Raw genomic sequence first — 72,089 nt, forward strand, 5'->3', positions numbered from 1 at the left:
TATTCGAACCAAAAAATGAGCAATCTTTCAACTAACTTCAAGGGCTCGCAATTAATTAAACGTTCTTTGACTAAAATTTGTGTGATTTTCCAGACATTTTAAGCCGGTACAGAAACTATAAAAGGTTTAACTAATGCCTAAAGGCTCAGAACCATTCCGTTTTCGAATCATTCTGGAACGGAAATTATAACATGATTTTGTTCAACTTTTTTTGAATTGTTGGGACATAAACGCAAAGCTAAATGATTTACCAGCCCTTACATAGCATCCCGAAAATAAGGGCAATGGGCCCGGGATTGAATTGTTAGTGCACGAGTCAAGTTCTTGCGTTTAGTTACGTTTTCCGGGAATCTGTAATAAAACGTCTTTAAAAAAACCGAGTAAAAATTTAAGTAGGGTTAAAATTTGAACTTTAAGGATATGAATGATAAACAAAAACAGTCAAAGTTTACACTGGTTTAGCACAAACTAGATAACGCTCTGAAAAATTACAAATCAGTATTGTCTGCGTAAACTGACATTATTTTTTGTACTCTTTCATTTAATACGGGTACTTTTTCTTTCTTTTTGTGAATTAATGGCCACTTGAGGCATCGAAAAAGTTAAGTTATTACATGGAGGCGTCTTTTTACAGGCTGGACACTTTTTTCCCATATATTTTGGTGAGCTACACTGAAATAGGATTGGATGCCGAAATGCCATTCTTCGACAGCATTTGTTGTTCTAGCAATCCCACTCAACGCCTAATCTCGCTGGTTCCAAAGGGAGAGTGGGAAAAATCTTCACGGTTTGGCAATATCAGATAGCTTAACATGAATTGAATATTGCTGAAAAATTATTTTGGGGATAAACATTTATGAGATCATCAACTCTCAGCATTTCAGAGTCACCGCACAAAATGATTCACTTGTGATCATTTGACCGTCATAACGAAATTTCCAAAAGCTTCAGGAATCTCGAAATTTCTCGCAACGGGGATGGGTGACATATTTAAAGACAATAAATTGTTTTACTATTAAATTTTAGGACAAAGACTTATTCAACTATCGACCATCTGCAATTTGAATTTCAAGAATTTTATAAAAAGCATAACTAAAAGATCCGGTAATTTCCTTCTTTCATTTATTGAATTTAGAATGTCAATTTTCAGATATTTAACAAACAGTCATACAAAGATGACATGCATCGTAAAAACAATTATACTTTTAAAAATAGACAGAATATTTATTCTGCCTCTTAAGCAAGGCTTTTATTCAAGCTGTGGTCAAAAAAGGATTTTGAAGACCAATGCCCTCACCCGAGATGCAAAATATTTAGCATTTTCACAATTACTGTTTCCGAATCTCAGTCACCGGAATCTCGGTGTCTCACGCCAGTGGTCCACTTCTCACTGTAAGGTCTTTGGCTATAGGCCACGAAAACATTCATGTGTATTAGTGATTGTAGTCAGAGATGCAATTCATTCCTGGAACAATTTTTCAGTCACTTGTTCTTTACTTAGGTTTCTGCTGCCCAAAACAGAGCCAGAAAATAGAAATGCGACCAAAATCCTGAAAAGAGGCTGCACTCTAAATACATTGCCCGAAGCTCTAGTCTCTTTAACTGGCTCAAAGTTACTGGCTCATCAGGATCAGTTAGATGCCTTAGTGAATAAGTGCATCAAAACAGATTTCGCGGACAAGGTTTCAATGACAACAAACCGGCCATAAAACAAGGCCCGTGAACACTCACTATTTGTCCTCTGTCAATCAAAACATTCAACTTCATTTCTCTCGAGGGGTTCGCACAACAACTTTAACCCAGCCTTTCAGAAAGTATATACACATAACAACAACATCGAACTTTTCGAAGAAAGGTTTCAAAGAAGTTACAAAATTAACTTGAGGTGTGGAACCATTTCAACATTGGGCCCGCTCTTCAGAGAGACTGAAGATGCTCTGTTGGCACAGAGCAAACATTGCGTAATAGTTGGCAACAAGATCAAACTTGATCAGCTGTCTACATGCCAACTGCAAATTAATGAAAACTGCTCTGTACACAAGTGCTAGGTAAATAAAACGACAAGACATTAATAAGACAAGACATTCAGACGACATGAGAGTTTAAAAAATTCGATTTGTTCGAATTTAAGCGAATTCTATTTCGCAGTAATTAAATAGGAGAATTTTTTTAGCGTCGTCTTAAAGTCACAAAAAATCTGTTGTCGTCTTTACAGCTGTCGTCTTATTTTCTGGACACCCCCCCCCCCCACCGCACACAGCCTGCTGGGTTTTCACAACAGCCCCCAAACGTTCGCTTTGCATAACTCTTCGTCCAACAAATTCCTTGTGGGAGCTGAGGCCTCAAACTTGGTTTAGACCAGTTTGCTCTGATTTTTGTGACCTCGAAGGGTATAGGTTCAAAATAGTGCAATATACTATGCCATTTTCCCAGATCTTAACCACCACCACAGCCTTTGGCCTGGCAACCGTCAAGATTAAATTCACGAGAGACTGAATCACCTGTTGTTATCATTGAAACAGCATATGAGCTGGAAAATACACACAAACAGGAAACTACATATACTTAAACCATAAGTTCAGATGATAAAACACTCCAGTTAAGTGACATAAAAAAAACAACCATTCAGTTAAATAGACTCGAAAGAAGAAAAAACTATATTGACTGAAATATCTTATTCTTCACTTTGTGTACAAAATATCAAAAACTATGGATTTAGAAAATAGGCATAAAAATATCACAATTAAGATATTTTCTAAACTACTGCACGCACTTACATTAGCATGTGAGAAATATATCTCCCAGAGATGTAGATTCTGCAATCAAAAGGAAAAGTTTCGACCGTACAATTTAAGGCAAACATAATTGCAAACAAATAAAATGATGAAACTTATTTTTGATAAACTAACATTTTTGATTGAATTACATTTTTAAAGGCAGTTTGGATCAAAGCTAGAAAGAACAGTTATCGCAATGAACACTACTGAACTTGTACATCAACTATAGATTCACACAAACAGAATGGTTAGAATCAGTAGCGGGTTTAGGGGGAGGGGCGGACGCTCCTTCATGTAATTCGACCCCCTGACAACCCAAATGGTCCTGCTTTTTTAAGACATACATTTAAGGCAGAACGATTCTAAGTTTTCTAAAATCGTCAAAATAGGGCTTTATAGTTATTGAGAGAGCTCTGAAAATCTATTTGGTCGCCCCCTCCTATATCCGCACCTGGTTGGATTTGTTCAACGGTATTTTTGAAATCGGAGAATTCGTACATGAAAAATTCGAACCAAAATGCGAAATTTAAAAACGCTCTGAAGAATTTAGTAAAATTCAGTTTATATCCAACAAAATATCATCATCGGCGATTTCACCCATGAGCTTGGATCAGTTCCACTTAAAAAATCGAGTCAATTTCAGATCGAGTCACTTGTTTCTATTATCTTTCACAAAGTTTTAGGTATGCCAGCGAAACTTCAAATTTCGAAAAATCACTTAAAATTTGAGTCTGCAGACAATTTTGCAACCAACATCTCTTTCACAATTTCTATTGAAGATAGTCGGAATCTTGCAAGATTTGCTCGGGTTGGTTTCGAAGTAGAATACTGTTCTCTACTTCTGTGTGACGGAGGATATCTTCAAATGTGTCTAAAATCAATAACTATTTACAATAGATAAAACCTATGAGATGCATAGACATTTTTCTTCAATATTTGATTTTAATTTTCATGAGATTAAGTTTTGTTGTTTCTGTTCACTGATATTTTTTGCTTTGACCATGTAACGCAGTAGTTGGAAAAAACTTCAGGAGTATTTTTAAGAGCTCCTCAAGGAAGGGGGTCAGGTGTGGGGGGGGGGGGGTATCATGTAAGAACCCAATTTGTGTCGCAATTCGTATCAAAATAGATTCAAACAACTGTCACGACGAGAATATCTGGTCTGAAACTTTGGCTGTTCGGGAAAGGGTCAAATTTAGCGAAGGATCTTCATTAACAATTAAGTATTTACAAGAGGAACTATTTGTTTCCTTATTTTTATGACAAACTACTTTAAAAGCAATTTATATTCTGCTACCAAAAAAAAGACTATGATATCGATGTCGTAATTTTTGATGCAACTAAATCAATTATTCGAGCAATTGCTCCAACTTTCCGAGAAAAAGACGAACTATTTATGCTAGGATAGATTTTGTTGTCTTTTAAATAAACAATACTTGACCGAGTTTTTCATAGTCTAAAAATATTGATACACAGGTGAAACAAAGCTTCGCACCATTTGCGATAAAAAAAACGAATGAATATTACTATTAAAAAAATCCGAAATCTTGGAAGTGCACTTTCACAAATTTTACAAACAAAGGCGAAGCGAAGGTTCGCTTTAAGTGCAATACAACAAAGACATAGCATGACAAACTAACCGATAGAAATCGAGATAGAAGTCGCAGAAATAAACTCAAATCGGGCAAAAAAAAAATTTATCCCAAGGGTAATGATACAAAAAGATCAAACTTAGAATACAATTCATATGGATTTGTTTTCGTGAAGTTATATAATTTAGCAATTTCTTTGACCAATTTGGGATGAATTGCGAGCATTAAATTGCGTTCTTATATCGCGTCAAAAGCAAAAATTAATCATAATTGATTTGAGGTTCGCCAATTGACACGAAAATTATGAGAAGAGATGTAAAATATAGCACTTTCTTTGAAAATGGGAGGAGAATAAAAAATCAATATTTTTTCTGAAATTGTTCCAAAATTTCTCAGCAAAATCTATTCCAAACACCTTAAAAAGCAGCTGAATTACTCAGAGCTTCGCCCTAACACAAGCAGTCCTGCTGTAAATAATTATCTAGTTCGTAAAATAATATCAGCATTTCGAGTGAGGAGACACTTTTCATAAATTATTTTCAGACTTAAATTGCTTTAGCTTTTTTAAACTAAAAGCAGCACATAGGCAAATTGTTCTAGTTTCAGGTCCCCCTAACCGCATAAAAACCCACCCATTATAAGGCATTATTCCAGGTGCTTTTGGAATTTTACAGATTTGGTGGCTTGGGCCATGCGCATTTTTGCAAATCAACGAAATCCGCGGTTTACATGGTTAGGCAACAAATTGGACAACAAATAAAGTTACAGATTTAGTGAGTTTCGCGTTTGAATGAGTTTTCTCCGGGTATCAACAAAGATTTTCTGTAAGCAACACAAAGAATATAAGCGTCAAATCAAATTATTTTTTTTTTCATAATTAAAAAATTTCAAAACAACAAATCATCAATTTTGTCCATAAAAAAAGTATATACTTCGATCCAGAAGGAAACCAACTTTAGCAAATTGCATAAAAAACTTTTAGCTTAGATGATAACTTCAAAAACTCAAGCTTGTATTTTTTTGCGTCTACGCTGGTTAAGTTTAGAACACTCCCAAAGTTTTTTATATGAGCAGATTGCGGGCAGACGAAAAAAAAGACAAAAAAAATTAGCCAATTGTTAATTGGAAAAGAGTAATGAACGCAAAGAAAAACACAAAAAAACCGTCCTGTTTTTTGAAAACTTCAAATTCAAATGTTAAAGACAACGTAAAAACATATAGAGCTCTTAAATTTCACAAAAAAAAAATAGGATTGGTGCTTTTTTGATAAAAATAAACCAATTTGAGAAAACTTGATCAAAACTAAAAAATTTTATTTTGCTGGGAAATCTGATCATTAAGTTCCCTTTTCGAAAATAGAAGTCGATAACGTTTTTCGTGATTTTAACATTTTTGCGGTTCGGTAGAGGAATTTGCCTTTCTTTTTACAAAGGAAATGAAGTGAATTTGAAATCAAGAGACAAACAGCGAAGAATCAAAATTGAGCTCGAACAAACTTTAGGACTTTTTCCTGAAAAAAAAACGCAAAAAAAAACCACCACTGACTACGTTCTTTACTCTTAAAAATTACACAAAATAAAACACAGACGAAGCGGAGCCTGAGAAAAATTTCACAAGTTATCCACCAAAAAAATTCCGGAAAACTTGACGTTATAAACTTGATAAATTGCAATAAATCGCAAGATGACACAAGAGAAGCAATGAATTATTTGTAAATCTCACAAAATACTGAAACGAAACTTGCCATAAGAACTTGTCTACTTGTTCAGCACTTACCAAGCCATTTCATAGAAAAAACAAGAACTGTAAGAAGAACGATGTTAAAAGAGTTGCTTAATGGGAAAAAAATGATATTTCTTGCAAATGACAGCTTTAATAAATTAATTCTTCTCCTTTAAAAGAAGCCGACTAAAGTTAAAACAAACATATCAGAAGACGGTTTTTTAAATAGGCGAAGACTGGAAAAAACTACTAAACATCAAGAGTGCATAAGACAGAAGAAAATGAGCAGAAAATATAAAAACATACCAACTGGAAGTTAAGTGATAGATAATACACACCAGCCAACATCTACGCCATTTGAGTGAAAATAGCAAAACTTTAGTTCGTGTTACTTAATTGTTACATTAACTCCGGTGTAACAGGTCCGAATTTCGTCTGATTTATTGGCTACTGGTTTACACTTCGGTTGGCGTTTTTACCAAAGTATCTATAAGCTTTCATCTCACCTGATTCATGCCCTCTTGCATCTGGGTAAATAACAATTACTGACAGTACTTGCTGGTTGGAATTGTCATTGTCACTTGGTTGCGGCATTTGGCTTTGTATCAATGGTGGCTGCAGTTCCAGCGATTCGCGATTCGGCTGCTGGTTCTGGGCGTTGTTGGGTCGTCGGTTTCCAGTACAACAAAAGCATTGTCGAATCTTCTCCCAGTTTCGACGGTCGAGCCTGTTGGTCTGAACCAAGACAGCGACAATTTGCGAAGTGATCACAAACACAGCAGCTAGGACAATTAAAGTCAAAATAATAAATAAACTGTCATCGGCGTTTGCGGTCTTCGACGACTTTTTATCATGCAACTTAGCAGCAAACGTTTGGTCTGGCGCTTTTTGCATTTGACTCTTTAGCTCAACCAATTTGGGCATCTTGGCTGGTCTGTCTTGTTTTAAATTAGGACTCCTTTTCATTTGCAGATACTTGCATGTTTTATCATCATCTTTCAGTTTGGATTCTTTGGGTTCAAAGGTTACACTATCAGCACTCCCATTGGAAAGAATTTCCAGCGAAGAGCTCAATCCACCGCAAGTTAATCTACTGTGAGACAGAAGACGCACTTTCTTATGAAGATCCGCGTCTCCTAAGGGAAGGGCAATCCGCATCTTCGGCAGTCGTTCCCTGTCACTGTTTGCCACTTGAATTTTAGCCGCGAAGTAGTGGTCGACACTCTGTTGTAAGCTTGATGAGAAGTACCCGACACGAAATAGCACCTCGTTTGTGTGATGTAAGTTGCTTAGGTGACTTTCAAGGCTAAGGATGAGGTAGTTGGGAGGGTTTTGATCTGATGAGTGCATAGTAACGACGCTATTATAACTTGCGTCGATCTGCGGTTGACAGAGATCCCCACCATAATTCTCGTTGTTCAACTGATCGTAGAACAGTTCTGGAGTGCTTCCAATAACTGTAAAAACAGCTTATTTAACCCACTAAAATTTATTAAGTTGAGCGGATTCAAGGAAAAGAGGATTTAAGCAAATTTCCTAAGTTTCCTCGTTTCAAAAAGGTAGTTTAAATATTATGTAAATCATCACACCATTTTTTGTTTTCAACAAGGTCAAAAATATTTGAAAAGACAATCCAATTCGGGTTAAGCAGTTATTATAAAAATTACGAGTTGCTCAAGACTAATGAGTATGTATTTCATCGTAAATTAAGTACTGTTAAAGCCATACTTGAGTAAACAGAAGAGCTTGAAACCGGAAAGATCAGAAGAGGTGATTCAAGATCTATTCGATCTTTAAAAAAATTCCGACACAGGACAGAGTCAATCATACACGGTCAAAAGATAAATCAGTGTTTTAGCGTTAAAGGAAACTCTTGGAATTCTCAAAGTTATTTGACAAAAAATAAACAATATTTAGTCTGGAATGATTTTATAATGACAATGTCCAAGCTTTAATGTGCAAGTGTCGCATGTTTCTGTTTTAGGACTCCAGCTTTTTAAAAATCTACACCAATGACCTGTCTATGTTTGGAAAGAATTGCAGACTTACTTTGTTCGCTGAAGACATATCTGTATTTAGAAACACAAACGTTTCACTTTATTACATTCAGCAAAATCCTATATGAAACTTTCTGCCTGAGCTAAGACTGCAAACTATAAGTTTTGTTTTGAAAGTTTGATTAAAAAAAATAAATTCAAACTCTTATCTAATGTTTTCTTTTCGTGAGAAAAAAGGTTATTTTTTCTGTTTTGATTAATAAATAACCAAAACAACAAATTCACCAGAATTTTGCATAAAAATTGTCCAATTAAATCATAGCTGGCTTACCGTAGCAATGAATGCACTCATTCACATTCTTCTCGTCAATGTAGAGTGAGCACCTGTTCATGAAACTACTCTCGTCAACTTCGGACAGCACACCCACGGTCACATAACAGCATAATAAAGAGAGGAGAGAGGATAGATTCAAGATAGCATCGCGCGCCACCTTCATCATAGGTCGTCCATGATGGCCCATGTCAAACGTCACTCGCTTCAACAAAATTAGCGAGATGACGTACAACTACAGCAAACACCACGTGACTCGATCCACATAACACAACTGGAAGAAATTGCATGAAAACATTAAAAATTACTACAAAATTAGGATGATCAAATTAGGAGCAACAGGGTGGACAAACCCCTCATTAATACATTTTCGGACCCATGTGAGCAATCTTATCCTCAAGAGACCAACAAAACTAATCTCCCCCTAAAATTGAATGACAAACTCAAGCCGTACGGCCTGTATGTACTATGCTCCATTCTATTTCACTGAAAGACATACCTAGCTACAAGTGAGTCGACACTTCGCAGAAATGTTAAAAAGAGACAGTTCGCAGTAATTTTAAAAGGCGACAATTAGCACCAAGCGTCAATTCGTAGCAAGCGACAATCAGCAGTACGATTAATTGCTAATTGGAGGGATTACTAAACGATGCGAATTAATCAAGTTTTGCGGTGGTTGAGTGGGGATTGAAATCCAGAGAGCGATCAAAACCATCAACTTAGTACCAAATTTGAATTAAGTTAATAGCATCTAAAACACTTTTGTTTTAATTCATTCGTTTCAATATTATCTTGCAAATTATTACACTTACTGATACCAATATGGCTTTGATTTGAATTTTGTATAGCTTTGTGTAAAGCTTCTTTTGCCACCATCGCAGATAACATACTACGCATATCCAGGTTAAACTGATCATACCCAAAGGAACAACAATAGAACCCCTCAAACATGCTAATTTTTTAAACACCGGGGTACTTTTTTTGGGGGGGGGGGGGGGGGGTTCAAATTTTTTTGTTTGACCTAATAAAACGACAAATTTACACGGTTAAACGTGCTATCAAACAGAAACGAAAAACAACATTGGAGCCTCCCACGGTCAATGAACTGGAAAACGCTGGGGATAAAAGCCTCGAAACAGCTGTTAACTTGCCTACGTACATGTCACCTGCCAGAACTGTTCAACGGCAACGAGCAACTGATTCTGCAAAAAGAGGTGAAGAGCAAAAAATCCTGGCCTTCAGACACCTGAAAGAAATCAATCCAGGATTTGAGCCCTCACAGACTTTGGTGAATTTGAGAAGGCTTCAATAAACGCTTTTGCAGGTATTCAAGGAAGTAACTATAAATGGTTGCTTCTTTCAGTTTGCTCAGGTCAAGTGGCTCAAAATTCAGGAGATTGGATTAGCAACAATTTATCGAGAAGATAAAAAACACGCATGCTTCTAAATGGAATCGTTGCTTTGGAACCAATACCTGAGCTCGACTGGCATGGCTGCTTTATGCTGTTAAATTTCTGACAAAATTGACGATCCCCCTTACTAACTAGATTACGATTATTTTGAATCAACGATTATTTTGAGTCAGCGATTATTTTGAATCAACTTGGGTTGGAACTATCCTCCAAGGACGCAGAGGGGTTGGGCAATTCCCTATTTCACTCTGGAATCGGTTCAAAACCGCCAAAAATGGAAGACAGAAAAGCAACAATTCGGTCGAGGGATGGCATAGCGCCTTCCAGGTGGGGATGGGGTGCGCTCACTTCTGCCACTCACAAATTTATCCAATTTCTGAAGAAAAAAAAACGATGTCTGTCGGAGAACAAATTGGTGAGAATAACTGCCAAAGAAAATGCCACTAAGGTGGCAAAACACGAAAAAAGCCAAGCCAGATTAGTTGAACTCCTTAAACATTATAGCAACAATTAAATTCTGAAGCAACTTGATGGCTTCTCGTTCAATTTTGATTTTTAGTCTTTGTTCTTTAACCCTTTCATCTAAATTCTTTTTATCTGATCAAAGCTTTTACCGCTACTAATTACTACGAGTCTTCGCGTGCTGCGAATAGTCGCTTGTTACAAATGCTGCAAACGCTGCGCTAGCTAAACTTATGATAGTTGTATCCCTAACATTTTGAAGGGTCCCTGAAGACATTTTTCGTGCTCAAAATCAGCCAAAACAGGGCGAGCATTTATGTAATTGTGTTTTTGACATTTTCTTTTAAATTGCGGGACTCAACTTTAATTGCTTCATTAGATCTTTCCCAGATCCCCATATTTTTTCTGAAATTCTGTTCTGTTCAAAATGACTTTTGATGCTCTAAATCGCAATTTAACTAGTGGTGCAACATTCGCTCGAAAATAGCCTTCGAATATTTGTCAGCAACATTCGAACATTCGTCGAACCTAGACACATTCGATATTTCATTGGGTTTATCCGTATTCTCAAAAAAAATGAAAGCCAATCAAATTCATCCACAATAATTTCAGTTCAAGAGATGTAGAAATAATGAAATTAGGCCGTTTAGTGCATAAGACCCCGGGGTTCCTAACGTAAATAGTGCCTAAAAAAATGTTCAATTTCGTGCTTTGGCGATGTCAGTTTAAGTATCGAATTAGTTTGCGCGAATGGGGCATGATAATTAAGTTTGAGAAAAAGTTTTAAAAAGACCGACAGGGGCATTTAGTTATTTATTTGCCTAAAAGTGATGTAATTTGGGATTGGCACAATGACACCCCTCTCTCACAGTTGGTTTTTACCGGGACCCCTCTATCACACTTCTACCCATAAATCATTTATATAAAGGGAGGTCGAATGTTTTAAAGAGCCAACAGTTGTTATTCGAAATCAGCTGTTCAAATAATGTGTTCAGTTGGCGGTACATATTGATAATTCTGTACCATATTATAAAACGATATGCTGCAAAAAACAATTCTGACCCCGACGTGATTCGAACACGCAACCTTCTGATCTGGAGTCAGACGCGCTACCGTTGCGCCACGGAGTCCTTGCAAATAGCACAGCTCAAGTCTAAATGTACCAAAGAAGACACACCATCAACACAAACTAATCATGACAAAAAGCCATCAACACAACCAACCATGACATCAAAAGACCACTCAACCACAATCAAAGCATATCATAAGTTTACCAAAAATTGTGGGCCTTTTCTGATATACGGCCCAAAATGGCTCTTTTCCAGTTCCCCCCCTTTCAAAATACCGAGTTTTATGTTTGTTCTACGTGTTATTACGGCTAAATGCGTGATGTTACGCTGTAAAGTATGAAGAACAAATCTGTTCACAGTTGTCGATTTGTTCAGCACGCCAAATTTCATTGCATTATGACAACGTTAAATAAGCTTTTCAAAATTGAATTTGCAAGGTGGGGGGAAACTGGAAAAGAGCCCCCAAAATTGCCTAAGGCTCTTTTCCAGTTTCTCACCCCCCTCGAAAAATTACAAAATAAAACTGTTCAAAAATTGTTCACACGGCATTTACCATGTTATAAATGTTGGGAAAATTTGTTCACCTGTTCACGCTGACACGTTTTAATGCAGTTTACAAATATGAAAAGTAATTTTAAATAGACTTTCCTTTAATGAATTTCAGAAAAATCAAAGAGGCGGGGAAACTGGAAAAGAGCCGCTGTTAATAGTTGTTAATATATTATATATGTTGAAATATGCAGTCAGAATTTCAGCAAATTGATTTTCCGTGCTCTCCCAAAGCCTTAAAAAGACTCAGGTTCAAATAATGTATATTTTCAGACGTTCTCTCAAAGTCGAGAAAACTGTTATAAGATAATTGATTCATGTGTCTTTATGTTGGCATATTACTAAAATTTCGATCTTTTCTAAAAAATTTTTGGTTACTTAGGCTTATAAAATAACGTACTGCCAGGGGCGGATCTAGATTTTTTCGAGGGGGTGGGGCGGACTTTCAAAGAAAAATTTCGAAAATTTAGTCGACTTTTTTTTAGGTCGACTGAATTGTTTTTCCGAGCTCTTCAATGCACTACAAAATCCTTGTTTTGGCCAAAATTCCTGTGCCGCAGGCGAAATTTTGAAAAATACAGGCCAAAAAGAGGCGTTTTTAGGAACGTTTTTGGAAAATTTTACCAAAAAATTGTTTTTTTTTTCGGCGCGCGCTCCCCACTCAAAATTAGTATATATTGGCGCCTTTAGCAAACTTTTTAGGATTCGTCACCAAAAATGGATATCTCAAAATAATATTAAGGAGGGACCGCCCCTGAAATACTCAGAATTACTCTAGTGATTATAACAAGAGCGGATTTGGAGGGGGGCGGTCGGACACATCAGGGATTCGACCCCCTGCCGACCCAAAGGGTCCCCCTTGTACTATTTTGAAATATTCATTTTTGGTGACGGACCTTAAAAGAATTCTGAAGGCGCCTTTTGGGCGCCAATATATAGTACTTTTGAGGGGGGAGCGCGCGCCGAAAAAATGCAATTTTGGTCATGGTTTTTTTGCCTAAAAAGTTTGATTCTTTTCGGCGCGCGTTCCCCCTCAAAATGAGTTTATTTTGGCGCCAAAGGCGCCTTCAGAAAGTTTTTAGGGACCATCGCCAAACATGGATATATCAAAATAGTACAAAGAGGGGACCCTTTGGGGCGGCAAGGGGTAGGGGGTCGAATCCCTGACGGAGGGGTTGAACCCTGAGGGAGGGGTAGAGGGGGATGCGTCTGCCCCTCCCTAAATCCGCCCCTAGCCAGAAACTTTTCAGATTGGAAATTAAAGTAACTATATTGTTTATATCAAGAAATTTGCTCGTTTCAATTTATTTTACGATGTGTTGGGTTAACTTATTGATCAACAAAACTCAATTTAGCCTTTTTTGAAGTCTTCACCTTAAAATGGCGAGGGCGAGATAACACAGAAAAACGAAACAAAAAATTTGTTTGAATAAATACTGCGACATTTTTTTGAATGGCGAACTCATAATTATTCAAGGATTTGAGAGCTCTAGGTGTCTTATTCTCAATTGCCCAGGTTATTTTCAAGGGACCACTCCAACATAGTAGTTCCATTTCAACCAATCAGATGCGGGATTTACGATGTAATTTTAAAATAACAACAAGATCAGTTTAGGGCCGAGATTGTACGTTTGATCCGATATGACTAAGAAATGCCGGGGATCTACTAAACAATCTCCCCCTCTATGGTGCTTACTTAAGTATCTCCACCCCTTTAAATAAATGCAGTAAATTATCACTGAGCTTTCTATTGTGAATTCTAATTCTGATGCATTCTGATTGGTCGAAAAATCAACCATTCTGATCTAGTTAACAAGAAGATCCAATGCCGGTAGAAGTATGATAGTTGGGCTCTTTTCCACTTTCCCCACATTTCAATGTTTCAGCGTTTTTACAGCTGTCTTACGTGTTATTATGGCTGATGCGTGATTTTACGATTAAAGGTTTGAACAGCAAATGTTTTCACAAAAGTTACTTTGTTTACCAATTATCATACAATGTTTCATTACATAATAATGTAAAGTTAATTTATCAAAAAAAATCAAATGAATGCGGGGAAGTGGAAAAGAGCCGATAGTTGGAATACCTAGAATTGAGATGACAGTACAAGTATGATCAGACCATTTCACAGTTAACTTCCAATTACAGCTAGGCAATGAGTACCGAATCCAGGCTTCTATTTCCTGGGCTTCGTGGGACTAAGGTTTACTTCCAATTAAAGCTAGGCACTGAGTACCGCAACCAAGCTTCTATTTCCTGGGCTTCGTGAGACTAAAGTTTCTTAAACTTACATTCGAGTAATTTATTTAATTATCTTAGTTTTCCGATCAACTCTAGAAGAGAATTCATTGTGCTGGTATAAACTATTATTAGATGCCAGTGCTAGTTTTCCAAACAACTCTAGAGGCGAATTCAATGTGCTGGTATAAACTATTATTAGATGCCATTGCTACTGAATTTTGCAATTTTATTGGATGACCCTTTGAACAAGCTCGAAAATTCCTCAAACTCAAAATTCAATATTCTTGAAGCCACTTGGCCGATGTAATTTTGTCACAGCATAGTTCAACAAGCGACTTGAAAATTGGTTGATCTTTAGTTAGCTATGTGTTCGGTTATTTGTTTATTTTTCGGCGAATTGAGCTTCCGAATGAGCTTTTGTCTCGGCTATTTCACATGGCCAGAAATGGCCAGTTTCAATATCGGACCATTTCAATGTTAACTTCCAATTAAAGTTAGGCACTGAGTACCGAATCCAGGCTTCTATTTCCTGGGCTTCGTGGGACTAAGGTTTACTTCCAATTAAAGCTAGGCACTGAGTACCGCATCCAAGCTTCTATTTCCTGGGCTTCGTGGGACTAAAGTTTCAACTTACAATCGAGTAATTTATTTAATTATCTTAGTTTTCCAATCAACTCTAGAAAAGAATTCATTGTGCTGGTATAAATTATAAATAGATGCCATTGCTAGTTTTCCAATCAACTCTAGAGGAGAATTCATTGTGCTGGTATACATTATTATCAGATGCCATTGCTTCTGAAATTTGTAGTTTCATTGGAGGACCCATTGATCAAACTCGAAAACTCCTCAAACTCAAAATTCAATATTCTTGAAGCCAGTTGGCCGATGTAATTTTGTCACAGCATAGTTCAACCAGCGACTTGAATGTTGGTTGATCTTAAGTTAGCAATGTTTTCGGTTCTTTGTTTATTTTTCGGCGAAATGAGCTTCGGAATGAAATTTTGTCTCGGCTATTTCACATGGTCAGTCTCAATATCGGACCATTTCACAGTTAACTTCCAATTAAAGCTAGGCACTGAGTACCGCATCCAGGCTTCTATTTCCTGGGCTTCGTGGGACTAAAGTGTCTTCGACTTACATTCGAGTAATTTATTTAATTATCTTAGTTTTCCAATCAACTCTAGAGAATTTATTGTGCTGGTACAAACTATTATTAGATGCCATTGCTAGGTTTCCAATCAACTCTAGAGGCGAATTCATTGTGCTGGTATAAGCTATTATCAGATGCCATTGCTACTGAAATTTGTAATTTCATTGGAGGACCCTTTGAAAAAGCTCGAAAACTCCTTAAACTCAAAATTCAATATTCTTGAAACCACTTGGCGGGTGTAATTTTGTCACAGCATAAATCAACAAGCGACTTGAATCTTGGTTGATCTTTAGTTAGCAATGTTTTCGGTCCTTTGTTTATTTTTCGGCGAAATGAGCTTCGGAATGAGCTTTTGTCTCGGCTATTTCACATGGTCAGAAATGGTCAGTCTCAAAATCGGACCATTTCACAGTTAACTTCCAATTACAGCTAGGCACTGAGTACCGCAACCAAGCTTCTATTTCCTGGGCTTTGTGAGACTAAAGTTTCTTAAACTTACATTCGAGTAATTTATTTAATTATCTTAGTTTTCCGATCAACTCTAGAAGAGAATTTATTGTGCTGGTATAAACTATTATTAGATGCCATTGCTAGTTTTCCAATCAACTCTAGAGGCGAATTCATTGTGCTGGTATAAACTACTTTTAGATACCATTGCTACTGAATTTTGCAATTTTATTGGATGACCCTTTGAACAAGCTCGAAAATTCCTCAAACTCAAAATTCAATATTCTTGAAGCCACTTGGCCGATGTAATTTTGTCACAGCAAAATTCAACAAGCGACTTGAATGTTGGTTGATCTTTAGTTAGCAATGTTTTCGGTCCTTTGTTTATTTTTCGGCGAAATGAGCTTCGGAATGAGCTTTTGTCTCGGCTATTTCACATGGTCAGAAATGGTCAGTCTCAAAATCGGACCATTTCAATGTTAACTTCCAATTAAAGTTAGGCACTAAGTACCGAATCCAAGCTTCTATTTCCTGGGCTTCGTGGGACTAAGGTTTACTTCCAATTAAAGCTAGGCACTGAGTACCGCATCCAGGCTTCTATTTCCTGGACTTCGTGGGACTAAAGTTTCAACTTAAAATCGAGTAATTTATTTAATTATCTTAGTTTTCCAATCAACTCTAGAAAAGAATTCATTGAGCTGGTATAAATTATTATTAGATGCCATTGCTAGTTTTCCAATCAACTCTAGAGTAGAATTCATTGTGCTGGTATAAACTATTATCAGATGCCATTGCCACTGAAATTTGTAATTTCATTGGAGGACCCTTTGAACAAACTCGAAAACTCCTCAAACTCAAAATTAAAAATTCTTGAAGCCACTTGGCCGATGTAATTTTGTCACAGCATAGTTCAACCAGCGACTTGAATGTTGGTTGATCTTTAGTTAGCAATGTTTTCGGTCCTTTGTTTATTTTTCGGCGAAATGAGCTTCGGAATGAGCTTTTGTCTCGGCTATTTCACATGGTCAGAAATGGTCAGTCTCAAAATCGGACCATTTCACAGTTAACTTCCAATTACAGCTAGGCACTGAGTACCGCAACCAAGCTTCTATTTCCTGGGCTTTGTGAGACTAAAGTTTCTTAAACTTACATTCGAGTAATTTATTTAATTATCTTAGTTTTCCGATCAACTCTAGAAGAGAATTTATTGTGCTGGTATAAACTATTATTAGATGCCATTGCTAGTTTTCCAATCAACTCTAGAGGCGAATTCATTGTGCTGGTATAAACTACTTTTAGATACCATTGCTACTGAATTTTGCAATTTTATTGGATGACCCTTTGAACAAGCTCGAAAATTCCTCAAACTCAAAATTCAATATTCTTGAAGCCACTTGGCCGATGTAATTTTGTCACAGCAAAATTCAACAAGCGACTTGAAAATTAGTTGATCTTTAGTTAGCTATGTGTTCGGTCATTTGTTTATTTTGAGGCGAATTGAGCTTCCGAATGAGCTTTTGTCTCGGCTATTTCACATGGCCAGAAATGGTCAGTTTCAAAATCGGACCATTTCAATGTTAACTTCCAATTAAAGTTAGGCACTAAGTACCGAATCCAAGCTTCTATTTCCTGGGCTTCGTGGGACTAAGGTTTACTTCCAATTAAAGCTAGGCACTGAGTACCGCATCCAGGCTTCTATTTCCTGGACTTCGTGGGACTAAAGTTTCAACTTAAAATCGAGTAATTTATTTAATTATCTTAGTTTTCCAATCAACTCTAGAAAAGAATTCATTGAGCTGGTATAAATTATTATTAGATGCCATTGCTAGTTTTCCAATCAACTCTAGAGTAGAATTCATTGTGCTGGTATAAACTATTATCAGATGCCATTGCCACTGAAATTTGTAATTTCATTGGAGGACCCTTTGAACAAACTCGAAAACTCCTCAAACTCAAAATTAAAAATTCTTGAAGCCACTTGGCCGATGTAATTTTGTCACAGCATAGTTCAACCAGCGACTTGAATGTTGGTTGATCTTAAGTTAGCAATGTTTTCGGTCCTTTGTTTATTTTTCGGCGAAATTAGCTTCGGAATGAGGTTTTGTCTCGGCTATTTCACATGGTCAGAAATGGTCAGTCTCAATATCGGACCAATTCCCAGTTAACTTCCAATTAAAGCTGGGCACTGAGTACCGCATCCAGGTTTCTATTTCCTGGGCTTCGTGGGATTAAAATTTCTTCGACTTACATTCGAGTAATTTATTTAATTATCTTAGTATTCCAATCAACTCAGAGAATTTATTGTGCTGGTATAAACTATTATTAGATGCCATTGATAGTTTTTCAATCAACTCTAGAGGCGAATTCCTTGTGCTGGTATAAACTATTATCAGATGCCATTGCTACTGATATTTGTTATTTCATTGGAGGACCCTTTGAACAAGCTCGAAAACTCCTCAGACCCAAAATTCAATATTCTTGAAGCCACTTGGCCGATGTAATTTTGTCACAGCATAGTTCAACCAGCGACTTGAATGTTGGTTGATCTTAGGTTAGCCATGTTTTTGGTCCTTTGTTTATTTTTCGGGGAAATGAGCTTCGGAATGAGGTTTTGTCTCGGCTATTTCACATGGTCAGAAATGGTCAGTCTCAATATCGGACCATTTCACAGTTAACTTCCAATTAAAGCTAGGCACTGAGTACCGCATCCAGGCTTCTATTTCCTGGGCTTCGTGGGACTAAAGTTTCTTCGACTTACATTCGAGTAATTTATTTATTTATCTTAGTTTTCCAATCAACTCTAGAAGAGAATTTATTGTGCTGGTATAAACTATTATTAGATGCCATTGCTAGTTTTGCAATCAAATCTAGAGGCGAACTCATTGTGCTGGTATAAACTATTATTAGATGCCATTGCTAGTTTTCCAATCAACTCTAGAGGCGAATTCATTGTGCTGGTATAAACTATTATCAATTGCCATTGCTACTGAAATTTGTAATTTCATTGGAGGACCCTTTGAACAAGCTCGAAAACTCCTTAAACTCAAAATTCAATATTCTTGAAGCCACTTGGCGGGTGTAATTTTGCCACAGTATAGTTCAACAAGCGACTTGAATGTTGGTTGATCTTTAGTTAGCAATTTTTTCGGTCCTTTGTTTATTTTTCGGCGAAATGAGCTTCGGAATGAGCTTTTGTCTCGGCTATTTCACATGTTCAGAAATGGTCAGTCTCAATATCGGATCATTTCACAGTTAACTTCCAATTAAAGCTAGGCACTGAGTACCGCATCAAGGTTTCTATTTCCTGGGCTTGGTGGGACTAAAGTTTCTTCGACTTACATTCGAGTAATTTATTTAACTATCTTAGTTTTCCAATCAACTCTAGAAGAGAAATTATTGTCCTGCTATAAACTATTATTAGATGCCATTGCTATTTTTCCAATCAACTCTAGAGGCGAATTCAATGTGCTGGTATAAACTATTATTAGATGCCATTGCTACTGAATTTTGCAATTTTATTGGATGACCCTTTGAACAAGCTCGAAAACTCCTCAAACCCAAAATTCAATATTCTTGATGTCACTTGGCCGATGTAATTTTGTCACAGCATAGTTCAACCAGCGACTTGAATGTTGGTTGATCTTAAGTTAGCAATGTTTTCAGTCCTTTGTTTATTTTTCGGCGAAATGAGCTTCGGAATGAGGTTTTGTCTCGGCTATTTCACATGGTCAGAAATAGTCAGTCTGAAAATCGGGCCATTTCACAGTTAACTTCCAATTAAAGCTAGGCACTGAGTACCGCATCCAGGCTTCTATTTCCTGGGCTTCGTGGGACTTAAGTTTCTTCGACTTACATTCGAGTAATTTATTTAATTATCTTAGTTTTCCAATCAACTCTAGAAGAGAATTTATTGTGCTGGTATAAACTATTATTAGATGCCATTGCTAGTTTTCCAATCAACTCTAGAGGCGAATTCATTGTGCTGGTATAAACTATTAACGGATGCCATTGCTACTGAAATTTGTAATTTCATTGGAGGACCCTTTGAACAAGCTCGAAAACACCTCAGACCCAAAAATCAAAATTCCTGAAGCCACTTGGCCGATGTAATTTTGTCACAGCATAGTTCAACCAGCGACTCTAATGTTGGTGGATCTTTAGTTAGCAATGTTTTCGGTCCCTTGTTTATTTTCGGCGAAATGAGCTTCGGAATGAGCTTTTGTCTCGGCTATTTCACATGTTCAGAAATGGTCAGTCTCAATATCGGAACATTTCACAGTTAACTTCCAATTAAAGCTAGGCACTGAGTACCCCATCCAGGCTTCTATTTCCTGGGCTTCGTGGGACTAAAGTTTCTTCGACTTACAATGGAGTAATTTATTTAACTATCTTAGTTTTCCAATCAACTCTAGAATATAATTTATTGTGCTGGTATAAACTATTATTAGATGCCATTGCTAGTTTTCCAATCAAATCTAGAGGCCAATTCATTGTGCTGGTATAAACTATTATCAGATGCCATTGCTACTGAAATTTGTAATTTCATTGGAGGACCCTTTGAACAAGCTCGAAAACTCCTCAGACCCAAAATTCAATATTCTTGAAACCACTTGGCCGATGTAATTTCGTCACAGCATAGTTCAACCAGCGACTTGAATGTTGGTTGATCTTTAGTTAGCAATGTTTTCGGTCCTTTGTTTATTTTTCGGCGAAATGAGCTTCGGAATGAGCTTTTGTCTCGGCTATTTCACATGTTCAGAAATGGTCAGTCTCAATATCGGACCACTTCACAGTTAATTTCCAATTAAAGCTAGGCACTGAGTACCGCATCCAGGCTTCTATTTCCTGGGCTTCGTGGGACTAAAGCTTCTTCGACTTACATTCGAGTAATTTATTTAATTATCTTAGTTTTCCAATCAACTCTAGAAGATAATTTATTGTGCTGGTATAAACTATTATTAGATGCCATTGCTAGTTTTCCAATCAAATCTAGAGGCGAATTCATTGTGCTGGTATAAACTATTATAAGATGTCATTGCCAGTTTTCCAATCAACTCTAGAGGCGAATTCATTGTGCTGGTATATATTATCAGATGCCATTGCTACTGAAATTTGTAATTTCATTCGAGGACCCTTTGAACAAGCTCGAAAACTCCTTAAACTCAAAATTCAATATTCTTGAAGCCACTTGGCGGGTGTAATTTTGTCACAGCATAGTTCAACCAGCGACTTGAATGTTGGTTGATCTTTAGTTAGCAATGTTTTCGGTCCTTTGTTTACTTTTCGGCGAAATGAGCTTCGGAATGAGCTTTTGTCTCGGCTATTTCAATGTTCAGAAATGGTCAGTCTCAATATCGGACCACTTCAAAGTTAATTTCCAATTAAAGCTAGGCACTGAGTACCGCATCCAGGCTTCTATTTCCTGGGCTTCGTGGGACTAAAGTTTCTTCGACTTACATTCGAGTAATTTATTTAATTATCTTGAATTTCCAATCAACTCTAGAAGATAATTTATTGTGCTGGTATAAACTATTATTAGATGCCATTGCTAGTTTTCCAATCAAATCTAGAGGCGAATTCATTGTGCTGGTATAAAATATTATAAGATGTCATTGCTAGTTTTCCAATCAACTCTAGAGGCGAATTCATTGTGCTGGTATATATTATCAGATGCCATTGCTACTGAAATTTGTAATTTCATTCGAGGACCCTTTGAACAAGCTCGAAAACTCCTTAAACTCAAAATTCAATATTCTTGAAGCCACTTGGCGGGTGTAATTTTGTCACAGCATAGTTCAACAAGCGACTTGAATGTTGGTTGATCTATAGTTAGCAATGTTTTCGGTCCTTTGTTTATTTTTCGGCGAAATGAGCTTCGGAATGAGCTTTTGTCTCGGCTATTTCACATGTTCAGAAATGGTCAGTCTCAATATCGGACCATTTCACAGTTAACTTCCAATTAAAGCTAGGCACTGAGTACCGCATCCAGGCTTCTATTTCCTGGGCTTCGTGGGACTAAAGTTTCTTCGACTTAAAATGGAGTAATTTATTTAACTATCTTAGTTTTCCAATCAACTCTAGAATTTAATTTATTGTGCTGGTATAAACTATTATTAGATGCCATTGCTAGTTTTCCAATCAAATCTAGAGGCAAATTCATTGTGCTGGTATAAACTATTATCAGATGCCATTGCTACTGAAATTTGTAATTTCATTCGAGGACCCTTTGAACAAGCTCGAAAACTCCTCAGACCCAAAATTCAATATTCTTGAAACCACTTGGCCGATGTAATTTTGTCACAGCATAGTTCAACCAGCGACTTGAATGTTGGTTGATCTTAAGTTAGCAATGTTTTCAGTCCTTTGTTTATTTTTCGGCGAAATGAGCTTCGGAATGAGGTTTTGTCTCGGCTATTTCACATGGTCAGAAATAGTCAGTCTCAAAATCGGGCCATTTCACCGTTAACTTCCAATTAAAGCTAGGCACTGAGTACCGCATCCAGGCTTCTATTTCCTGGGCTTCGTGGGACTTAAGTTTCTTCGACTTACATTCGAGTAATTTATTTAATTATCTTAGTTTTCCAATCAACTCTAGAAGAGAATTTATTGTGCTGGTATAAACTATTATTAGATGCCATTGCTAGTTTTCCAATCAACTCTAGAGGCGAATTCATTGTGCTGGTATAAACTATTATCAGATGCCATTGCTACTGAAATTTGTAATTTCATTCGAGGACCCTTTGAACAAGCTCGAAAACTCCTCAGACCCAAAATTCAATATTCTTGAAACCACTTGGCCGATGTAATTTTGTCACAGCATAGTTCAACCAGCGACATGAATGTTGGTTGATCTTTAGTTAGCAATGTTTTCGGTCCTTTGTTTATTTTTCGGCGAAATGAGCTTCGGAATGAGGTTTTGTCTCGGCTATTTCACATGGTCAGAAATAGCCTGTCTCAATATCGGACCATTTCACAGTTAACTTCCAATTAAAGCTAGGCACTGAGTACCGCATCCAGGCTTCTATTTCCTGGGGTTCGTGGGACTAAAGTTTCTTCGACTTACAATGGAGTAAGTTATTTAACTATCTTAGTTTTCCAATCAACTCTAGAATATAATTTATTGTGCTGGTATAAACTATTATTAGATGCCATTGCTAGTTTTCCAATCAAATCTAGAGGCAAATTCATTGTGCTGGTATAAACGATTATCAGATGCCATTGCTACTGAAATTTGTAATTTCATTCGAGGACCCTTTGAACAAGCTCGAAAACTCCTCAGACCCAAAATTCAATATTCTTGAAACCACTTGGCCGATGTAATTTTGTCACAGCATAGTTCAACCAGCGACATGAATGTTGGTTGATCTTTAGTTAGCAATTTTTTCGGTCCTTTGTTTATTTTTCGGCGAAATGAGCTTCGGAATGAGCTTTTGTCTCGGCTATTTCAATGTTCAGAAATGGTCAGTCTCAATATCGGACCACTTCAAAGTTAATTTCCAATTAAAGCTAGGCACTGAGTACCGCATCCAGGCTTCTATTTCCTGGGCTTCGTGGGACTAAAGTTTCTTCGACTTACATTCGAGTAATTTATTTAATTATCTTGAATTTCCAATCAACTCTAGAAGATAATTTATTGTGCTGGTATAAACTATTATTAGATGCCATTGCTAGTTTTCCAATCAAATCTAGAGGCGAATTCATTGTGCTGGTATAAACTATTATAAGATGTCATTGCTAGTTTTCCAATCAACTCTAGAGGCGAATTCATTGTGCTGGTATATATTATCAGATGCCATTGCTACTGAAATTTGTAATTTCATTCGAGGACCCTTTGAACAAGCTCGAAAAATCCTTAAACTCAAAATTCAATATTCTTGAAGCCACTTGGCGGGTGTAATTTTGTCACAGCATAGTTCAACAAGCGACTTGAATGTTGGTTGATCTATAGTTAGCAATGTTTTCGGTCCTTTGTTTATTTTTCGGCGAAATGAGCTTCGGAATGAGGTTTTGTCTCGGCTATTTCACATGGTCAGAAATAGTCAGTCTCAAAATCGGGCCATTTCACAGTTAACTTCCAATTAAAGCTAGGCACTGAGTACCGCATCCAGGCTTCTATTTCCTGGGCTTCGTGGGACTTAAGTTTCTTCGACTTACATTCGAGTAATTTATTTAATTATCTTAGTTTTCCAATCAACTCTAGAAGAGAATTTATTGTGCTGGTATAAACTATTATTAGATGCCATTGCTAGTTTTCCAATCAACTCTAGAGGCGAATTCATTGTGCTGGTATAAACTATTATCAGATGCCATTGCTACTGAAATTTGTAATTTCATTCGAGGACCCTTTGAACAAGCTCGAAAACTCCTCAGACCCAAAATTCAATATTCTTGAAACCACTTGGCCGATGTAATTTTGTCACAGCATAGTTCAACCAGCGACATGAATGTTGGTTGATCTTTAGTTAGCAATGTTTTCGGTCCTTTGTTTATTTTTCGGCGAAATGAGCTTCGGAATGAGGTTTTGTCTCGGCTATTTCACATGGTCAGAAATAGCCTGTCTCAATATCGGACCATTTCACAGTTAACTTCCAATTAAAGCTAGGCACTGAGTACCGCATCCAGGCTTCTATTTCCTGGGGTTCGTGGGAATAAAGTTTCTTCGACTTATAATGGAGTAAGTTATTTAACTATCTTAGTTTTCCAATCAACTCTAGAATATAATTTATTGTGCTGGTATAAACTATTATTAGATGCCATTGCTAGTTTTCCAATCAAATCTAGAGGCAAATTCATTGTGCTGGTATAAACGATTATCAGATGCCATTGCTACTGAAATTTGTAATTTCATTCGAGGACCCTTTGAACAAGCTCGAAAACTCCTCAGACCCAAAATTCAATATTCTTGAAACCACTTGGCCGATGTAATTTTGTCACAGCATAGTTCAACCAGCAACATGAATGTTGGTTGATCTTTAGTTAGCAATTTTTTCGGTCCTTTGTTTATTTTTCGGCGAAATGAGCTTCGGAATGAGCTTTTGTCTCGGCTATTTCAATGTTCAGAAATGGTCAGTCTCAATATCGGACCACTTCAAAGTTAATTTCCAATTAAAGCTAGGCACTGAGTACCGCATCCAGGCTTCTATTTCCTGGGCTTCGTGGGACTAAAGTTTCTTCGACTTACACTCGAGTAATTTATTTAATTATCTTGATTTTCCAATCAACTCTAGAAGATAATTTATTGTGCTGGTATAAACTATTATTAGATGCCATTGCTAGTTTTCCAATCAAATCTAGAGGCGAATTCATTGTGCTGGTATGAACTATTATTAGATGTCATTGCTAGTTTTCCAATCAACTCTAGAGGCGAATTCATTGTGCTGGTATATATTATCAGATGCCATTGCTACTGAAATTTGTAATTTCATTGGAGGACCCTTTGAACAAGCTCGAAAACTCCTCAAACCCAAAATTCAATATTCTTGAAGCCACTTGGCGGGTGTAATTTTGTCACAGCATAGTTCAACAAGCGACTTGAAAGTTGGTTGATCTATAGTTAGCAATGTTTTCGGTCCACTGTTTATTTTTCGGCGAAATGAGCTTCGGAATGAGCTTTTATCTCGGCTATTTCACATGTTCAGAAATGGTCAGTCTCAATATCGGACCATTTCACCGCTATCTTCCAAATAAAGCTAGGCACTGAGTACCGCATCCAGGCTTCTATCTCCTGGGCTTTGTGGAACTAAAGTTTCTTCGACTTACATTCGAGTAATTTATTTAATTATCTTAGTTTTCCAATCAACTCTAGAAGAGAATTTATTGTGCTGGTATATATTATCAGATGCCATTGCTACTGAAATTTGTAATTTCATTGGAGGACCCTTTGAACAAGCTCGAAAACTCCTTAAACTCAAAATTCAATATTCTTGAAGCCACTTGGCGGGTGTAATTTTGTCACAGCATAGTTCAACAAGCGACTTGAATGTTGGTTGATCTATAGTTAGCAATGTTTTCGGTCCTTTGTTTATTTTTCGGCGAAATGAGCTTCGGAATGAGCTTTTATCTCGGCTATTTCACATGTTCAGAAATGGTCAGTCTCAATATCGGACCATTTCACAGTTAACTTCCAATTAAAGCAAGGCACTGAGTACCGCATCCAGGCTTCTATTTCCTGGGCTTCGTGGGACTAAAGTTTCTTCGACTTACATTCGAGTAATATATTTAATTATCTTAGTTTTCCAATCAACTTTAGAAGAGAATTTATTGTGCTGGTATAAACTATTATTAGATGCCATGGCTAGTTTTCCAATCAACTCTAGAGGCTAATTCATTGTGCTGGTATAAACTATTATCAGATGCCATTGCTACTGAAATTTGAAATTTCATTGGAGGACCCTTTGAACAAGCACGAAAACTCCACAAAACCCAAAATTCTTGAAGCCACTTGGCGGGTGTAATTTTGCCACAGCATAGTTCAACAAGCGACTTGAAAGTTGGTTGATCTATAGTTAGCAATGTTTTCGGTCCACTGTTTATTTTTCGGCGAAATGAGCTTCGGAATGAGCTTTTGTCTCGGCTATTTCACATGTTCAGAAATGGTCAGTCTCAATATCGGACCATTTCACAGTTATCTTCCAAATAAAGCTAGGCACTGAGTACCGCATCCAGGCTTCTATTTCCTGGGCTTCGTGGAACTAAAGTTTCTTCGACTTACATTCGAGTAAATTATTTAATTAACTTAGTTTTCCAATCAACTCTAGAAGAGAATTTATTGTGCTGGTATAGACTATTATTAGATGCCCTTGCTACTGAAATTTGTAATTTCATTGGAGGACCCTTTGAACAAGCTCGAAAACTCCTCAAACCCAAAATTCAATATTCTTGAAGCCACTTGGCCGATGTAATTTTGTCACAGCATAGTTCAACCAGCGACTTGAATGTTGGTTGATCTTAAGTTATCAATGTTTTCGGTCCTTTGTTTATTTTTCGGCGAAATGAGCTTCGGAATGAGGTTTTGTCTCGGTTATTTCAGATGGTCAGAAATGGTCAGTCTCAATATCGGACCATTTCACAGTTAACTTCCAATTAAAGCTAGGCACTGAATACCGCATCCAGGCTTCTATTTCCTGGGCTTCGTGGGACTAAAGTTTCTTCGACTTACATTCGAGTAATTTATTTAATTATCTTAGTTTTCCAATCAACTCTAGAAGAGAATTTATTGTGCTGGTATAAACTATTATTAGATGCCCTTGCTACTGAAATTTGTAATTTCATTGGAGGACCCTTTGAACAAGCTCCAAAACTCCTCAAACCCAAAATTCAATATTCTTGAAGTTACTTGGCCGATGTAATTTTGTCACAGCATAGTTCAACCAGCGACTTGAATGTTGGTTGATCTTAAGTTAGCAACGTTTTCGGTCCTTTGTTTATTTTTCGGCGAAATGAGCTTCGGAATGAGCTTTTATCTCGGCTATTTCACATGTTCAGAAATGGTCAGTCTCAATATCGGACCATTTCACAGTTAACTTCCAATTAAAGCTAGGCACTGAGTACCGCATCCAGGCTTCTATTTCCTGGGCTTCGTGGAACTAAAGTTTCTTCGACTTACATTCGAGTAATTTATTTAATTATCTTAGTTTTCCAATCAACTCTAGAAGAGAATTTATTGTGCTGGTATAAACTATTATTAGATGCCCTTGCTACTGAAATTTGTAATTTCATTGGAGGAACCTTTGAACAAGCTCGAAAACTCCTCAAACCCAAAAATCAATATTCTTGAAGCCACTTGGCCGATGTAATTTTGTCACAGCATAGTTCAACCAGCGTTTTGAATGTTGGTTGATCTTAAGTTAGCAACGTTTTCGGTCCTTTGTTTATTTTTCGGCAAAATGAGCTTCGGAATGAGGTTTTGTCTCGGTTATTTCACATGGTCAGAAATGGTCAGTCTCAATATCAGACCATTTCACAGTTAACTTCCAATTAAAGCTAGGCACTGAATACCGCATCCAGGCTTCTATTTCCTGGGCTTCGTGGGACTAAAGTTTCTTCGACTTACATTCGAGTAATTTATTTAAATATCTTAGTTTTCCAATCAACTCTAGAAGAGAACTTATTGTGCTGGTATATACTATTATTAGATGCCATTGCTAGTTTTCCAATCAAATCTAGAGCCGAATTCATTGTGCTGGTATAAACTATTATCATATGCCCTTGCTACTGAAATTTGTAATTTCATTGGAGGACCCTTTGAACAAGCTCGAAAACTCATCAAACCCAAAATTCAATATTCTTGAAGCCACTTGGCCGATGTAATTTTGTCACAGCATAGTTCAACCAGCGACTTGAATGTTGGTTGATCTTAAGTTAGCAATGTTTTCGGTCCTTTGTTTATTTTTCGGCGAAATGAGCTTCGGAATGAGGTTTTGTCTCGGCTATTTCACATGGTCAGAAATGGTCAGTCTCAAAATCGGACAATTTCACAGTTAACTTCCAATTAAAGCTAGGCACTGAGTACCGCATCCAGGCTTCTATTTCCTGGGCTTCGTGGGACTAAAGTTTCTTCGACGTACATTCGAGTAATTTATTTAATTATCTTAGTTTTCCAATCAACTCTAGAAGAGAATTTATTGTGCTGGTATAAAATATTATTAGATGCCAGTGCTAGTTTTCCAATCAACTCTAGAGGCGAATTCATTGTGCTGGTATAAACTATTATCAGATGCCATTGCTACTGAAATTTGTAATTTCATTGGAGGATCCTTTGAACAAGCTCGAAAACTCCTCAGACCCAAAATTCAATATTCTTGAAAACACTTGGCCGATGTAATTTTGTCACAGCATAGCTCAACCAGCGAGTTGAATGTTGGTTGATCTTTAGTTAGCAATGTTTTCGGTCCTTTGTTTATTTTTCGGCGAAATGAGCTTCGGAATGAGCTTTTGTCTCGGCTATTTCACATGTTCAGAAATGGTCAGTCTCAAAATCGGACCGTTTCACAGTTAAATTCCAATTAAAGCTAGGCACTGAGTACCGCATCCAGGCTTCTATTTCCTGGGCTTCGTGGGACTAAAGTTTCTTCGACTTACATTCGAGTAATTTACTTAACTATCTTAGTTTTCCAATCAACTCTAGAAGAGAAATTATTGTGCTGGTATAAACTATTATTGGATGTCATTGCTAGTTTTCCAATCAACTCTAGAGGCGAATTCATTTTGCTGGTATAAACTATTATCAGATGCCATTGCTACTGAAATTTTTCATTAGAGGACCCTTTGAACAAGCTCGAAAACTCCTTAAACTCAAAATTCAATATTCCTGAAGCCACTTGGCGGGTGTAATTTTGTCACAGCATAGTTCAACAAGCGACTTGAATGTTAGTGATCTTTAGTTAGCAATGTTCTCGGTCCTTTGTTAAATTTTGTGCGAAATGAGCTTCGGAATGAGCTTTTGTCTCGGCTATTTCACATGGTCAGAAATGGTCAGTCTCAATATCGGACCATTTCATAGTTAATTTCCAATTAAAGCTAGGCACTGAGTACCGCATCCAGGCTTCTATTTCCTCGGCTTCGTGGGACTAAAAATTCTTCGACTTAAATTCGAGTAATTTATTTAAATATCTTAGTTTTCCAATCAACTCTAGAAGAGAAGTTCTTGTGCTGGTACAAATTATTATTGGATGCCATTGCTAGTTTTCCAATCAACTCTAGAGGCGAATTCATTGTGCCGGTATAAACTGATATTAGATGCCATTGCTACTGAATTTTGTAATTTCATTGGATGACCCTTTGAACAAGCTCGAAAACCCCTCAAACACAAAATTCAATATTCTTGAAGCCACTTGACGGGTGGAATTTTGTCACAGCATAGTTGAACAAGCGACCTGAAAATTAGATGATCTTTAGTTAGCTATGTTTTCGGTCATTTATTTATTTTTCGGCGAAATGAGCTTTGGAATGAGCTTTTGTCTCGGCTATTTCACATGGCCAGAAATGGTCAGTCTCAATATCGGACCATTTCACAGTTAACTTCCAATTAAAGCTAGGTACTGAGTACCGAATCCAGGCTTCTATTTCCTGGGCTTCGTGCAACTAAAGTTTCTTCAACTTACATTCGAGTAATTTATTTATTTATCTTACATTTCCAATCAACTCTAGAAAAGAATTCATTGTGCCGGTATAAATTATTATTAGATGCCATTGCTACTGAATTTTGTAATTGCATTGGATGACCCTTTGAACAAGCTCGAAAAGTCCTCAAACACAAAATTCAATATTCTTGAAGCCACTTGGCCTGTAATTTTGTCACAGCATAGTTCAACCAGCGACTTGAATGTTGGTTGCTCTTTAGTTAGCAAAGTTTTCGGTCCTTTGTTTATTTTTCGGCTAAATGAGCTTCGGAATGAGCTTTTGTCTAGGCTATTTCACATGGTCAGAAACGGTCAGTCTCAATATCGGACCATTTCACAGTTAACTTCCAATTAAAACTAGGCACAGAGTACCGCACCTAGGCTTCTATTTCCTGGGCTTCGTGGGACTTAAGTTTCTTCGACTTACATTCTAGTAATTTATTTAATTAACTTAGTTTTCCAATCAACTCTAGAAGAGAATTTATTGTGCTGGTATAAACTATTATTAGATGTCATTGCTAGTTTTCCAATCAACTCTAGAGGCGAATTCATTTTGCTGGTATAAACTATTATCAGATGCCATTGCTACTGAAATTTTTCATTAGAGGACCCTTTGAACAAGCTCGAAAACTCCTTAAACTCAAAATTCAATATTCCTGAAGCCACTTGGCGGGTGTAATTTTGTCACAGCATAGTTCAACAAGCGACTTGAATGTTAGTGATCTTTAGTTAGCAATGTTCTCGGTCCTTTGTTAAATTTTGTGCGAAATGAGCTTCGGAATGAGCTTTTGTCTCGGCTATTTCACATGGTCAGAAATGGTCAGTCTCAATATCGGACCATTTCATAGTTAATTTCCAATTAAAGCTAGGCACTGAGTACCGCATCCAGGCTTCTATTTCCTGGGCTTCGTGGGACTAAAAATTCTTCGACTTAAATTCGAGTAATTTATTTAACTATCTTAGTTTTCCAATCAACTCTAGAAGAGAAGTTCTTGTGCTGGTACAAATTATTATTGGATGCCATTGCTAGTTTTCCAATCAACTCTAGAGGCGAATTCATTGTGCCGGTATAAACTGATATTAGATGCCATTGCTACTGAATTTTGTAATTTCATTGGATGACCCTTTGAACAAGCTCGAAAACCCCTCAAACACAAAATTCAATATTCTTGAAGCCACTTGACGGGTGGAATTTTGTCACAGCATAGTTGAACAAGCGACCTGAAAATTAGATGATCTTTAGTTAGCTATGTTTTCGGTCATTTATTTATTTTTCGGCGAAATGAGCTTTGGAATGAGCTTTTGTCTCGGCTATTTCACATGGCCAGAAATGGTCAGTCTCAATATCGGACCATTTCACAGTTAACTTCCAATTAAAGCTAGGTACTGAGTACCGAATCCAGGCTTCTATTTCCTGGGCTTCGTGCAACTAAAGTTTCTTCAACTTACATTCGAGTAATTTATTTATTTATCTTACATTTCCAATCAACTCTAGAAAAGAATTCATTGTGCCGGTATAAATTATTATTAGATGCCATTGCTACTGAATTTTGTAATTGCATTGGATGACCCTTTGAACAAGCTCGAAAAGTCCTCAAACACAAAATTCAATATTCTTGAAGCCACTTGGCCTGTAATTTTGTCACAGCATAGTTCAACCAGCGACTTGAATGTTGGTTGCTCTTTAGTTAGCAAAGTTTTCGGTCCTTTGTTTATTTTTCGGCTAAATGAGCTTCGGAATGAGCTTTTGTCTCGGCTATTTCACATGGTCAGAAACGGTCAGTCTCAATATCGGACCATTTCACAGTTAACTTCCAATTAAAACTAGGCACAGAGTACCGCACCTAGGCTTCTATTTCCTGGGCTTCGTGGGACTTAAGTTTCTTCGACTTACATTCTAGTAATTTATTTAATTAACTTAGTTTTCCAATCAACTCTAGAAGAGAATTTATTGTGCTGGTATAAACTATTATTAGATGCCATTGCTAGTTTTCCAATCAACTCTAGAGGCGAATTCATTGTGCCGGTATAAACTATTATTAGATGCCATTGCTACTGAATTTTGTTATTTCATTGGATGACCCTTTGAACAAGCTCGAAAACTCCTCAAACACAAAAAATTCTTGAAGCCACTTGGCGGGTGTAATTTTGTCACAGCATAGTTCAACAGGCGACTTGAAAATTAGTTGATCTTTTGTTAGCTATGTTTTCGGTCCTTTGTTTATTTTTCGACGAAATGAGCTTCGAAATGAGCTTTTGTCTCGGCTATTTCACATGGTCAGAAACGGTCAGTCTCAATATCGGACCATTTCACAGTTAACTTCCAATTAAAACTAGGCACTGAGTACCGCATTCAGGCTTCTTTTTCCTGGGCTTCGTGGGACTAAAGTTTCTTCGACTTACATTCGAGTAATTTAATTAATTATCTTAGTTTTCCAATCAACTCCAGAAGAGAATTTATTGTGCTGGTATAAACTATTATTAGATGCCATTGCTAGTTTTCCAATCAACTCTAGAGACGAATTCATTGTGCCGGTATTAACTATTATTAGATGCCATTGCTACTGAATTTTGTAATTTCATTGGATGACCCTTTAAACAAGCTCGAAAACTCCTCAAACACAAAATTCAATATTCTTGAAGCCACTTGGCGGGTGTAATTTTGTCACAGCATAGTTCAACAAGCGACTTGAAAATTAGTTGATCTTTGTTAGCTCGATTTCCATTTCCAAACGAATGACCGAAAACAATTTTTCGAGCGGCAACAAATTTTGTGTCGAAACCTGTTGAGCCGAAAACAAATCTGTTGTCATAAAACTTTTTGCTCGAATATATTTCGGATAAATTTTGCTCTCGAAATTACGCAAAATATGTTGACTAAAACCATATAACATTAACTGCAACTGTTCGAATAGTTTAAAAAAACTAAAAAAAAAAAGAAATAACTCGAAATCAGACATGGTAAAGTTACAAATTTGTTAAGTTTCAGTTATAGAAAAAACTGTTTAAACTGAAAAAAAACATGCTTTAAAAAGTAAAATCAATAAAAAACTTACCAGATAAAAAAAATGGCGTTCAAAAAAACGGAAAATAAACCGACAAACTAGGAAGTTAATCAAACACGAAAAAAGTTGAATTTTTTTGAAAAGATAGTTACAACCTGAAACGGACTTGAACTAATTACGAAAACTGAACAATAATTACGAAAACTGAACAATATTATGGCCACAAGAAGAAGACCGGCAAGTCATTGGACCGTTTTTGACTAACTTAATTTTCGTGCCCTATTACAATTCATCTACTCTGAGAAGTAACTTCTTCTTTCTGAGAATAGCTGAATTGGCGATGTCACAATTTCTCCAGTTTGCGCAATTCTGTGAGAAAATTTATGCTAACATTTAGTACACTGTTGCAAAAGCCACACCGATCGCATAAAAATAGAGACAAACTCGTTGAACAAAAAAAAAATTATAACAAAATTTATAACACGTTTTTTTTTCAAATTTAACAAAAACTAAGGTTTAAATAGCAAGTACTGCGACTACTCAGGAAAAGGGGCTTTGGCCTGATCAGTTTTGAAGTTATACTTTTTGAACAAATACCAAACTCTTTTGTTCATCAAACGCACTTCTTTTGTAGTCAGTTGACCTTTCAGAGCTTTTCGCTTTTTCAGCACTCTTTTCAGCTCGTTTTCCCCGCCTGCATTTTTAACCCAATACGGAGCACTAATATTTTTCCTCAAATCATACTCGTCGTCAGAGAGAACATCAAAAAAATCTTTGGATCCCTCGTTTTTGTTCTCTTTTGAAAACGGGTTTTCGTTATTTTTTTCTTCCGTAAGTTTCAAATCAATTGGAGGTTTAATGTGGTCTCGAATAGGTTCTGGTAGTTTGGTGTATTTGCCTTCCTTTCCAACCCCCTCTGTGATTCTAGGCTCTTCTAAATCTCCATGTCTGAACCCAATTCCGATTACCTTCCAACGGGTGAAAAAATGAGTCACTAAGGGCCGTACCGAACATCTGTGACTCTGATAGCAGGCAAACGCTAAATTTTGAAGCATGATATGAAAACCAATTCAGAACTGAAATAATTTTCAAAACCTACAGGACAGGAATGCGTCGAAATAAATTCAATTCAAGTAAAATTCTCAGACCCGCACACTCCAAGCGATATACTTAAACTTACTAATTTCCTTATCACTCTGAAAAGCAAAATTCTCGAGCTAAACCTACTCAGAACTGAAATTTTTTAGACTCTGTTTTCAATGCCAATGTCAACTGATGGAATTACTATTCCATAGCTACGATAGATTTCGTCGATCCTTTATGGCTTTCCTTTAGGATACCATTTTGATACCAAGTGTGGAAACAACTCCAGCTTAGAACATAGTTCTACATAGAATGATAACATAGTTCTACATAGAATGATAGGGATTGACAACTTTTATTCAACCATTTGGTTTTCACATAACTCAGAAAATTGTGATGTCAGTATTCTAACTTTAAATTCGATAAAAACAAAAATCAAATGAAAGTTACACAAAACAAAAACAATTTTCAGCTTTTCAAGACTTCGTTATTGCAAATTTTGAGCAAAGATTTGAAACTACAATTTACAAACGACTTCCAAAATTTACCCACAGTACACCAAGTATGAGCTGGAAACATGGGGGAGTCCATGCCTTGTAGAATCCTGCAAATCGCCAGACCTGATAGTTCCATATCATGATACAGAGAGATAAAGGTCCTTACTTTTTGCCTGGCAACATACTCGTCCTTTTCGACCAAAGCTACTTTTTCGGCTACATAAGCATTCGTCGAAGTTTCCACTGTCTCGAAATAACTCAAAACTTTCTCTGCGATATCCGAATTGACTTTTGGGTCAATAAGCAGCTCATCGTCTTCCGGGAAACAAGAAAATACTGATTTCTCTGCCACAGGCATCAGAAGCTCATTAAACAGAAAATGGAGACTTCTGATCTTCGAGTTTTCATGGTACTTAGTTTGATCTAACAAAAACTCAGTCAAAATTTCGCTTTGATTCAACTCGCAAAATGGAGACTTCTGATCTTCGAGTTTTCATGGTACTTAGTTTGATCTAACAAAAACTCAGTCAAAATTTCGCTTTGATTCAACTCGCAACATCGCAATTTTAAAACTGCGCTTTTGGCTGTCAGTGATATTTTGACTCCCATGTTTTTAGTTTGACTCACGAAAATCGACCTCGCTATTTTCTCATATGGTGCATTTAAAAAATTAGCAACAGTCGAAACTTTGAAGCTCAATTTGTTTCCGTCTCTTGTGGCGCCACGTCCAGATTCGGTCAACTTCAAAGCAACTTTGAAAACTGGAAAATCGTCCACGAAACTTTTCGGCAAATTGAACCCATTATAGAAGAACGCTGAACAGAAATCATTAGCTATTTTCTCAATGACCAGAGGCTTCGATTTATGAGTTTCAAGATATGAAATCATGGTCAACAGCGTTTCTTCTTTTACATCTAAAGACGCCGCCATTGAAAGGTCAACGGCAGCGTAATGATAATGATCTTCATTAGGTATTCCAACATGTTCACAGTTTATAAATTCTAAATCGTGGAAAACATTTGCGGCAACTTTCCGAATTGTCGATGGTTCTACAAAGGAGCTGTAAACATGTCTTTCCTGCTCATATAAATCAGCCATCGAGTCTTTGTTCAAAAATGTGTGACAAAACGCTACTTCGTTTGAGTTACGCCCAGCTCTTCCGATTTCTTGAACAAAGCTTTCTACGCTTCCTGATATGTTGTAGTGAATCACAGCTCGAATATTCCACTTATTGAGCCCCATGCCAAATGCTACCGTAGCTGAAACTATTTTTAAACTTTCGTTCATGAACTTTTTCTGAATCTGAGCTCGTTCTGAAGACGATTTTCCAGCGTGGTAACTCTCTGCTAAATCTTGCATTCCGAAAACAGTTCGTATATGCGCTGCTACTGCGTCACAGTCGTTCCGTTTCGTACAGTAAATCAAAACTGTCGAGAAACTCTTGAAGGGTTCTTTTTCGAGCAAATCGACCAATGATTGCAGTCTATGAGTGTCACTTGACGCACTGATTCTCAGATTCTTTGGGATCCTAACATCGTAGAACATTTGACTTTCCGTGATCTCAAGTAACCTTCCCATATCAATTTCAGTTTGTTTAGATGCAGTTGCGGTGATTCCCAGAAAACACTGAATTTCCCAATGCTCTTTTAGAGTACTGCAAAGTCTGAAGTAAGAAGGTCTAAAGTTATGCGACCATTGAGATATGCAGTGTACTTCGTCAATACATGCGAAGCTTATAGAAGGAAAGTTCTCCATTTGACGCAATACAAAACCTTCAACAATAGTTTCTGGGGAGACAAAAAGAACCGCTATTTTATTTTCAGCTAACTCCTTTAAGACATTATTTCTCTTCGATTCCGTTAGCGACGAATGATAACAAGCGGCTTTTAGACCTCTCGGGCAGTTTTTAACTTGATCATCCATCAGTGAAATTAACGGTGAAACTACAAGTGTCAAGGTTTTGAATTTTTTAAACAACATCAAAGCTGGCAATTGGTAACATAGAGATTTACCACTTCCCGTCGGTTTAACAACAAGCGATGATTTTCCCCGAACTATTTGCTTAATGCAATCAAGCTGCCATTTTTGCAGATTCTGTATTTTGAATATCTTTAGAGCTCCCGGCAACATCTCCAGGAACTCATCATCGTCCAATGTGAACTTTTCAGATCTAATACATGACTGAGTAGCATCGTTCACAAATTTGGGAACAATATTTAAAACTGCTTCTTTAACATAGCTCATAACGTCTGGTAAGCTCACAGCTTCGAAGGATTTGGGCGCCTCCGAGCTAGTTTTCCAGGAGCTGCGGTTTCCGTTTTTGCTCATATTAGCCATATACGAGTTTTCTTTTCTACTTTTAAATCTCTGAAACTGTTTGTGTTTAAATTTTTTCCGATTAAGAGCGAACTTGCTATTGCCTTTTACGAACGTTTTCTGCTTCATATTGAGTTTCACAAAGTTATCACATTTCATGTTGCTACTTTGAGCCGTTGCCTTTGAAGAACTTGATAACTGCTGAGAAGCTGAGCATTTTTGAGACATTGTCGAATTCTGGGAATTAGATTTCTGCAACATTGACACCTTACGAGAATCGGTTAAAGCAGTTTTTTCAATTATCCTTACTTGATTATCCTGCTCAGGGCTATTAGCACAACTCGATTTGAATTCAGTTTGCTTGTTAATACCTTGTGAAAATTCAGATAGATTTTCCGATTTGTGGTCGAGTCGTTCATTCGGTTGACCGGAGACTTCAGAAGTACCAATCGCGGTTTTTTCATCATTTTCAAGGTTCGAAGAACTCGAACCTGGAGGCGCCATGTCAGACCATTGCGGATCTTTGGAAGGAGAAAACTCGACGCTGTTTATCACTCCGCTTAAATTCCTTTTTAATAAACCAGAAGCTTCAATACGAGGAGCCAACTTCGTGTGCTTCTTAATGGGCGAACTCGATATCAATTTGTTTTCAATTTGATTTAGAACAAGATCTTTTGAATTCGTGCAAGATTCCGAACTATTCTTCGAACTCTCGGTATTTCCTCTTCCCGAGGAGGGTTCTTTCTGCTCTGGAATGCAACAGCTAAATTCTGTATTTTGAGATCTACTAACGGCAAGATTCGATGAACCAAAATTTTCTTCTGTGGCAACTTTCCTTTTCTTTGAAAATGGATCGAAAGACTCTAACACAGAAGTTGTTGGTCTTGAATCGTCATTACAACTTGTTTCTAGGTTTCGCTTTAGTCTTTTGATCGAGTATGATTTAGTAACTGTTTTCGAAGCTAATATTTTGGGATAAGTGAACTTCTGTTTGACCGTTGTCGGCTCGCTTCGGCGCAGCAAACTGTCGTCCCAAGCATTATTCATGTTTCTCGGATATTTAGGTAATACATTATCTGAAATTATATAACTACAATAACTTATAATGCGACTGGGCAAACAGCGTTTTACAGCTCGCTCAAAATCAGAAATTAAATCATACACATCAATGATGCAATATCAAGTAGGCAAAATAAATTAACAACTTGTTGTTTTTTTTTGTTTCAAACTCGAGTTTTCAATCCCCGGTCTTAGACTCTTTTTTGATCAAACGCGTCTTCTCTTCAAATCTCGACGACTCATTTTCGCATGATATTTGCTTGGATATCTCAACAATTTGAACTGCTTTAAAAGGTACACCAATTCAATCTACACCGAACGCGAAGATTGTGATCATCGGATTCAATGTGGCTTTTCATAATCCATCAAAGTATACTTCACAGTAGGCTGTAAGGCACCAATAGTATCAATTCCATTGTTCTCATGTACCAGTCGACACAGGAGTAACTTCTTCCCAACCGAGTGAGACACTCGGATCTGAAACAAAATCACGATGAACAAATTGACCACAAACAAATTGACGAACAAAATGACGAAAAACAAAATGCTGATATAAAAAAAGCTTTAATCCAAATCAACCCGTGAATAAAGATAGTGAGTTGCTGTGAAATTAGCACAGAATGCTCTGCCTCCATGACTTAGAGAAAAAATTGTGAAATGTTTTGTTGATTTGTTTTTGTAAGGGTTGATCAAATTAGGTCAAAAACGGCAGACAGAAAAGTAATATACTGCAATAGAATAGAATTCAATTTTTTCGGTGAAAACAAGTTTTGTTAAATTCGTCTGAAATTCGAAAAAAAACGGATTTTCTCGACACCGAGAAACTTTTTACGAGCTAAATTAAAACTGAAAGAGCTTACTGATATCCCTACGATCTTTCCTTGAGGTCGTCAAAATCGAAAAGAAAAAACACACTAGTGGTCGGAGCAATAACAGTTGTCGGGGGTTTAACTTGATACCACACTAAATCACATACCAGCTTTAATTGAGATATCTGAATTCGCATATAAAATGCGCAGATTCCATACTTAACTCCCAGCCTTGCATTAAGAGTGGTAAAAAATAACAAGTACAGAAACATTCATACCCAACTAAAAGATTTCGACTTTTTTAAATCTTCTGTGACGTCTCTGTTTTGGTTCCAAGTTTTCCCCAAAACATAAGAACCAGTAATATTTTCAAAAAACTTCAAAACAATGGTCCCATCGTGGTTATTAAATTGCATTCATCGCACAGGGGCATGGCGAGTACAGTATTTGCAACGTTTGAAAAATTTCGAAGAACAATTTTGGTTTTTTCATTATATATTTCCCATACTTTATTTCACACAGATACGAAGCTGAACTATGAAAACTTGAGAAATGAACAACAGCGAAAAGATCTTGAAATTCTAAAAAAAAAACAAATATTAGAAAAACTGGAATCAAACAACAGACTTCCTTGCTACTAGCCAAATACTTTGACCTCTAAAACACGGTAGCCTGAAATACTTTCCCACATGACTCGATAGTCAACTCAACGCAATAATAAATGTGCTCATTATGCAGATGAATACCTTGTACAATTTGAAAAGGCCCTCAATCACCTTTACGTCCTCTGAGAAAAAATATATTCATCTTTACTTCCTCACAACAAAACCGTTGGCACTTAAACACCCTTATCATTCCGCAAAACTGGTGTACCTCAAAGAGGTGTCGGCACGCCCATCCTTTCTAATATTAACATGTCACCAATGTCCCTACCACCTGTCAATAACATCATAATAACAACATATGCAGATGATGTTCCTATTACAACCACCAGCTCGAAGACCTCGAAATGTGAAAAAAATACAAACTTATGTAATTGATGTACGCAAATGGCTTGAAAAACGAAAATCAATACTTTCAGCAGACAAAACATCAGCGACTATCATGACCACATGAAAAAAAGAAAAACTCAAACCAGTGTCATTGTCCAAACTAATCCACCAACCACCAGGCCAAAACTCAAAACTTTTTGAGTGACAAGAAAACCACCTCACATTCGCTGAACACAGTGATAAACCAGCTCAAAAACAATCATTGACTGAAAAAATTCTCTGGAACAAGCTGGGAATGCAGCACAGAAACACCAAGGATTACTTATACGGCCAATGGGAGTAAGGTTCTGAATTACACAGCCCTGCCCCCTGTCTGCTGACTCTCAGTGGATGAAAGTAGTTGCAAAGATATACAAACTCAGCACTTTTAAACGCCCCAATTGGACACATTATTAGTGAAACTCAAATGCTTCGGCCATCAACTGGCTGCCATCAACCGCAGTGGTGTGACCAACACACATCCAAGCATCAATCAAGATCGAGGTTTATCGAAGAAAACTTGCCGAAAAAAACTATGATTAAATCAAAAACACCTTGATGAAGATAATCACATTCCACCAGACCAATACAAACTCCCATTAAGACAATACACACTGATGAGATATACAATTTTCTAAAACAGCCTTCTAATTTGACGGGTTGTCACACTCTTAGATGCAAGCTTCGGAAGAAATAACCTAGCATTACTTTTATGGCCAATAGGTGTACAGTTCTCAATTATGCAGCCCTGTTCTCGGTCTGCTGACCCTCAGTAAGTGAGTGTCGATGCAAGGATAAACAAACTCGACAAAAACAGCTTTTTAAATCGACCACAATTGAACACTTTTCTAGCGAAACTCAAATGCTTTCCGTAAAGGATCACCATGGAATGTTAAGTAAGCATTTTCTAACTGGCTGTCATCAACCACAGTGGTGCGACCAACGCATAACCAAGCATCATTCAAGATCGAGACTTATCAAAAGAATTCTTGCCAAAAAATACTATGATGAAATCAAAAACACCTTGATGAAGATGATCACATTACACCAAACCAAAACAAAGTCTCACCTAAGACAAAACGGGTTAATTTGACGGGCTCTAAATTCTAGAAAAAAGGTTCGGAAGAAAACAGCCTTCCCAGAACTTCACGACGCAATCATGTTCAACGGCTTTATCCCGAGATTAGACAGGAACATCAAAAACAAATGCTCAAACTATACCACTAGTCAACATAATTTACACCGCCTCTTTGACTGTCCTTGAAAGCCAACCACATCAAAATTGTCGACCTGCGGGACAACCGCGCTGGAGCCAAAAATATGGCTCAACTTTAAAACAGATAGGGCGTTCTTCGTTACAAACTCAGTGCCACAGGTACTGTTTGAAGGAAGAGAAAAATCTCGAATCAGTCAGCACAAGAAATACAGGGAAAAGCAGTACTGGAAATAAACAATAAAAGTCGATTTGGACATCTAATCCTTTAAAGCAGCTTTGAAAAACATCAACGATCTAATTTCTTACCTGAGATAGGACTGAGTGCAACTGTATATGATCACTGTCTAAACACACAGCAGTATAGGATGCATGATGCACCATTGGATCTCCCTCGTACACGAGAAAGTCAGCTCCGAACTTGCACGCAGAAGTAAGAAAGAAGCCCTTTTCATGTAAATCACAGAACACACGATATCTACACTCTTCATGTGCATTGATGAAATCTAAAAGCAAAAACACAATTTTTAGCTTTAACGCAAGGCTGTTTATTTTCATAAAATTTTTCTCAGGAATCAATAAGTAGTTTAACATATCAACACAGGAGAAAATGCACTTCGCAAAAACAAGCAAGAAAACGGCAAAAAGTAGCTCGATACAGCAAAAAAGGAAAAGTCACCAGTCCCTTGACAATGGGTAAACACTAGCCGCCAAAAAAGCAGAAACAACAGATGCTAATTACTTGCCAATTCTAATCAGCTAATAAATGCTTTTATTTGCCAGCTGGGTTGGGAAACAGTAATTTCGTAATATTACACAACTCTCGCAAGCTGCTTGTGTAATATTGATCATTCAACTAAGGAGCTTTTTCTTATTTTATTTCCCCTACCCCTTTCAGATAACATAAATATTTTCAACAGTATGGGCTGGATAGAATGGGAAAGACCCTTTTAATCTTACTTTGTTAACAGGAGAAAAAAAATCACGAACTTTTAAATTTGTATTCTGCGTATTCTCCCCAAGAATCAATATTCATCAACGGCTCTTCAAAAACAACCTTCGTACTTTTCTGTTCCTCCTTGTGCAAAACCTTCTCAGCGATTTCTAAAAAGTGTTCACGTCTTAATTTGGTCAAGGTTTCCTGCCGAGCCTTCGTGAATTCAGTTAGACTGTCGGACTTCAACATTTTCTGTCGCTTTCTGATTTGTTCACTCATAAGCCGATCGGCTAACTCTTCAACAGTCATAGTTTGGGTTCTGCTCCGTTTGCAATCAGTTTTTCCAGAACACTTACTTCGACTAACTAAAATGAAACATTAACAAATTATTTGACTTGGTTTTATAAAAAATACTTTGAACGAGAAAGATTGAATAAGAGAGCTGCAGAAAGATTGAACGAAAATGTTATGCGAAACTAAAGTCCTCCTTACAAACTCATCGTCGTTGTCGTTTTAAGATAGAGATACAAAACAAGGAAGCTAAGACGACGGAAAACAAATTAGAGTCGCGGATTTAGGGGGGGGGGGTGTGTGGCTGCCTAAGAGTCCAATTTTTTAAATTCAACTCTATCATCAAACCAATTGTGGACTCCATCATCAAACCATCTAACAGCAATTAAAAGTTTTCAAAAGCTTTGTTCAAAAAAATTCGAAAATGGATATTAGGAGGCCGAATCCCTGAAGGCGAGGCGGGATTGGGTAAAAGATGGCCTGACAGAAAACGGTTGACCCTCCGAAGAAAACTGTATAAATAGCCAAATATTGCGCAAATAATCAAAACATACCTACGTGTTGTTTAGCATCGCCCATCGTCTCATTGCTTTCTTTATGGTTTATATCACAATTTGAAGCCATGACAGCCTCGTTATTGTCTTCACACACGCCTGCATCCTTCTCAATCGGGTCTTCTTTTTTTTTGTTCAATACCTTGGTGCCCAAATCATAAACTTGAGCAACCCCTCTCACAGATAAATATCTTGCCTGCTCTTGTACCAATACAGCAGGTAGGTTGCAGACGTACAGAGAATCCGGCGAATGCTTGTCATTTGCTGATCCACATAGTTTTGCAACTATTCTATGTTGCTCTCTCAGCGTTTTGTAGATATTTATGTCGAAAATGAGGAAAGTCGAATTCGAAAGATATATTTCAAGCATTTAAATGCAACTAAAACGGCAACTCATTTGAAGTTTAATTTCAAAAGCAGACTTTTCGAAGTTTTTCTTTGTAAAATTTTAGACAGAGGTGAAATCCAGATGCACGAAAAAATGGAGGCCAATTAACAAAATACTTATCCCGATCTAAGCATGCAAAGTTTGAGACAGAACGCAACCATAGCTTTAAATTATTCATAAAATTTTTATCCTCAAAAATTTCATGTTTGTCTCGACAATAGTTTTAATTCACACAGAGTCGAAGCTTCGCTTCGCAAACACAAGAACACGATAAAAAGCAGCTCTTTGAAGTGCAATAAGAAAAAGAAGGAATAAGCCTCGAATCAATAAACAATCGTCTATGTCTCGGATTCGATCTGCGACGTAGAGATTATGAGTCTCACGAGCTAACCGCTCAGCCAATGACGCTTAATCCGTCACAAACACTAGCAACAAGTAAAGTAGCGAACAGATTCAATGAAATTTCCTATTCTACAGATCGTGATAATAGCAAAAGTGCCACCAAAGTGAACACTTTTATTTGCGAGTTAGGTTAGAAAAAAAAGAAGTTTCGTACCAATACACTACACTAGCGTAAATAAAACGAAAGGAACGTATTCGAAGTCAGAGTTCGTAAATTCAAGCTTTTTGTTTTGTTTTTATTTTCCAAATCATCATTATTATTTAAATCAGAAGAAAATTCCAAATGTTGAAAATTTAGACGACGAAAAGGTAAGCGGACAAAAGATAGTCCGACTATTTGAAATTACCAAGAGGAACAAAAAATGTCCGTCCGCGATTCGAACACCGAACCGCGCTACCACTAGACCATGCGAGAAGGGGCCTCCGCGTTACGACTAGACCAAGTGAGAAGGTGCCAAAGTATTGATGTTCCACTATAAAACCAGTTCAATTTCTGACAGGTTTTAAAGAAAAGTTGTTTTCCAAAAAGTCTTGTACCCCATTACGTCTTTTGCCCACGCAAGTGCTATGAAATTTTAAGAAATATTATACACAATTTTTTTCCAGATTCTAATTTAATGTAAGCATGATAACCTACTGCTTAAAATTATTCAAATAAAGTTTTTGAAGTAATCTAACAATAAAACATTAAACTATTCTATACTGTTCTCTAATAAAAATTTTTGAACCGGTAACTAAGCCGACAAACACCTTTATTACAATAAATTTGGGCTATAAAAATTACCGGAACTCAAATTTCGCAGACCCCTAGGAATGAAAAACCATTCTTTCCCCTCAGTTGACGCAATATGAAGTGACTTTCCCGACATGATTATCCGACACCCAAACAAAAAAATTTTAAACAAAAAAAATAGAAAAAGTAAATTCGAAGATGCTTTACAACCAAAACTAAATTTATACGTAAATATCGGATTTAAAGCGACTTATGCTCGAAATATGTTCGCGATCAAAAGATACGTGCGTGGTCTCGTCAATGTTAATGTATACTTAAACACCTAATCAGCATTTTTGCAATGAAACTGCTATCTATTATACGTGACTCATTATATTACCGCAAAACAGCAGCGAAAAGGATTGCGTCGTACTTGTTCCGACCACTCAACTGAGTCCGGAATAAAGTCTGGCTCAGTCAGCATTTTTTAATCGCTAAACTTCCAGAGTACAGTTGGTAGGGAAAATAGTGTATTATATATTCCTTTCAAGTGTACGCGTGAGTGCGGTGTGTTTGTGTGTGTAAGTGTAGTGTGTGTACGTGGGTGTGGACGTATGTGTGTGTTTGGCAGCCCTCTTGATACTTGGGGACTAAACATGTCCATTGAAATCGATTGGTCAATTAAACAAGCGTAAAGAGGCCCTTCCGTTATACGACATTCTGCGCACAAGTTGGACAGGGCCATACCGACGCTTAACACATGTATCAGCAAATAATTTGAGAATATTTCAGCCAATTCTTATAGCATCTAGAGACTTGTCAATTAAAATCTACCCACCTCAATTATTGAACTAATAGAATTGTCTATGCTATTTGTGTTTTCAGTTTCTTACACTCCCGGATGCATAGAATCTTAATCCCCAGAAGTGCAAAATTTATTTTGGTTCTTATAAAAATCCATTGTGTCGCAGTATGATTCAATGTCCAGTAAAGGTGGCGAAACCGAAAGTTTTTTAGGGTTTAGGTAAAATCTTTGCGAACCGTATTTGTAATAGCACGGTCCTAATTTGATTAATAATTCAAACTCATTTTATAACTTTTTCCAAAGGTGGATGGTCAGATCACAGGCTGGAAAAAAATCCTTGTTTACCACTCTCTTTAATTTGACCTCATTAATGACTCATTATTTCTTTCTAGTATTTGCACCCACCGTGACGCGTATTAAGTACCTACAATAAATTTTACTGTACTTTTACTGATACCATTTCCTTTGAACTGCCATTGTACAATGTGACAATTAGTTGACATTATGATAGTTACATTGAAACTCATTTACCTTCAGGTAAACTCGAATCACCGAAAAGGAAACCATTGTTTTCCTAGCAACATATTACTCACTCTTACTCTACTTTTTTGGACCCTTTCACCTTATTTGTCATGTTTGTTTTCCTCAACAAAGAGAAGCACAAGCCTACGCCATTTCAAATCTCCTATAAAAGAGGCTTCAATCGATTACATTGGTCATAATATTTATCGCTGCTTTTTAAAACTATTTCCAGGGGATCTTAAAAGATCGCTTTTGAAACTTGGTACGAGTCGGAAAAGAATTTATCTGAACAAATTCTAAGATTTATCCACTTGCAGGCTTGTCGTTTTTAACTCCATTAAGTTAACTTAAAAACATTCAATTAAGAATCATTTCACACAGCGGAAACATTCCGAAAACCTCCGAGAAAAAAAAACAAAAAAATCTTCCAAAAATGGACGAAGACTACATGAGACTGTTGCTGGAACAAGGAACAGTGGGAGGAGGCTTCACGGTATGATGGAAAGAAACAAACAAATCAACAACAACATCGAAATGCCGCAAACATCCAAACAAATTATCGATACAACCAACTGGATCAAAAGCGGCAGGAAAAAATTGGCAGGGAAATTCAATTCAAGAAGTCAAGAGTTTCATACGAACGAACAGCTGATCAGATTGATAAATGCAGTATTCTATTTATAATATTATAAAAGACTACATTCAATTTTTCCTTATCTATGAAAAAGTTTCAAAAGTTCTCAAAACTGATGAAAACGCCTTTTCGTTTGAGGTGAAAAATGACTATCGAGTCTTAATGCTTAAATACTGATCTCTTGTACTGACTTGAATATATTCTTCTCTTCCAAGTTTTCACTTCTCCGGCCCGTCCACAAACATAGAAAAAAATTAGTGCAATTTTTCCAGCCAGTAAATTGAAAATTCGAACCATTTAGGTTAAAAAAACTAATCGAATAGAAATTGCAAGCATCAAAAACAATTTTTCGGTTCCGGTCGCTTCAAATAAGCAGGAGCGATAAAAACTAATATGTACACAGCCCAATTGCAAACCTAGCGAAACAGAAGTGAAATATCATATCAAAAACATTGCAAGTTAGTTATTTCACACATTGTTTGCAGGAAACATTCCAAAAACCTTCCACAAAAAAAAAATCTTCCAAAAATGGCCGAATAAAATCATTTGGCAGAAAGTGTCTCTAAATCTTTTCACTACAAACCTTAAATTTTAAAAAATCTATCAGATCTACTTAACAATAACCCCCCCTTTTAAGAAAGGGGGGGGGCAATTGTTAAGTAGATTAATATAACGCATTTTCGAACAATCAGATTGCAGCAAAATTAGAAGTCTCAATACAAAGCTCTAGCGTTAATTTACTGCTTTTATTAATAGGGGTGGCAATTTTGAAGTAGGTACCAAAGGGCAATTGTTAAGTAGATCCAATCTATCTTCAAAAAAACGGCAATTGAACACAGAAAACAATTTTAGAAAACACTAAGAATTGCACTAAGGTGAGGGGGGGGGGGGGGGGCGATAATTAACAAGGTACAAAATTCGTATATTCTTGACTGTTCAGTTCTTTCTTTATAGGAAGGAGAGAGATTCGTTACAAGGTACCATAGGGGGGATGAAATAGTTAAACACGATCCCGAAAAGGCTTTAAAAATAATTGCCGTTGAAATAAATTTCTTCTTTCATACTAGCCCATTGGAAAAATGACTCTACAATCAAAGAGTTAAAAACACGTATTCCGATAAACGCATCCCGGGGCGTTCAACAGTGTCGAAAAAGGCGGGAAAACTTCAACATTTTAACCTCATTTTCTAAGAGCGGGAAATTACTGACGCTAAGTAACATGTGGAATCCCTCATACGCGACGGAACGAATGCGCGAAAATAATAATCAGCCAATCAGATTTCAGTAATCTAAAATTTGGAAAGAAAGTAAACATTTCCAGGGACTGAATATTGATATTGGCCGAATATAAAAACGACAGAAATAGGCAAAATTTTCAAATTGTCACTGACCACCGCCCAATTGGAACAAATTTTATATTTCAAGGGTTTCGTTTTGAAAGAAGCAAAATATTGCTTCATTTAATTCATTTTAATTGAATGGCAATTGCTTCTTTTTAAAAACTGACTTTCGGCTGATTTTGTTTTCTGTCCTTCGCTCACGAGTTTTTTCGCCCATTTGGTCCTTCGCACATGAGAATAGCCCCAAATTAACAAAGAAAATCACTCCATTTTGGCGCCAGAATGTCTGTAACTGCAAACTAAACGTTGCAAATTTTCTCGCTCAAAATACAAAAGTGTCACTTCAGATTGTAATCGATCGCCATTGAATTTTCGATTGCCGCACTAAATATGGTCAAATTTGTCCGAATTTTTGGCACTGCCGAACAAATTTTTCATTTTTGGCACATTTGAACTATTTTTTGTCTGCACTGTTGTATATAGACAGTGTTGTACTGCCCCCAGCCAGGATTGCTCAAAAAACTAGATCTGTTAAATGAATAAAGCTAGTTTTGAAACAAAAATATGCCAAGACAATAGATTGGGCAATGAGCATCGGAAGATAATATACCCAGCGGTAACAAAACCGAAAATACCTCGTCAAAAACCTTGTCAGAAGTCGAAAACAAATATCAAAAAGACTTTAACTTCTGAAAAGTTAATAAGTCCACCTCACCCTCAAAAGACTTTATTTGCTCGTCAAATGAAACATTATGAGCCCACTAAGCCGATATAATATAAACCGAAACCTATTAAGCCCAAAAAAATGAAAATAAAAACAGCCAAAAAATTTTTATGAAAATTTATGACTGATAAAAAGTTATAAAGTCCCCCTCAACCTCAAAACAAGAACACACAAAAAATTTTTGGCTCGTCGAAAGATGCAACATGAGGCCAATAAGCTGATATAAAATCGGCCGAAAACTTTCCAGCCCAAAAAAATAAATAAACAAAAGTCGGAAAAAGATTGTTAGAATGAAAAACTTGCAATATAATTCTATCGGAATTTTAGCATTTTGTGCAATCCAAAGATGAGTGTTAAAAATGTCTTTCCGTTGCAACGACTCAAAACTAGGCCACTAACCTGGTAAAACATAGACCGAAATCAAATCGGCAGAATAAAGTTTCTGTTGTTTGTTTTTTTTTACCAAACGACCTCATATATATATATATATATATATATATATATATATATATATATATGTATGAGGTCGTTTAGTAAAAAAAACAAACAGCAGAAACAGAGTGAAATCAGAACAGTAAAAGCAACTATAATGTAAAAAAAAAACTTTACAAAACTATACAATATGGCTACTCAGACGACAAAAAATCAGACAATCATCAGCTGACAATTTTTTGAAACGGACTATTTCAAGTTTGAAACAAAACGACCGCTCATTTTTTCATAAAAAGCTTTAACAAATATTGAAAATCAATGACCGAACGGCAACAAAGGCCAAAAAACTTGGGTCGACCAAAAAGTATATTTTCATGGCGATTACCTTTTTCATTAAAAAAAATATGTCAACACCAGTTGTGCAGCGAAGAATCACAATCTGTTCTTTCGATTAAACATGAACCTCAGATTTGGCAAGGAGTGTTCGAGAAAACGGAAAAGTTTCCAAAAAACGGTCAAAATTTGGGTTTTTTCGGAGGCCAAATATCTTTTTCTACCCAAATCAGGGCGTAGCAGCTTATGTGACGGAGATCGCCAGCTAATTTTTTTTATTGACTTTTTGAGCGTCTCAATAAAATTTAAAAATCAAATCCAATACATTTTCATATTCGTTTTTTTATCAAACAGGATCTAGCCACCAATAAACCAGATATAAAAAATAAAGCTATGGAGCAAAAGTTAATCAGATATAAAAATGCGAAGCTTTACCAAAAAACGAGCACCTTTACCTGCGACTTAGGTTGGAAAAAATGTGGATACCGTAATAAGTCACTACAAAGCACTTTTGTGAAAATCAAAATTTTTCAGACCCGTCGCTACTGAAACAGGCAAGACCCGTCCCTAATTAAACAGGCAATACCTGCTGAAACAGGCAAAAGCATTGAAAATAAGCCATTCAAACTACACGTCGTAAGTTGAAAAACCCGATATATAACATAAGCTGAACCTGTTTAACCTCAAAAAAATATATATTAAAAATCAGTTGGCAAATTTGCAAACTACAGAACAAGCTTCAATTATAGACAAAACTTTCAAACCTCAACTGAAAAAGCCAAAGAAACTGCTCGAAAAGCGTACCAGATAAAATAAAAAGAATTTGAAAAAAAAAGGAAAATCAGCAGACAGAAATTAGGACGAAAACCACAAATCCGAAAAACAATCAACGTTTTTTAAAAAAGAGGTGAGGTGAGCTGAGCTTTTCTGTACTTGCAATACCGCAAAAATAGCATTGCAAATTAGCAGACAGGAAAGGAGATCCACTAAGTCCAAAAAAAAGACTGAACAATTTTCGAAGAAATCACAAATAAAAAACTTCAAAATGTTGCCTAGAATGATGTTTTTTTGCGGAAAAAATCCAAAAACACATTCCACGGCGTTTAATAAAAACTCCCAAGCATTTATCAAGCAAAAATAGAAAGATTGTCAAGAAAAACTTCGAACTAGAAACTCTATTCTGAGATTTTTAACGTTTTGTGCGACCCGGAGCAAAGCATACAAATCATTGTTCCCTCGAACGACCCAAAATTAGGTTGGTAAGCCGATAAAATAAAAGCCGAAATCATTAAGGCTGAATTTTCTTTAAGCGAAAAAATTATAGGAAGTCATGGCAAATAGAGTTACGGCAAAAAATTTAAGATGAGGCGATTAAGACAAGATAACTTAAGCAAACAAATAATAAATTTTTTTGAAACGGAATACTTCCCGTTTGAAAAAAAAACATGTCCTGATCAGATTCCGACCCAGGACCTTTGCCGTCCCAGGCGTATTCGTGACCTCCAGACTAAGTGTGCCGGAGATGATAATTTAATTCATTATGAACCAAGAACAAGTAGTTAACCCGAAAAAAGTCTATATTCCGATTTGATAACGCTTGCCAATCGCAAGCGTAATAAATTTAATTGAAAAACTAAGTACTAATTGAAATGAGCTAAGAGCTAGTTTTACTTGAATTTTCAAGAAATTGATTATGTCAGCAGAATTTGTAAGAAAAGTTGTTTACGGGAAAATCAGTCTAGTTCCCGATTACAAGTCATTTACTTTCGCAAGTCTAATATACTCGGGAACTAGACTGTAAATCAAGTTGATTTTTTGATCAAGACTATCTGCCCTTTAAACCGGACATGGAGTTCCACTCAGGTCTACGCACGATAAAAAAAAACCTGGCTCTTAGAGCGCGCATATTCAACCACATACAATCCTCCCTTTTTAAGTGCGCTATGCAGAGAGGAGGTGGTTCCCCTTCAACTTGGTTTTGCCACTTGAGATCCTGGTGGCAATGCAGTGATAGATGTGTCAAGACTATCCAATCAACCAAACCGAACAAACAAAATTTCCATTACTCTCTCGCTCTCTCTCTTTCTCCCAATATACTATATAATCAGAACTTGAAAACAGAGATCGCTGTAGGTACAACAACAACAGTCATGAGAAAAGAGGCCTAGAAGTTACTGAGGTTCTATAAAAAATCAAGGTCAAATTTTATATATTTATAAGGAACATGTTTAATGGAAAAAGTCAACTTCCCAATTATAATTACACTTGCTATCGCAAGAGAAAAACGCCCGAAACGAATGTTCCTTCTTATTTTCAATGGTTGGATTAATAATGATTATAAAGATCAACTCTGTTCATGATCATACCAAAGGGAAAACAATTGATAGATATATTCACTCACGTCTTACTTGTTTATTAAAAAAAAAAAACTCAAATGGCTCAATTTAAATTGAAAACATTAACAGCCATATTGAATCAGAACGCATTGACACCATTACATAGAGGCAAATATACAGTTTATAACAATCTTGAATGAACATGAAAAACTACTTACCGAATCTCTGTTCGATAGATAAATATGAATGAAATGCACCTACTATGTCATCTAACATAATACAATCAATGTGCGGTAGGAAAAAAATTTCAGTGAGTTTCGTGTGCCATGGAACAAATCCATAAAGACAAGGAAATCCTCCACTTACTAGAATCATATCAGCGTGAACGCCGTTTATTCTTTTGGTGACATCACAAGGTTCTACTGCACGAGGTTGTTGGCGTCGCGAACTATTGAGAGCATCTAACATATCATCAGAGGCTTCTTTGAGAGAAAAAATAAACGAAACGTTGTCATATTTCTCAGCTCTTCTTATGGTTTCATAAATCAATTTCGGGTCATTGGCAAAAGGTAGGAACAAAGTTATATTTTTAATTTCGAGAATATAAAGAAACAGTAGGTAAATTTCTAGCTTTGTGCAAAATACAGGGGAATCATTCAAGCTCCTAAGACATGGTAATATAATTGTAACATTTTGAGGCAAGCTTTTGTTTTTCGGAATCAGCTTTTTCAAATTATTTCCAGCCAAGTAAAGTTGTCCCGCATCGTACTTCGTATTGGAATAAAGTTTCCGAAGTAGTGATAACTTGGTGTAGAGATAGAACTTAATGAAATGCGCAACTAGTATTTTGAAACAAACAAATGACGCTGCTGCAAAGGCCAACAAAGATCGATAAGCAAACTGTATATATATTTTGAAAATTTTTCCGTTAGCATTCACAGCTTTACTGAGCTTTACCGGGTCGCTCGAATTTTCCACCGTCTCGTAAAATCGGATTTGCTTTCTGACATAAACTCGAGCATGGCAGACAATTCCGAGGAAAAACTTGAAAATTGCATGAAGCGCCAGGGATAAGTCCACCAGAAATAGAACCACTTTAGCCGCTGTCATTAACAACCTGAATTTATTTCAATTAAGTTAAGAGTATAAATTTAAGGACGCCAACTTATTGTATAACAATTGTTTGAACTTTGCTTAACAAAACTTTCGGACGTATAAAACACTTGACTTTAAAAACAAAATCCCAGCTAGATTCAAAAACAAAATATGCGTGCATCTAGTTCTTACAAATACTTGAAATTCATACGGCTCAGAAGTTGGGGCAAACTCGAAATAATAGGACCGTACCCCGATGAATTATCATAAAGTTCAAATAGTGGCGCTGCCACCAATTTATAGTTTCGAGGAACTGAAAACAAAGCTTTTTCTGGAATCTTTACTAGATAGAGTTGTTTGTGCTCTTTCGGCTTAGTAACATGTGCAGGGATATAAGGGTACTGAGGAGGTTCAAAGTTTGGTCTCCACCATTGTCCGAGCAGGGTTTCCACCTGCCAGTCAACAGGTATATGCTCTGATCGGCAAAGAATGTCATTGAGGAGTCTCTTGAGAGCAGAAACTTCATCTTCCTGGGCATCTACTTCGCCACCTGGAAGTTTGAAAAATGAAGCGCCAATTTGAAGAAGCAATACATGCGGCAGGTTGTGCTCATGCACCAAGAGAACAGCTTCGACTGATCTTCGCAACCCTATACTTTCAAATTCTTCCCTCATTCTCTGAAATCGCGCACTAATACTGGTATCCTTCTCAAAAAGAGGCTCTTTTGTGCCGAACGTGTAATTAGTAAGAGGGTGCAAATAGAATTTGTCTTCTTCTGTATTATCGTTTCCATTCATTTGACGAGGTTGTGCATCAATATTCATCTCTGAAATTCACAAAAACGAATTCCTTTTCAAACAGGGAGAAAACAGTTTCACATCACTTTTGCTGCCCTAACTGTTGTGATAAATTGTCTGTGGGAAAGAGCTCCTGGCCTGGGGAGTCTGGTCGTGCGCCGCTGGACCTTCTGAACTCGGCTGACATTATTCCTTGCCTGCCAGTTTATACTTTTCTTTAAATTATAATTTTTTTGATCAAAATCAATTAACATCAATAAATGGAACGTGATAATTTTAATAATTTTTTCTTCCATATTCTACATTAGTAGACCGAATTAAGCGCAAATTGAGGATTTTTCTCACTAAAACGCGAGTTTTTAATGATGATTTTGGACCATAATGTGACATTCGACCAGAATGTGAAAAATGCAATCTCTGCAGAATCCGAAATTTTAGCAGCGAGCCTTCCGGATTGGTGATTATTGAGAATTAAGAACGTTATTGGAACGATTGACCAAACGGTGAGGGCTAGAATATTCTGGTATTTTAAAATTTCAAAAATTCGAATTATGACGTCATATTTCTGAGAAACGTCAGAAACGGCCATTTTGGCTAATACAAGAAAGAAAAACAGAACAACATTAGCTGCGCTAACAACAACTACGAAATCGAGATTGGAAAACGACAACGAGTTACAGAGTAACAGAGAACACTCCGAGTTGCAACTATTGTGCCGCTACAATAGTTGCAAGGCCGTTGCGAACAACGGTGAAGGGTGAAAGACGGCCTTCCGGATTAAGAAGAAATCAGGATTAACAAGCTTGATCCAGCGGATTCATCAATCCGAAGGGTAAAGGAACTGAAACTTTTATCCTGTTCCATAAACTTTTAGCTTCCTGTCATGTCCTGACTTGAATTTAATTAACATCTAGATTCGTTTTGATAAGGATGAGAAGCTAGGAGTTGGGGGAAAGGGTTGATCCATCTTCGATGGAGATGATGATTTTTATCTACTGAACAAAAACAATAGTAATATAATAAGTAGTAGCCCTGTTTTTAGGAGTGACATCGTGGTCTGGGGATACTGAAACCCAGCCATGAGCTCACTATTTCTGCATGTAATCTAGTTAATTTGAGTGTTTTTACCGAAGCCGAAAGCAGTAACGTTTTTTTCGACCCGATGTTAGAAAGACCACCGAAAAGTACTGGCTTGGTAGAGACGGTGAAAAGCATGCAAAGCTCTGTTTAGACGTTGGCCAGTCGTCTTAAGACTTAGTTTTGTCTTCCCTCGATATGTATCTTCCGGGCGAATGTTACATAGATGTTTTTATGGCGCTCCTGGGTGTTATTCTTTTTTAACATCATGACCGGCAGAACCGTTAACGAGCACTCCGCGCCGAGCGGATGCTCACATTAACGCCCTTAATAGGCCTAAACCGCCGGGGTGGAAGGGTAGTTCGGAACGCGGAAGCCTTCCGGATTACCGTGAATAGCTTTTTAACTTAGTTAAGACCGAAAATTCACGAATCAGGAAGGGTGGGGGGATCGGCCATTCCCTCGTCCCCTGAGTGGTTTGTGACAAAAAACACTTAAAGATATATGTAAAACCAAACAAAAAGTAGTATAGTACCCAAGAAAAACAAAAAAAAACAAAAAAAAACAAAAAAACCAAAAACAGTAAAAAAGTAAAAAATCTGTAGAAATCATCCCCCCAGACAAGATGTGATCCGACCCCCCCCCCGTTTGTTGTTGATAGATATATTGTTGTTGCAAGCATTTATATCAGTCAGGATCGTTACGATCAGTTTGTAGCTCGTTTGTGAGGCTTGTACTGTAGGGTTATTTGAGCTTTTAAGCATGTTAATGATAAATTGCGCTCAATCCGGAAGGGTCAGCTGATTTGCGCTCAATTCGGAAGGGTCTTGGCAGAAGACTGATCCGGCAAGCAGTACAGGGAGCAACAAGAAGGCGCTCAACGACAACAACAATCGACTGTTGGGTATCGTTAACAAGTTTTGTATCCCTTTTGGTACAAAAATTAGGATAGTAATCTGTGGGGGGCTCGACAGTGCTGCACTGTAGTGACCCTTCACCGAACTGCGAATACCCGAGTTAAGCACCTTAATTCGGATATTAAACAAACCCGGAGGGGTATAGTATTACTAATATTATTACTTATATAGCCTATATTAATACTCCTATATCGTTTTTTAGTGAAAAAAACAGAAAGCAGACCGGTTTTTAGGGTCAAAATAGCGATATTTTGATCACCCCACAAGTCGCGATTTTTGAGATATCGATATTTTTTGAAACGGAAAAAAGCGCTAAGTTAGTGTGTTACATCGTAACTGCACTACCATAATAAAGAGAACCGGTTAAGTTTAGTTCGAAAGTGGTTGGAACTACTTTGGTACCGAGAACCGAAATTTGGTGATTTTTGAGAAAACGAAACACTATAAATTTTGAAAATTTTTTGAAATTTTTGAGTTACGACAGTAAAAATAGTTGTTCGGACAACGTCCACTAGTGAATTTACAAGTTTTAAAACCCGCTACCCGAAAGCCTTCCGGGTTGCAGAGAAATCGAACTTAACGTGTTTGATTTGGTGGATTCATCAATCCGGAGGGGTACAGGTAGCATAGTTTTTCGCAAATTTCTTCTACAAAAGCGTTTTATATCGGGTATTTTACATTGAACTAGAAGAGTATAGGCCTTCTGAGCTCGGATAAATAACTTTTGGGTCGAAAGGACCAGATTTGCGGAAAAAGTTAGGCGGAACCTATAAGAGAGAAATTTCTTGAGTTTAGAAAAAAGACATTTTGGTTAATAACTTTGGAACTACTGGGCATATCGAGTTGATCTTGGTACCAAAAGATCAGAAATTAGCTGAGCTTACTGATAAAAAAAAACAATTTTCGGAAAAGTAAGCGTGAAAATTTTTGAGATTGTTTTTAGCAAATTCCTCAATTTGGAAGGGTACACCCTTCACGTTTTACAAAATTTTTTTAGAAAAGCCCTTATACCCCTACCAAAAGGTAATAGCGATTGAATAAAGTAACTTTAGGCTGTTCTAGACGAAAAGTGAAGACTAAAGGCACAGCAAAACCTTAATCGAGCCGAAGTTAGGCGAGCGACAAGACCCTTCACCGTTAGTGTGAATTGTAAAATAAGAGGCTCAACTTCAATCCGGAAGGGTCTAGGAAAGTAGTACATACCCTTCCTAGTTAATTGAAAGAGCAAAATTGCATCGGAGAACGTATCCGGAGGGGTATAGGTTGAAAGAAGGTAAACTCCGAAAAGCTACTTTTACAAAACCGGAGGGCTCCCAATCCGGAGGGGTCAAAGATTTTTCAAGTTAGGAGGGGTCCGAATCCGGAGGGGTCTTATAGTTGCTAGTTCGGAGGGGTCCAAATCCGGAGGGGTCTTATATTAACTAACTCAGAGGGGTCCCAATCCGGAGGGGTCTAGATTCTATTAGTCCGGAAGGGTCCTATTTGTGCCAATCCGGAGGGGTATTATTTTATTAAAGGACTTAAGTAGACGGAAGAAAGATCAAAGTAAGAGGTATTAGGTTATTAGCACATAGGCTAGGTATCAGTGACTGTACTGGTATCTTGCCTTTCAATAAGAACCAGACCGAAATAAAACAGCTCCAAACTCGGATATTCGCGACACTAAGTCTAAATTAAAAAGAGCGTGATTCATTGGTGTGGATTGTAACATAATACGTTTTTGGGAAAAGTGACTGCCCTGAAGATTTTAGTAGGTCTAGCTCGGGCAGTCCGAAGGCAGATAGGTAACACAGTACTCGGTGGGTGCAATAGACGCCCACTTGAGAAAATTACTGCCTTCAAAGTTTTGTCTGTTTGGTGCTGCACCGAGCAGGGAACGTTTTTTTTTCTTTAAAAGACAAGTTCGACTATTGTACTGCGACCGACTAAGAGTACATTACACATACGTTTTTTTTTCATAGAGGTATTCATAGTTTGACATTAAATATATATATTTTGTTTTTTGATTTTAAATCAACATAAACTGTGCTTGATTGGGTAGTGAGTACACTATCTTTTAAATTGACTGATAACATCATATTGTGCTAGTTTTCAAATCTTACCACCGATAATCGGTTAGTGTGAATAAATTTTATACAAACTGTACTCTGATAACATACAGGGATTCGTGGTCACTATTTATAGAATCTTGTGAAAATTATTGTGTTGTGTCATTATTATTGTTAATAAAACTATAAGGTCTCTAGCAATCGAGTTAAGTATAGGCATTAAAAAGTGACAAATAGAGAATGAGTCTAGACAAGTCAAGGATACCAAAACGAGGTAATAGCTCTAGGAAATTCATACCTGAAAAGCAAAGAAAAACGATGACCGATCCTTTTGTGGATTGGATCAAGCGATCCCGGTCCGACAAAGGGGAGACGGTTTCAGGCAGAATGGTTGAAACGAGAAGTCAGAAGACCTCAGAAGAGCGAAAAGAACTGTTAGAAGTGGAGGTCAATACGGACCATACCATGAACGACAACCAGGAAGTAAATGGACTGGAAGGGAGAGGCAGAAGGCTGGCGAGTGAATCTACTCCGGTAGAACAAGGCCATGATTTTGCCACTTCCACCGGGACATTGGATCGAGAGGAGATGTCAGAACTGTCCGACATCTCGACTGAAGTAGCGGCGACGAGAAGATCTCCGACAGACAACACTATGACGGCAGGCGGAACTGGGAAACAAACAACGTCATCATCGTTCTCAGAGAGAATGAAGAACACCTTCGGAAACATCTTTCCATTCACCATGGGAGGAGGCGCAGGGAACGAAGTTGAAACCCAGGAGGAAGAGAATGAAGAGGAGCAAGGGGACTTTGGATCTCAAGTCAGCCTCAATAGTTCAATCCAGGAGAATGAGGCATACGTCGGAAGAGTGACTGGAACCATGGATAAATTTGGTGTAGTGACAACGATAAGCAAAGAGGCAAACACACCGGGCCAGTCAAAAGACTTCGCGATTATGACGAGTTCAGAGCCACAAACTGGAGAGAGTAGAACCAGAGGGCTAGGCAACGCGTTAGCGGATCCTGAAATAGATAATGGGAAGACGTCGAGACAGAGAGTCAAGGCCCGGATCTCGACCAGCACGAAGCTACCTGGGACCGACAAGGTTACACCGCCACTAGTGACGCCACTCGTGGATAACGGGGCAGCACTAGAAGAAGCCTTAAACAACATAGTGGACAGTTTAGGAGAACAAAATGAACAGATGTCAATAAGAATGAGTGAACTAGAAAGGGCAGTTCACATTGAAAGAGAAAGTCTGCGGGAAGAATTAAACCGCAATAGACAAGAATTGGGAGGAGCGAAAAACGCTTGAAAGAAAGAACGGACGAACATATGGCGAGGAACTTGTCGCGAATGACAAGAGAGGCGGAACAGCGAGAGTTACGCTTAAGAGACGACATGGAGAAGTTAAGAATTCAACAAGAGCAGTCTCTTGGGACTCTTGACACAAAGATAGACGCGATGATGGAGAGGCGAACTCAGGCTATCATGGATAGGTTGGACGGGCTACTAAGCAGCAAGAGTGGACCAAAAGAAGGAGAACCGAACTCGGGAGGTCCCAGCAGGGAACCGAGGGTGAACATCAATGAACATCAAAAGAGGAAGACGTATGGATCCACTAGAGGCAGGGGCAGTTCGTCAGGCTATGCCACAAGGGGTAATGGAGCATGGGGCCCGAACAGTAGAGCAAGTTCAACGGGGAACAGACGAACCTCTAACGAACGGCCAACGCAAGGCACACATGCGACTGGGAGAGATGATTCCGGCAACAGGGGGCATGCAAGCCCGAGGAGGAGTCATGTGGGCCAAGCAGGAAACACTCACGGTGATTCGGATTACAGGGATGCACCGCACACAGAGCCTTCGACGAGGTGTGAGGACACTCAAGCGGGACACTCAAGGGATGCTACGGCAATGGCCACAGCATTTGAACCCCTAAACAGGTCTTTGGAGACATTCCTGACAAGGTTATCTAGAAACAATGAACGCAGTGAGAAGTCCAGAAGAGTCTTTAAGAAACCAAGATGCTACAAAGACGAATCTGATGGCTGTATTGATACCTGGATAGAGGTAATGAAGTTGCATTTCGAGGAAGAGGACTTGTCGGAGAGACAGGAATGCAGTGCGCTCACCAGCAACTTGGAAGGGACAGCCCTGAACTGTGTCATGGCCAAGAAGCAATATCAACGTGACACTGCTGAGAAAATCTTCAAAATCTTGTTAAACCGTTTTGGATCAGGGGTGCAGGGGCACCAGGCGATGATGCGCTTTGAGAAACGGAGGCAACGAGAAGATGAAACGATAGACAAGTTTCTCGATGATTTGGAAATGCTGAGAAGACGCAGCCAACCGGATGAGTCAAACCGAAGGATGAACTTGGCCGTAGCCTCAAAATTCATCGATGGTTTGAAAAATGATGAACTTCGAACGATGCTAGCAACGCATTACACACCACTATCAACTAATGCGCCAACACCGGAGGAGTTGAGGCTCAAATCAAAAGAGTATCTTTTGTTGAAACCTCCTTCGAGATCTGGATATTACAAGAACAATTATGGCAATTTTAACAACGGACCAGCAAACCAAGGGAACAATTGGTACAAACCGAGGGATGATATGGACAAGAGACGCTCTTGTGCTAATTGCAGTTCAACGGACCATCATGTGTCAGCATGCCCAGCTTACAAACAAGGCATGAAAGCAATAGGCTTTAGCCTCGAGGACGAAGATGCGTCAGATTTGGACTATGAGGATTTCATGAGAGGAGTAATTGCGAAATTCGACCCGAGGTGTTTTTTTTGCAACTTGGAACGTCATTTTAAATCAGATTGTCCGCAATTCTGGGATGCAGTGGCAGACATCAAGCATCCAAGACATGAAGAAGCTTTGTCAGGAGTGAAAGCCAGCAAGGCTCGACTTTTGAGTGAAGCGGAGGCACGCAGAAGGGATAAACCTCAAAAGCTGGCGGCAAAGAAGATGCAAGCGGTAACAGAGGAGGCACGTGAGCCGGAACCAGCAACTGCGGCTGACGACTTCAAGATTGATTATAAGGCAGCCGCAAGGGATGCTCTGAATAGAGTACAGTAGGAATTGGTGACCAAAGAGATCGAACAAAAAGTGAAACTTGAACTGGAAAATGAGAAGCTTCAGGAGCAACTGAACACCTTCGAAGCAACGGAGCTCGAAGAAACGAAAGCACCAAGCAGTTTAAACATGAAACTTAAAGTGATCTCCGGTAAGAGGTTCGGCATAGTGCCGCAAGGAAGCAAGATACAGTCGATAATCTCAGTGGCTGGACATCAGGTGATCAGAAATCTGAGTGAACCATCCGAGTTCACTTTGATGCATTTGGACACATATGCAGATTATCTGAGGCAGGTGGAGCCACGCACCGAGTCGAGAGCTGTGCGAGCACTACTAACGACGGGTGGTCCTCGCATGAAGAAACTTCATGGACGCTACCTAGAGGTCTATGGGCCGTATCAAGTAATGCTGAACGTGGATGGAATCAGTATCTACACCAGGACTTATATAACAACAGATGATGACCAAATGGGACAGATCTATTTGGGAGAAGAGGAACTCAAAGTCCGCAGGATAGGCCATGACGCCATGATGGAACAAGACGCGGTACACATTGGATATGAAGCAGATGTGACAGCACATCTGCTCGACACCAACGGAACAAAAATCGGAGTCACAGGGCTTCTGGACACAGGAGCGGTAGTGAGTGTGATGCCGATAAAAACTTGGGAAAGAATGGGCTTCACGCGGGAAGATCTAATTCCAACGAATCTCCGACTGGCCGCAGCCAATCGAGGAACTATCTATGTGGCCGGAAGAACACCAATAACGGTCCTCCACATGGGAGGACGGGATCTTTGGATGAGCTTCCTGGTGGTAGAGAATCTGGACGACGCCGACCAATTCATCTTGGGCAGAGATTTTGTCAGGAATTTTGACGTGATGATTGACTTGAACAACGGTCTGATACGGATTAGAAACCCGGACCGAAAGTATGTTAAGAGACCAATTAATAGGATAATAACAGACGAAAAGAAGGTACCAATTTTCTTGGATAGAAAAGTAAAATTACAACCAGGACAAGCTGTGGTAGCAATTTTTAGAATGAGAAATTTGAATTCGTTTAGTGATAGTAAACAGGTTTGCTTAGTACCTAATCCAAATAGTCAGAGTTCGGTGATTTTAGGCCGGAGCTTCTCGGTTACGCGAAACGGACTGTGTGTCAGTGTGTTGTTGAACACACTGGACACCACGGTTTCAATCCAGCGTGGAAAGAAGCTTGGCTACGCTTTGCCGATGAGGACCGACTATGAGGAGACACAAAACTTGAAGAAATATAGTGTGAAAGACTGTCCTTATCATGCCAATAAAGATAAAATTTTAAAGAGGATTAATGAATTAAAATCTATTCATAAATTGTTTTCAATGAAATCCGAAACGGACGACGGCTTATCAAGCTGCTCGAATTTTCCGGAACGCCCCTCGTCATATGAACTGGAATCTGACAAACCGGTTTTGCCAGAGATAGAACATTTAAAAGGGAAAATAGGTGAGGGAGATTTCGAAAAATTGCGGGACCTCCTAAATCGGAACGCAGATGTATTTTCAAAACATAAGGCGGATATCGGTTGCTGTAATTTCGTCGAACATGAAATCGAACTAGAAGAGGGCGCCGTTCCCCATAGGGAAGGCGCAAGGCGAATGACGCCACACAAATCGGAAGCGTGCCGAGCGGAAATAGAAATGTTGCTTCAATACGACATGATAGAACCTTCGAAATCGCCATGGGGAAAAGAAAGTAATGGCGAAAAAGAAAGGGGGCAGCTTAGATTTTGTTGCGACTTTCGTTACTTGAACGCGGTAAGGATAAAAGATGCGTACCCGATACCGCGAATAGACGAGAGCCTATCTAAGCTTGGTGATGCCAAGTTCTTCACCACATTGGACTTAGGTTCTGCCTTCTGACAGGCCCCTCTGCGAAAGAAGGACAGAGAGAAGACCGGATTCGCGTGCGAGTTGGGACTGTACCAGTGAAAGAGGATGCCCTTCGGCTTGTGCAATGCAACGGCCACTTTTCAAAGACTGATGGCTCAGGCTTTGACGAGAGTGACCAAGAAGTATGGGAATCTCGTGATGTGTTACGTGGATGACGTAGTCATAGCGACACCGACCCTGGAAGACCACATTGATAGGCTCGATGAGGTCTTTGGATGCATGAAAAGAGCAGGATTAAAGTGCAAACCATCGAAATGTGAAATCCTTAGGGACTCGATTAAGTACCTAGGAAGAATGGTGGATAGGCATGGTGTGAGGCCGGACCCGGAAGCAGTGGAAGCAGTGTTGACATGGAAAGCCCCCAGAACGGACACACAGCTCCTGAGCTTCCTAGGGTTTGCCAATTACTACCGAGAATTCATAAAAGGATATGCGGACAAGGTGTACCCGATGCAGAAGCTGATGCGCAACAAAGGGAAAAAGTTCGAATGGAACGATGAGGCACAGGTTGCTTTCGAGAACATAAAGCGGGAACTGTGCGAAGCGCCAGTGCTGGGCATGCCTACAGAAAAGGGCATGTATGTTCTCGACACAGACGCATCAGTGGTGGCCATCTCAGGAATCTTGCATCAAGAGCAAGAATGGAACGGAAGAACAGTTCTCCGTCCCATTGCATACGGCAGCAAGTTCTTGAGTGACAGAGATGAAATATGGCGCACTAAAGGCACAAATGTTTGCAGTAGTCACCTTCGTGGAGAAGTACCGTGCATACTTGGGGAGCGCTCCCTTCAAGTTACGCGTGGACAACAGAGCGTTATCCTGGTTGAAGACCTACTCGATGGATCAGAGTTATATTGGTAGATGGATAGTAAGACTGGATGGCTACCATATGATAATCGAACATAGGATGCGTGATAAACACCAGAATGCTGATAGCCTCAGCAAGAAAACTGAGTTCTATGAAAGATTGGAGCAGAAGCAGGCCAATCAGGCGGAAATAAAGGAGGGATTCTCGTTTCTGGACAAAGAAACTTATGAAGCGCTTCCCTTAACGAGATGGTTGGATAAGTCTGGACATCCAATTCCAGGGCACCCTGAGTTACCTGTAGAGAAAGCAGCCGAGATAAAGATCCTGTCCAAGGAGGACCCGGTCCCCTTGGATTTGATGCTGCGCTCGAACCTGGTCCAGCAAGAACTCTCTCGCATGAATATAAACAGCCTCTCATTATTGGATAAAACGGTGCAAGTCACACCACAAGTGATGCGGATGCTGGGTGGATTGTTAGAAAGAGAAGTGACCAGAGATGACCCCGAGTGGACAGCAGCAGTGGCATCGCTAACAGTCAGGGAGAAGGTGAAGATCATGCCGTCCAGACGACAGCACGAGGAGAACGAGAGGGATTGTAGGACAATAGTTCAGCAACTAGTATCCTCAATACCCCAAGAGATTTTAACCAATACATCTTACGGACAGAAAGAACAGGGGAGCAGCAAGCGAAAGAAAACCGTCACCTTTGTGGACCGGGATAAAGAGAGTGAAGAGGTAGAACAAAATCTGCTGCAGGACTATTTGTCCGGGGAGACGGATGATGAGAAGAACGAGCGATCACAAGATCAACACCCCGGACAAGGAAATTTGTCCGGGGAGTCTGAGATAGACGAGGAAATTCCTGATCAGAAACAGGACCTAGAGAACAAGGTTTTGTCCGGGGAGTTCAGATGGATGCGAAGAAAGCACAGACATGATTTGGACGAGCGTACAGTCTCCAGCACAACCTCTTCGACAGATGATAATTCAGGAAGCTCAAGAATGGACACCTATTCAGACAAGAATTCGAACTCGGGATCAGAACTGTCAGAACTGGCGATACACACGCTACTAGTGGAAAATCGGGCGAGGGATCTGGACAGAGAGGTGTACCAGGATCCTGACAGTGATCGCTACCTTATACCGAGCGAAAGAGTCTTTGACAACGCAGCGGATGACTTGGAGACAATAGCGGTATCGAAACGCTCGATAAGCCTGTTGCCGCAGAAAGCGGTAGTCAGGACTGATCTTCTGCCGTTTGAACAAGAAACACAACCGTTGGCGAAGATTTGGTGCGTTAAGATGGAAGAAGACACACATCAGCCCAACGAGCTGAATAGTCAGATGAGGGTCATGAAGACATACTTGAAGACGAGATACAGACTCTCGGACCTTCTAAGAGCGCAGAGAAATGATCGCATGACAAGCAACCTGAAAAGGTGGATCGAGAATGGTTCTGCGGATAAAGGGGACCTCGAGGAAGATAGTTATCGCATCCTGAGACAATACTTCATGCAGAAGGAAGGGAGGTTATATTTGAACAAGGACGGGATCGTGGCTTGCAAAAGAAGAGAAGAAGACAGAGTCCAATACAAGTATAACGCGATAGTGTTACCGCAACTCTATCAGACAGAACTATTATTCAGGTCACATGATCAGATGGGCCATCAGGGGATCGACAAAGTATATCAGAGGATCCTGAAGCGCTTTGAGTGGCCTGGGATGAAAAAGGCATGCGAGAAATGGGTAACAGCATGTCTGTCATGCCAACAGGTCAAGGATCCAAGGAAGTTGCGATTTCCTTTACAATCGATCGAGTCGTTTGAATTCAACGAGGTGGTGCAAATAGATCACCAAAAGATATGCATGACAGAAAATGGTTATAATCAGGTGCTGGTCATGATAGATCATTTCACGAAGTATGCAGAGGCCGTGCCCTGCATAACTGCCTCGGCGGAAGAGATACGTGGATCAATACGTGGATAGCAAGACATGGTTGTCCGATGACGTTTCAATCGGATAATGGAACAGCTTTCGTAGGAGAGCTTACGAAAGAGCTTATGAGACGCTCACAGGTCGCTCAGGCTCACTCCACGACATACCACCCTCAGACGAATGGCTTAGTGGAAAGACAGAACAGGACGTTAGTGTCGATGCTGAGAGTATATTGTTCCAGGTACATGACCGATTGGGACAGATACCTTCCACAGGTGATGGGAGCATATAACAGCACGCAACACTCCACCACTGGAGTCAGTCCACACATGATGCTAACTGGACACGAAAAGTCTTTACCCTTAACCTTCTTCTACCCAGAATATGAGGGAAAGAAAACGTCCCCACAGGTCTACGTGAGGGATGTGATCAGACGCCAACAGGAGCTGAACGATTTGTGTAGACGAAACACTCAGCAGGCACAGGCAAGGCAGAGGTAAAAATTCGACAAGAAAGCAGCTGGTGCAAAGGCTTACTCGGTGGGAGACTACGTATGGGTATTTCAGAAAGTTATACCACCGAAAGGGACAAAGAAGCTCCTAAAAAAGTGGAGGGGACCCTTCATGATTACAGAGGTGCACCAGGAGGGACGCTTTTATAGACTGAGTACTGGCCGAGCCGCCCACTACGAGAACATCAAACCACACAATCCATCGACAGAAGACTGGTGTATACCTGCAGACATGGAAGAAGGGGATTATCTAATGATGGATCCTGCTTGTGAGGTCAATGAAAAAGGCACCAGGGAGAAAAACGATGGAAACGAAGTCGTAGAGGAAGGTACGGATACACCGCTGGACCTGGATCCAAACGAACAGATCGAAGCGGACGATGAAACCTTACCCTACGCAGAGGAAGATTGGCAGGATCCCGAACAGATAGAGGTTCCCAAGAACTTGGAACCGGATCTTCCGTTCACCATACAGACTCGTCAGAAGGATGGGATGAGACCAAGAAAGAAAGACAATCCTTACGGTGACAACTTTGTAGTGGATAGGATAGATCTAAAGAAGATAGTGGAGGAAGTAGTGGGTCTAGAGGAAATAACTGTGTCACAGGACATTGACATAGTCGATGACCACGACGATGAGTGGGTTGACGACTGGTCAAAAACCGAGGTAGAATTCGACGACGAGCAACAGCAGTCTTACGAACAAGACTTGACGAACCTGCGTGTCTTAGAGTGGCTGAATGAAACGACCTCGGATCCAGAGGAGACCAGCGTCACGATTCAAGACGTAGATCGTGAAAGCATGAAATACATCAAGACCGAACGAGATGATCCTTCCTGGGCTGCCCAAGGAAGGACGACTACTAATTCCAGCTTCTAACCTTGACTTGATACCCGGTATGCGATCGACGGGGACGTCGATGGATGTTTTTGTCCGGGGAGTGGGGGTAGGACTTACCCACACTGAAAACTTGATAATAAAAAAATTAAGAATAGCAAGAGAAACAGGAGACTTAGAAGCAGAAACAGGCGAAGAAATTTTAGAAACCTGACATAGGCAGGGTAGTTGAGTCATATTTTAACTTACCAAATGAATATTCAAGTAACATAATACTAACAGACAGTGATTTCATACTCACAAACAGAACATGTGCGATAGCAATCACCGCAGACATGAGTTTTAGGACAGCGTTAGCGGCAGATTTTAAGAGAGAATACAAAAACGTGGAATTCCTTTGGAAGCAAAGACCAGGGATAGGGGGCGTAGCAGCCTTACCTCCGGCGGTGTCGCAGATACCGGGAAAGTACTTATGCTTCTTGGTAACGAGGGCGACAGAGAAGCAGCACGTGGACCCAGAAAACCTAGTCTTGTCTTTGACGAGGCTGAGGGACTTCCTTGTGGAAATGGACGTGAAGGAGCTCTCGCTTCCAGTGTACGATCCAAACAGAGGAAGACTGCATCCACGGGAATTGTACGCGCTTGTACACGTGATTTTCTCTGATACGAACATACAAGTATATCTACATAAGAAATATTACTTAAGTATAGGCTGAGTGATGTGCGAGAGAGTTTTAGGCCAAAGACTAAGTGGTATGTGATATGTGATATGTGATATGTGTGTTATGTTATGTTATGTGTTAGGTTATTAAGATCAGGGGTAATTAGGGGTTAGTGACCATGAACAACTAAATGACGATCTTGGGAATAGATCTAAAGTTTGAACTGTCCAATCTTAGGTCGAGTTCCAAAATTTTAGAAACCAATTGATTTTAATAAATTTTAGGATAAATATCTTTTTATCTGAACTGGTTTTAAGCAAATTTTAACGATATATGTTAAGGTGAAACAGATAAGTGTGATATTCGTGATTTCTTTTCTAGATCCTGATTGATCATTTAAATTACTCACTTGAGTCAAATAATCGAATCGAATCAAATCAAACTTGAAAAGAATGGAATGGACAACTTCAACCTGGATGAATTGATGGACCTGGCAGAGGCATATGTAGGACCGATGATAGATGCGATCTATCGTCAGCTGATCGATCGAGACTTCGCTCTGGAGGACCCAGAGGTAGTCATGTTGCTGACCGCCCTGATCAACATCTTGGGGCACGACAACCGTGGGGACCGCCCCACGGAAGTCCTGTTGATGGCAGCATATGGAGAAAGAGGAGTACTAGACCGCCCGAACATGAGAGTGATGAGGTGGAGAAACGGGGCTCTCTCAGGGAGTGACTTGGCGAATGATCCTGGATTGGGAAGTTCTAGGACTTACCAACCAGGTGAGATGCCAATGCCCTCTAAGCCCAAACCTGGGCTGACGAGAATGCATCGGGAGATGAACAGCGAGGCGACCTCGTCTGGTTCACCACTGAGAGCAGCTGTGCCACCAAAAAGGGCGAAAGTAGCACAGAAGGTTCAGACGAACTAAACCATACAAGATCTGGACGAGATGAACGATCAGCTGAGAAGTACGAAGAAGGAGCTGGACGAGATGACCAGAAGCATGCTCCAGATGGAGGAAGATCGGGACATGTGGAGAAAGTTGTTTGAAGACTGCAACAAAAAGCAGGGTCAAGAGATTGAGCGCTTAAGGCAGGAATACAAAGAGCGATCGGAGCAGGTGGCGTTGACAACGGCCGTGGAGAAAGTGATACCTGCAAGGGATATTCCTCGTGGGCAGTCCCCGATGGAGCTCTTGACGCCTCGAGAAATGAGTCAAACAACGGAGACACGGCTCCCAGCAGAGACAAATCGAGTAACAATCCCGGATCCCAGTGACACCTTGGGTGATCCCGTCGTAGAACAGACAGTGAGGAAGCTGATAGAGACAGCTGGACGACTGGTCGCTAACAAGAATGCGCCAGGTTCCGGGGTGACTGCACCCTATGGAACGATTGATGATACGGGCAGAGTACAACTCTCCCAGACCGTGATCAGACAAGGGGTAAGTAACGTGACACCACTCATGGGGAGCTCGAGAATCCCAGAGAGGAAAGTACGAAAGATGCCAGCGAAGAAAGTGTCTCGCATAATAGACGTGCAGAAGAATAATCAATTGAAATATATTTTCACGGGAGTTCCGGAGACAGATCCGAGGGCCTGCTTTAATCGAGCTACCTGGAGCCCGGCTGTGAACCTGCAGCAACCACCACTCGGGACATCTCATCTGATATTGGGAGACAGCTTAGTCAGAGTGCTGTCGAATTTGAGGACCTCGTGGGTCACCACGGTGATGGCCTTTGGAGGCGCGACGATAGCCCATTTATATCGGATGGTGGAACTGATGAATCCAGGGAAGATTCCCAATGTGATGATCTTAGTTGGGACGAATGACATCTCCAGAGGTTCAGACGAGCAGGAAGCACTATGGGAGTCAATGATGGTGTGTTTGTTTACTACCCTCTGGCAGAAATTCAGTTGCGCGGTACTGACCGTTTGCACTGTGCCAATGAACGCGAGAAGCCTGACAGCCTCAGGAAGAAGGCATAACGAGGGAGTCGTAAGATGAAAAAACATCTTGAGGAACCTAGCAAGTCGAAATGCCGAAAGAATGATCCTCATGGACATCGAACATGAGTTGAGAGCCATGGATCAGGCCAGACTGACCGCAGATGGCATCCACTTCGACAGTATTGAAGGACAAGCTTGGTTGAATTGAGTCTTCCAAGAGCGGTTGGACGAGCTGGAAGCAGAACTCTTTGACACAGGAGTGCTGAAGGAAGAAGGAACAGTGAGTGACGCGGTGATTACCACCTTTGTGCCTCCTAGCTTGGAAACACGCTTGGGTACGGTCCCGGCCGTCACGAACTACAGGCAACAAAGCTCCAGCGAACCAGGTCGAAGAACAGACGTACAGGATCGATTGGGAGAAGCACCGATGAGGAGGACTATTCATCCTAGGAGAAGAAGAGGACCTGTCAACCCAATCGAAGAGACAGCAGGCACATCTAGATCGGACACTAGATCGGAGACGACGAGTACCAGTAGAGAGGAGAGACCGAGCAGAGGCTCATTGATGTGGTCGAGACCCATACCGTCTCCCTGGCATATATACAAAGACGAACTAATGAAGCTGGATCTCCAGAGAGTAAGCTTCATCGAAGATGCAAGGAGGATGCTGAATGGAGCGATGCTATCCGTCAGCAAATTGTACTCGATAACCGGCGTAGACTGGTTGATAGCCGCTAGCATAAATTTCAGCTCCACGACGGCCTTGAGATTTGCTGACTTGGAGGGACTGCCCTCTAACAACACGATGGGACCAGTGAATGCGAGACCGTTGCAAGATGTAAGACTGAATCATGATGAAGGGAATCGTGAAGAGAGACCAGGAAGATTCCTGACGACGAGAGTGCCGATTGGACAACACGTGAAGATATTCAGGCAGCTGACGACACCACCTGGCCATGTGAAGGAGAGAGTGTACCCAAAACTAGTGAACCAAGATGGTGATGCCCAGAGATATGGCGGATTGACAGCGAGAAAGAAAGATGAAACCATCTTCGCCGCCTAAGACAAAGCAGAGATGAGGAAGGCCAAGATTATGGTAGTAGCGAATTCAGAGTTCGTGTACACTTCCAAGTCTTTGTTTTGGCCGGACGTCATAATGTTGGCAGCGGTCGACCTGGACCTACTACAATCAGTATCTTTGGCTATAGGGGTACAAAGGCAGACGGACATGAATCCAATTACAATTGTGTTTGCTGGCATCAATGACCATCTACACAGTAGAGGTTTCCTGAGCAGACTCAGAGATCCTACAACAGCAGAGAACGCTGTATGGCCAGCGATAAAAGACATCCTTGAGTCGATGGGTGAAGTGGTGGATGCAACGAAGGAGGGGTCATTCAATAAAGTGGCATTGAGAGTAGTATTTGCGTTGTCTCCGGGATATGCACATCTCCCGGATGGACTGAAATTCGTGTATGCAATTGTGGCCTTACTCTCGGAAGGAAAATATGATGTGATCATATCAGCCCCGAATCCCATGATAGAAATGGAGAACCTGAGGCCACTTAAGGCTGAACTGCCTGCAGTATGGTCAGATATCTCAAACGCGATGAGAGGATTCAAGGACCACGCGCTACACATGTTAGTGTTGGACGAAGTGCTGGGGTTGGAACTGTCCAATTTCAGTCGACAACTCAAACTGAAACCGGGAAATGACGACGACCATCGAGTGATCACGGCAATGTCCAACGACTTATGGTTCCGAGCAATGGAAGTGGCAAGTGAAGACACCAGAAGAAAAAATTCACTAGAGACGAGAGCTCATCTGGAGTCGATGGTTCTGAGAACCAAGCCGGAAGCCAACCAGTGGCTACACCTGAACCCTAGAGTAGCGGCATTGGGTGCAGATGCTTTTCAGCAAGGCCCCGTAATGATCACGAAGATACATGCCTACTTGTTGAAGGAGGTGAACCTGGCGGAAAATGCCGGAGAAAAGACCGCTGAGTTTGTGATCAGAATGTGTCAGATTACTCTGGAAACCTTCTGGACCCAGGAAGTGAAAGGACAGGAGGGCTTTGAAAGGACAGACAGCATGCTAGAAGAGTTGGGAGCCGGATGGACTGCGTCCTTCTTGGCAAAAGTTTACCCGAAAGTCTCGCACTATTTGATAAAGGAATTCCTCCAAGCAGTAGTGAGAGTATCGATAGTGGAACTAATAGCCTTGTTCGTGACATTCGGAGCGGAGAGTTTCGTGAAAGGACCGGCGAAAATGTTCACCGATGGAATACAGAACCTGCGGCTAGATGGACTTCTGACATTGATCGCAATTACCCACGGAAACTTGGGAGAAGTAATGAAACTGGCACGTTGTCCAGAGCAGATGAAAGAGAGAGTGAGGAACTTGGATATGAAGAAATCCACGGACTCGTGGAACAAGATAAGAGACCTGAGACACACTCTTATCCAATATCTCTTACAGCAAAATCGCTTTGGAACGGGAGAAGACGAGACGATTGAAAGAGAGGAAGATGTTAGACGACATGTTGGAGGCATGCCGCTATTAACGGATCTGAGCTTGGCTATGAGAAACGATCCCTTGGCGCTGATCAGAGGAGTCACGGAGTTCGTGACAGTGATCGATGGACCAGCAGTCACGTTTGCGTTCCCTGACGTTAAAGTGGAAGCATATAGGAGGTCGGTGCTGCACCTGAACCTCATATTGGCAGTGGACGGTAGTACACTGAACTGGTGTGAGCAGAACGCATTGCGGGAGCTCATGAGTGAAGATCTGTTATTTGCGAAAATATCGGAGCCAGAGATGACAGTCATCAATTTTGACGATTACTTCCGTGACCGCATGGGAGAAGTAGAAAGAGGACACATCGAGGTGTTTCCAAAGCTTTCGAATCTGAGACCCTATGACAAAACGAATGGTAAAATAACCAGAGTACCTCGTCTTTCTGCAGCATATCACAAAGTGAGAGAAGAGACGAAGGACTGGGGCGATTACAAGAAGCTACCGGAGGCAATCCCTGAATTCCCTCTGATAAGAAGGATGTTGCTCGGAGCAGTCTCCGTGGTACAGACTCCTAGATTGGGAGCATTCGAAGCCAATGAAAGGAGAGTAG

At 39.1% G+C, this 72,089-nt stretch overlaps 4 protein-coding genes and 1 non-coding gene across 6 annotated transcripts; all 5 read right to left on the minus strand.

Moving 5' to 3' along the window:
• Positions 1 to 2,660: 2,660 nt before the first annotated feature.
• Positions 2,661 to 8,690, minus strand: LOC134847696 (uncharacterized). Its single transcript, XM_063864871.1, has 3 exons — positions 8,420 to 8,690; positions 6,598 to 7,548; positions 2,661 to 3,648 (listed from the first exon to the last, which is right to left on the minus strand). The coding sequence occupies exons 1-3, from the start codon at positions 8,607 to 8,609 to the stop codon at positions 3,548 to 3,550; spliced, it is 1,242 nt and encodes a 413-aa protein (XP_063720941.1). The 5' UTR covers positions 8,610 to 8,690; the 3' UTR covers positions 2,661 to 3,547.
• Positions 8,691 to 11,351: 2,661 nt separating this feature from the next.
• Trnaw-cca (transfer RNA tryptophan (anticodon CCA)) lies at positions 11,352 to 11,423 on the minus strand. Its single transcript has one exon. It is a non-coding gene; the product is annotated as a tRNA-Trp (tRNA).
• A 22,892-nt stretch (positions 11,424 to 34,315) lies between these two features.
• On the minus strand, positions 34,316 to 37,874 carry LOC134847757 (ATP-dependent DNA helicase Q4-like). The gene is given in 2 exon segments (XM_063864960.1): positions 34,316 to 34,921; positions 34,924 to 37,874. Coding segments are annotated over 2 exon segments (3,390 nt in total). The 5' UTR covers positions 37,819 to 37,874; the 3' UTR covers positions 34,316 to 34,426.
• Positions 37,875 to 37,974: 100 nt separating this feature from the next.
• LOC134847756 (tRNA-splicing endonuclease subunit Sen34-like) lies at positions 37,975 to 43,042 on the minus strand. 2 transcript variants are annotated; one of them, XM_063864959.1, is made up of 4 exons: positions 42,666 to 43,042; positions 41,949 to 42,185; positions 41,193 to 41,389; positions 37,975 to 38,307 (listed from the first exon to the last, which is right to left on the minus strand). In XM_063864959.1, exons 1-4 carry the CDS (start codon positions 43,033 to 43,035, stop codon positions 38,173 to 38,175), a joined length of 939 nt encoding a protein of 312 aa, XP_063721029.1. In that variant the 5' UTR covers positions 43,036 to 43,042; the 3' UTR covers positions 37,975 to 38,172. The 2 variants fall into 2 exon arrangements, with proteins under 2 accessions (XP_063721029.1, XP_063721028.1); XM_063864958.1 differs by having other exon boundaries at positions 37,977 to 38,307; positions 41,874 to 42,185.
• Positions 43,043 to 51,387: 8,345 nt separating this feature from the next.
• On the minus strand, positions 51,388 to 53,210 carry LOC134847655 (cleavage and polyadenylation specificity factor subunit 5-like). The gene has a single exon (XM_063864808.1). The coding sequence runs from the start codon at positions 53,183 to 53,185 to the stop codon at positions 52,577 to 52,579; it is 609 nt and encodes a 202-aa protein (XP_063720878.1). The 5' UTR covers positions 53,186 to 53,210; the 3' UTR covers positions 51,388 to 52,576.
• Positions 53,211 to 72,089: the final 18,879 nt, after the last annotated feature.

The sequence above is a fragment of the Symsagittifera roscoffensis genome, chromosome 6 (assembly GCF_963678635.1).
Source record: "Symsagittifera roscoffensis chromosome 6, txSymRosc1.1, whole genome shotgun sequence".
NCBI lineage: Eukaryota > Metazoa > Xenacoelomorpha > Acoela > Convolutidae > Symsagittifera > Symsagittifera roscoffensis.

Bases quoted from the DNA above. Each gene is read 5' to 3' on its own strand.
- LOC134847655 (XM_063864808.1), bottom strand. From the start codon at position 53,185: ATGAATGGAAACGATAATACAGAAGAAGACAAATTCTATTTGCACCCT.
- LOC134847756 (XM_063864958.1), bottom strand. From the start codon at position 43,035: ATGCTTGAAATATATCTTTCGAATTCGACTTTCCTCATTTTCGACATA. The intron at 42,186-42,665 runs GTATGTTTTGAT...GTTTCATTTTAG, and splicing joins CGATGCTAAACAACACGTAG to TTAGTCGAAGTAAGTGTTCT. The intron at 41,390-41,873 runs GTTCGTGATTTT...TTTTGCTTTTAG, and splicing joins CGCAGAATACAAATTTAAAA to ATTTCATCAATGCACATGAA.
- LOC134847696 (XM_063864871.1), bottom strand. From the start codon at position 8,609: ATGGGCCATCATGGACGACCTATGATGAAGGTGGCGCGCGATGCTATC. The intron at 7,549-8,419 runs GTAAGCCAGCTA...CTGTTTTTACAG, and splicing joins TGAGTGCATTCATTGCTACG to TTATTGGAAGCACTCCAGAA. The intron at 3,649-6,597 runs GTGAGATGAAAG...TATTGATTTTAG, and splicing joins TGCAAGAGGGCATGAATCAG to ACACATTTGAAGATATCCTC.